The 51,376-nt window shown below is 35.9% G+C and overlaps 4 protein-coding genes and 1 pseudogene across 5 annotated transcripts; all 5 read right to left on the reverse strand.

Annotated features, from left to right (window-relative positions):
* Positions 1–4,998: 4,998 nt before the first annotated feature.
* On the reverse strand, positions 4,999–7,267 carry LOC147536424 (uncharacterized). Its single transcript, XM_086640331.1, has one exon. The coding sequence runs from the start codon at positions 7,265–7,267 to the stop codon at positions 5,486–5,488; it is 1,782 nt and encodes a 593-aa protein (XP_086496457.1). The 3' UTR covers positions 4,999–5,485.
* Positions 7,268–8,280: 1,013 nt separating this feature from the next.
* LOC147536425 (beta-glucosidase 42-like) lies at positions 8,281–12,802 on the reverse strand. Its single transcript, XM_086640332.1, has 11 exons — positions 12,728–12,802; positions 12,202–12,288; positions 11,573–11,648; positions 11,389–11,463; positions 11,165–11,252; positions 10,820–11,045; positions 10,565–10,680; positions 9,396–9,613; positions 9,272–9,306; positions 8,525–8,627; positions 8,281–8,435 (listed from the first exon to the last, which is right to left on the reverse strand). Exons 1-11 carry the CDS (start codon positions 12,800–12,802, stop codon positions 8,281–8,283), a joined length of 1,254 nt encoding a protein of 417 aa, XP_086496458.1.
* An 11,384-nt stretch (positions 12,803–24,186) lies between these two features.
* LOC147536426 (glucose-1-phosphate adenylyltransferase small subunit, chloroplastic/amyloplastic) lies at positions 24,187–27,833 on the reverse strand. The gene is made up of 9 exons (XM_086644821.1): positions 27,427–27,833; positions 26,296–26,592; positions 25,837–26,106; positions 25,557–25,736; positions 25,372–25,475; positions 25,155–25,266; positions 24,913–25,011; positions 24,646–24,765; positions 24,187–24,471 (listed from the first exon to the last, which is right to left on the reverse strand). Exons 1-9 carry the CDS (start codon positions 27,697–27,699, stop codon positions 24,355–24,357), a joined length of 1,572 nt encoding a protein of 523 aa, XP_086500947.1. The 5' UTR covers positions 27,700–27,833; the 3' UTR covers positions 24,187–24,354.
* Positions 27,834–29,001: 1,168 nt separating this feature from the next.
* LOC147536427 (transmembrane 9 superfamily member 12 pseudogene) lies at positions 29,002–35,389 on the reverse strand (annotated as a pseudogene). Its single transcript, XR_015225175.1, has 2 exons — positions 35,024–35,389; positions 29,002–31,454 (listed from the first exon to the last, which is right to left on the reverse strand). The product of XR_015225175.1 is annotated as a transmembrane 9 superfamily member 12 pseudogene (transcript).
* Positions 35,390–37,259: 1,870 nt separating this feature from the next.
* On the reverse strand, positions 37,260–39,635 carry LOC147536428 (transmembrane 9 superfamily member 12). Its single transcript, XM_086644822.1, has one exon. The coding sequence runs from the start codon at positions 39,633–39,635 to the stop codon at positions 37,647–37,649; it is 1,989 nt and encodes a 662-aa protein (XP_086500948.1). The 3' UTR covers positions 37,260–37,646.
* Between the last annotated feature and the right edge of the window lie 11,741 nt (positions 39,636–51,376).

Here is a 51,376-nt window from a genome sequence, read left to right on the forward strand (position 1 = left end):
TCCTTACAAAAAATAATGTAAAAGAACAGCAACGGAGAAGATAAATTTGGTTGTCCCAATCGGATGGTAATTTATTTCAATTGTCATCTCCATTTTTCAACATATGAGGTTTTGGGGTGAGGAAACCATATACCTCCTTTGATATATATTTACATCTAATAAATAAAATGTAAATTTTTTTGGTGACGACAAATCAAAAGATAAATCCGGTCGTTCGTTTTCTTTGATCTTATATCTTAACTTTTTTATTTCCTACCCACCTGAAAAAAATAATTATTTGTTCACCAATTCAATGGAATATTGTTACGAAACTTAATATTTAGTTTTTTTCGAAATAAACCACAACTTCATTCATTAAAGGAATACATTCCAACAAATTACATGGTTTTGATGATTTTGACTCCTCTGAGTACAACATGGATTTACTCAAGTAAATAACAAAATGAAACTTACAAAAGTAAAGACAACATGAAGGGAAAGGAAGTACAAGATTGCAAAAATAAAATAAAAAGACCCTAAATGTCACAAATAAAAGATCCAAAGATCATGAAGGAGACCCTAAAGGTCGTGAATTATAATACTTAATTATATATCTATTCAGGATGGACCAAGTAGAGACGAATTACGCTTTCATCAAGAGCGCCACCATGTTTCTCTGAGTCGAATTATTATACTTGATTTCGAAGATGAAGGTTGAGTGATTTCATAACTTTATCTTCTTGTTGTTTATGTATAATTTTTCCTCCTCCATTAATATTTTATTCTTATCATCAAGATACAAAAACGCAGATCGATGAGGAAGACAATGAAATTTGGATACGGAAAATACCTTCTAGTTCCTCTCCTTCTTTCCTGTTTTCTTGGAAATCTCTTAAAGCTAGAACAGAAAATCGAATCTCTACTTCCAAAAAGATTACTATAGATTAAAAGAAAAATATATACATAACAAGAAGAAATTCAGGAGAAGGAAACCTTCCTCCGGACTAATTTAAGATCTAGAAAACTGGTTTGGAGAGAATTGAGGAGGCGGTTAGGAGAGAATGAAGGAGGCGGTTAGGAGAGAATGAAGTTTCAATATTCTTACCCACCTAAAAAATAATTATTTGTTCACCCATTCAATGGAACAATGTTACAAAACTCAATATTTAGGGATGACTAAGATATGTTACGATAAATCGTAACCGTCCGTCTCCAATAAAATCCTACTGTATCTACTAAATCATATCAATTACCGCTAGTTATCCGTTCCCTCATTAATTAAATCCATTTATCACTGTCTGTTGCCCACTTTTAACATCCCTCAACGTTACATTCATCGAATCCATTACGCCTCTATCTTAATCATGTGTTTCATTCTTATCTCTCTGTTAAATCCATTACGTCCCGTGCTCCTGCCGTGGTCGTCTCGTGAAGATTTTCAACAGCCCGAGCTTGCTGCTTGAAGCCGTCCCGAGCAATGGTTGTGCCGCCTATGCTTGGTCGGCTGCCTCTTCCTTCCTTCTCTCTCTTTCTCTCACTATACCCAACCACCAAACTCCTAGAACTCCAAGAACCCTAACTTGAGTAAACCCTAGCCTCCCAACTTGTTGTAGAAGATGATCCCTTTCTAACTTCCTCTCTTTTCTTTTAATCAAACCCTCCACTAAAGCCCTAGACTTGGACAACTTAAGTCATTTGACTTGGACCTAGAAGGGGTGCACTTAAATTCTCTCTTTTTCTTCCTCTTTAGACTTTTGGGCATCGGGTTTGGGCTTTCAATTAGAAACCACGGGAGTGCCTTCATCATTGTCTCTACATATCTAATTTCAAGCAATGTTCTCGGCTTCTTTCTTTCATAACGTCCCCGTCCGAATTCCAAATCGACTTCCGTTTCACCGCCAGACTCGTCATTGACTCCACTTGTTGTTTGATTCTGTTGTTATCTTTTTTCTCCCATTTCGGCCACATGAGATGAAAGTGACAATTTGCTCTTTTTATAACGACTTATGTGTCTACCTCCATGTAAGCCACCTAACAAGAAAACACACATAAAATATTATAAATAACATCCAAAACGGACTAATTAATCTAACTTAGGCGCTCAAAATGTGACATTTTCATGTCACATCAGCTGCTACTAAACCTGATTTAGTATTTTTATCTGAAACTAGACTAATTAATATGTCCATTTTACCGTCTTTTAATAAATTTGGACCTACTAACTATTTCCAACTCCTTTCTCATGGACGTAGTAGAGGGTTATTACTTCTATGGACTAATAATTCCAATGTTTCAATTGATGATGCATAAATTGTCCAGACGTTGACTAACCTCAAAGAGTCAAAAACGGATCTGAAGTCCAACGAGTCAACACGGCTTAAGGTAAACAGAACGGCTAAACCCCCAGTAATCTGCTACCTACACCCTTAGCTAACTGGGAGGTTGGCTAGAGGTATCAGCCCTGTTTCACCCCCGACACAGACAGATCAGCCCTGAGATCTCCAAAGGAATGAGGGGGGTCCGCTTAAGTTAGGTCGATGCCTCACACCCTGAACAGGGGATGCAGTAGCGTGCCAAAAACTTACCAACTCAATCTCGGGATCTCCTTAAAGATCTCAGTCAGCTCTAGATCTTGAGTGTTTAAACAAGTTTGCGCTTAAAGAGTCCTACAGGAGGAAACATCTCCCAGAAGATCTATCACCTTGGCAGGATAACTACGAAAGCTCATTGAACTTAGGAACCTATATTTATCCTAGATACGAGATAACTACAAGAGAAACACGAACCACGAACAGTGAGAAACTTCCCTAAACGGCGGATCACAACCGCCTCATCTAGACCCTCCAAACACAGTCGGTTTACCTCAGCCTATAAAAGGGCCTCCCATCGTCTTCTACAGAGGACAAGCTTTTCATACTCCAGACAAGCTTTAACACATCTCTCAATCAGAGAGATCACCCCCACACAGAGTTCCCATAACTCGCCCTTAAAAGTTTCAATCAATATTCAGTTTTTTACTGCAAAGAACACCCTGACTGTCTTGAGCGTTGGAGCGGTTTTCGAACCCTTTGCAGGTTTTCCCCCAGGAATCAGGAGCCGGAGCTAGGAGCAGAAGCTGGAGCAAGGAGCAAGAAGCAGAAATCTCATCCCACATAGCAGAAGCTGCAGTCCTTATCTCATGTTGATATAACGGAATGTCATTTTTTGACATCAGCAACAATTAATCATAGTTCACCCAATCTTATTCATACTATAATCTCCTCGAATAGTGATGTTATTATATGGTATCGATTTTGTGTTTATGGACCTCCTAGAGTCCGGGACCGATCACTTTTTCTAGACTGATTTACTAACCAGACTTCGTACTTTCACCAACCGAGCCGGTATGTTGCATGGGTAACCTTAATACTTCTTATTTTAGATCGAAGAAATGGGAGGTTCTAACTACATTCCTTTCCTATCTAAAATTTCTGAGATTTATTCAAGAAGCGTGTCTCATGGACCTTGGCTAAATAATCTGATATATACTTGGACTAATTGCAAATTAATTCACCACCTAACACGGGAAACACTGGACATGGCTTTATGCACAACACCCTGGCTCTTTAAATTTTCTTAGGCAATGTCCGAAGTTGTTAAAAGCAATGTCGCTAAAGACAATATCACAAACGGTTAGAGGCAATGTTGGTTTGAGGGCAATGCCATCTTCCTTCTTTTCCGGCAAAAAAATATTAATCGACAACCTTCAACCCATTCTTTTCACTATCTTTTTCCTTATTCATCCTTCTTCATGTTCATAGTATGAAGGGATAGATTAAAGCAATCAAATAATCACTAATCCAAAGTTTAAAAAAGAGAAAAAAAAAAACAGGCATCCTTCTCTCTCTAGATACCATTACTTTCTATCACTAAAGTTTAATGGGTCTGAAACAATTTTAGATTGATATGAAGCTAGCATAAGCGAAGCAATTTACCGCCAAATTGGCCCAATTTAAATCATCAGGTCTGCAATTTGAGATGTGAAACCTACAGTGAACAGGAAATGAAAAAGACTGAAATGGAAGAAGACCACGAAGTCTCTCCACTTTCAAGCCTTAATGACTCCACTGATGAGTCTAACGAATAATACATCATTAGTGTTGATGAAGGTGACAATCAAGACCAAGACCCATCTCCTCTCCATGATGCTCTTCCTTACGTTCAAGAAGATGAGGAAAATGTAGGGTTCCAAATCCAAACGATCTGGAACCCCAGATCCTGAAAAAACTACACCACCAACGAAAGAGGTCTTCTACTTAGTCGACGAGAGTAGAGAGGAGAAGAGATATAAGATACGAGAAAAAGAAGGACAAAGATGGAGGTGGGCGGCCGATAACTTACCGCGAGATAAGGAGGAAGATGGCCATTGCGTCCAACCATACGTGGTCAACTTGTTTTGTCCAAGTCGTTGTTATAAAATACATTGCCTTTACAAACTTCGGGCATTGCCTATAAAACATCCCATTTCTATTTGCCTCGTTATAATAGCGATCACACTCCAATAATACTAAAATAATACTAAAACTGAAAGTTCATGGTCCAATTTTGAATACCACCACCCAAATTCGAGGCCTTTTAGGCATCAAGATTATCAACACACTATCTAGACAAAATGGGGTGGAAGCGTGTCTAATCCTTTACCGACTTAATCCCGAATCCTATCTAAAGATCTCTGACGGAGAGGATCATAAATATTCAAATAACTTGGGATACAAGAGTCCCGCAAGGAGGAAACTTTCCCATATAACGCAGAGGACAGCTTACATTTTTTTTCAGGATAGGCTTAAGTTTATAACCCGAGTTCCATAAGGGTTTTAGTATTTATAAACACATATTAAGTTTGACATAATAGATCTGAAAATTTGCTCATATAACGCGACAGGAGGCCAAAAGCCTATTTCAATATACGATCAATTAAAATAGTTGGTGTATTAATATAAGTCAAGAAAGCACTAGTTCTTTTTCCAACATCGTCACAAATATATATTTCAATGTTTGAGTACATAGGAAACAACAAAATGCACACATAGAAATATTACAAGAGGTTACAAGTCGAAGTATACTCCGATTTATTCCACCCTGCACACCATGATCATATGATCTATGGGTGACCAATACAAAAAAAAATTACCAAATTAAAACACGTATGTTATTTGATTTATTCCAAATATCCGTCGAGGACTCTCACTCCTTGTCTGAATCAACCAATGAATTGTGAATAAAACATTAAAATAGTTGAGAAGAGCGAGAGAGAGAAACAACAGATGAACGAAGTGAAAGATCGACATTCGAATTTAATAAAATAATACAAATCATAAATAGGAAAAGATGTTTCCTCATCCATGAGATCCTTAATTGTGGCATGCAAGACATTAAGAATATCCATGTATGCTTATGATGACTAAGCACACCTAATGTGATCGGACACACTATGTACATCCTCCACACTCTCTTCCACATTTTACTCTTACATCTCAATATTCTCCTCTTTCTTATCAGTTTCCACATTCTCCTCCACCTCCACATTCTCCTCCACCTCCACATTCTCCTCCCTCTCCACCACGCTCTCCTCGCCCTCCACATTCTCCTCCTCCTGGACATTCTCCTCCCCCGCCTCCACATTCTCCTCTACAATCTCCTCTTCCACATTCTTCTCTACAATCTCCTCCTCCACAATCTCCTCCTCCACATTCTCCTCTACAATCTCTTCTTCCACATTCTCCTCTACAATCTCATCCTCCACATTCTCCTCTACGATCTCCTCCTCCACATTTTCTTCTACAATCTCCTCTTCCACATTCTCCTCTACAATCTCCTCCTCCACATTCTCCTCTACAATCTCTTCTTCCACATTCTCCTCCTCCACATTCTCCTCCTCCACATTCTCCTCTACAATCTCCTCCTCCACATTTTCTTCTACAATCTCCTCTTCCACATCCTCCACTACAATATCCTCCTCCACATTCTCCTCTACAATTTCCTCCTCCACATTCTCCTCCTCCTCCACATTTACCTCTACAATCTCCTCCTCCTCCACATTTACCTCTACAATCTCCTCCTCCTCCACATTTACCTCTACAATCTCCTCCTCCACATTCTCCTCTACAATCTTCTCCTCCAAATTCTCCTCCTCCATACTCTCCTCTACAACCTCCTCCTCCACATTCTCCTTTACAACCTGCTCCTCCACATTTTCCTCTATAGTCTCTTCCTCCACATTCCCCTCTACAATCTCTTCTTCCACATTCTCCTCTACAATCTCTTCCTCCACATACTCCTCTACATTCTCCTCTACAATCCCTTCCTCCAGATTCTCCTCTACAATCTCCTCCTTCATATTCTCTACAAAATCCTCCTCCACATTCTCCTCTACAATCTCCTCCTCCACATTCTCCACCACAATCTCCTTCTCCACATTCCCCTCTACTAAACCTTCCTCCACATTCTCCTCTATAATCTCCTCTTCCACATTTTCGTCTACCATTTCCTCTTCCACATTATCCTCCTCCTCCACATTCTCCTCTACAATTTCCTCCTCCACATTCTCCTCGATAATCTCTTGCTTTACATTCTCCTCTACAATTTCCTCCTCCACATTCTCCTCTACAATCTCCTCCTTTACAATCTGCTCTTCCACATTCTCTTCCAAAATTTCTTCCTCTAAATTTTCCTCTACAATATCCCTATCCACATATTCCTCTACAATCTCCTCATCCACATTCTCCTTTACAATCTCCTCCTCCCCATTCTCCTCTACAATCTCTTCCTCCACATTCTCCTCCACAATGTCCTCCTCCACAATGTCCTCCTCTTCCAAATTCTCCTCTAGAATCTCCTCCTCCACATTCTCCTCTAAAATCTCCTCTTCCACATTCTCCTCTACAATCTCTTTCGCCACATTCTCCTCTATAATCTCTTCCGCCACATTATCCTCTACAATCTCCTCCTCCACATTCTCCTCTACTATCTCTTCTGTAACATTCTCTTCTACAATCTCCTCCTCCACATTCTTCTTCTTCTTCTCGGCCTCCACATAATCCTTCTTCTCCTTTAAATTATTTTCCTCGTTCTCCATGTTCTCCTTCGTCTTCTTTGCCTCCACATTCTCTTTTTTCTTCTCTGCCGCCACATTATCCTCCCCCACATTCTCATTTTTCTTCAACGCCTCCACACGCTCCTTCATTTTCTCTGACTTTACATTCTCCTTCTTCTCTGCCTCCACATTCTCCTTCTCTTCCTCCTCATCCATATTCTCCTTTTTCTTCTTCGCCTCCACATTCTCCTTCTTCTTCTCTGCCTCCACATTCTCCTTCTGCTTATCCGCCTTCACATTCTCCTTCTTATTCGCCTTCACATTCTCTTTCTTCTTCTTTGCCTCCACATTCTCCTTTTTCTTCTTTGCCTCCAAATTCTCCTTCTTCTTCTCCGCCTCCACATTCTCCTTTTTCTTCTTCACCTCCACATTCTCCTTCTTCTTGTCCGCCTCTACATTCTCCTTCTTCTTCTTCTTCGACTCCACGTTCTTCTCCTCCTCTGTACATGCACTAGTTTTACCTGCACATGCCGCTGTACCATCATTAGATTGCTCTATTGAAGTCGAACTGAATGCCGCTACTGTAGTATTAATGGACAAAAAAAACATTTGCTCAATCCCTCCATCAATGAAGTTAGGGATATGAGAGGGAGGATTGAACTCACACGGCAACCAACCCTCCCTCTCTATTGAGAGATTACCATTTAGAGGAATAATACTTGGCCTGACTGATGAGGTGCATGCCCCTCTCAGTCATGTGCACTTTTGCCCTAGCTTGACTAGACTCGAGCCAAACCCTCAGACCAAGTAGCATTGTTGTTATCGTGTGTATATATCAGTTGTCCTCTATACATTTCCCCCATCTTTTACAGAGATATAGTTTTAGGTGCATAAAGAGAAAGCTGAAAATAGAAATAAAATAAGAGAGAAAGGCGGCAATTTACTTCGCATTGGCATTGGTGCAGCCGCTACTTTGGCATAAACTGATCGATCAGTGGTGCGGGGTCGGAGTTTGAGGAATTGGCAGAACCACGCCATAGAACTTTTAGGGTGGCGGGTGACGTCTTTTTTGTGGTCCAAACCAAAACCTTTTGTGTAGCCTTCACCCCGTTCTAAGTTATTCATCAACGACCATGCAAAGTATCCCCTCACGTCTATTCCATCCCTGAATGCATGTCCAATCATTTACATGCCTTCTAATTAGTAATCGAACAAAAAAAGAGATAATATTATAAAGTTGAAGAAGAAGAAAGAAAGAAAAAGAATAAGATAACAGACGTGATCGACTGAGCTAGTGCAGCTAGATAGTCTTCATAATAGTTTACTCCCTTATCGGTCACCAATTTAGGAGTTATTGCTTTTGGATCATCCTCCTCATCCGTTCCTATATATATATATATACAACCATCAACATATGGATCAGCATTTTGTTATATTAATTCCACTAGAACACGCTAAAGATGTGTTACTTACCATTCTCAATAATATATATTGGAGGGTTGTCGTATGTTTCGGATATGTATTTGAGTAGCTTATCAAGACCTGAAGGTACTACGCGTAGCGATTTTGATGCAGCCTAAACAGTTGATCAGATAAAACTCTTATAAATAAGACTTAAAGACCATTCTACAAATTACCAACTTCTTTCGGGCTGGAAATTTAATATGGTACATATTACTAGCCAACCTTACCTCATCAAAAAAAAAAGTAAGACACATGTGAGGCTCGTTCGGACTAGTCTAGTCCCATGGACCATAGTTAGCCTAAGAACCAACTAAATAGGCCGATCCAAATGCCACTTTGCTTAAAATGCTTGTTTTCGTTGTTTGAAAATTCACAAACTTGTGTGAGAATAGTCCCACCGAGGAGAATGGGTATCTAACAACCAAGAATATAAGGTCTAGGTCCTCTCTACTCATTGCCAATTGGTGTTGCACTGGATGTAACCATTTGCGCTTGCCCTTCACCACGAGCTCAGAAGCCACAAACTTAACATGGTATCAGAGCTAGGCCAACACGTGATAGGCTTAGAACCCCACACGTGAGGGGGCGTGTGAAAATAGTCCCACATGAGAGATGGGTATCTAGCAACCAAGAATATAAGGTCTAGGTCCTCTCCAGTCAATGTCAATTAGTTTTGAGTTGGATGGCCACAAACTTAACATATATGCCATAAAAACAAATGCATGTATTTCGAGTAAGAGAAGATCCTTCGTTTACCTTATTACGAATTCCAACATCTTCAAATTTTTTATCTGGCAATAAAACATATATAATAAGAAAACATAAAATGTAAGCTGACTACTGTTTACTGAAGTCAAGAATAGTGTGGCAGTTCACTTACTAAGCATCTCTATCTGTTGTTCACGAATGAAAAAGTCAGGATTAGTGCTATGTTCGTCGTCAGCAACATATCTAGATTTGTAATGGTTAATACCAACAAAATCTACTGGATACTTTGCCAGTAATTCCTTATCAGCCTTTGAGATTGTGGGAAGACGGTCTTTAAGCCCTTTGCGCATTACTTCAGGATAATTTCCATTGAATATTGGATCCAAGAACCTTCAAAATAAATGCAAAAAAATGTCAACACATTCATTTTTATCGTGTTTCATTTGTTTCAAATTTCATAAAAAAAATACTGATCGATAAATGTTGGTGACGTGGTTGAGAATTTGAGGACTGAAATTTTATTTGAAGCCCTTCTCCAATAATACAAAGTGTAAAATTATAAGTAATGTAGTTAGCGATATTTCGAAAGGATCCAAATTAAACAATATTTTGTAACATTAGATGAGTCTAAATGACCATTTTTGTTATGTATTCTTTGCTTCCAATAAAATCCATACTTATCGAACTACATTCTTTCCGCAAAAAAAAACTAAATTAAATCACTATTAGAAAAAAGAATAGATATTGAAATAATAACTACTCCATTGAACTTCGAATTTTGTAATCACAGTCTTGAACGACACAAACTAAACTAAATCTAATTTCTTATCTATATTGTTGATAGTATTATTAAACCTATAACCTATAACCTCATGGTTGTGATGTAAATATGCTTACCAACTAAATCACATTTGACATGTTGATACATTTTATATTGAAAAATTACTAAATCAATTTTGGTAGTTAAGGGTCCTAAAATCCTTAATATTTTTCGCCATTTAGGGGTCCCAATGCGACCGCACCAGTGGCACCTGCACCCCTGATAACTATAAAGGTGGATCTCTATGGGCTCTCTGTCAAATTGCTTTTGTCCCGCCCTCACTCTTAGCAGCTTCACGGACTGGGCAACACTCAGATTGGGTTAGATCGATATTAGGCTTCAAGAACATCAAATCAACCCAATCCTAAAGTTTTCGGACCGTGCCTCTGGGCCTCAGACTGCTTAGCCCTAGGCCCACTGGGAGTGCCAAGAATGGACACCTAAGACGCACCCCAAATGTAAAGCTACAAAATAAGATAAAGAGTACTACTTAAAATCAAGTCAGAGGAGAAAGTACGTACCAACCAAGTTGAAAACTGAGATGCCTTTTAGCAGCATTTAAATCCTTCACATTTTTAGAAGAAGGCTCTGCCCATTCGCAATTCGGTGCTATTCCTATTTGACCCGATTGACGGGCCTAAGATTAAAATAAATTTAATAAGTTAATGATACTTCAAAAAATTTCTTTGTAATTTGTTTCTTAACTCGGATTATTTTTCAAATTTATTCTACTCTAAAATCAGAAACATTTGATTATAGGTAACTGAACAGAATACCTGAAATTTTCTTTTGAATATGGAAACAGCTTTTGCATGAGCCAAAATCACATGGTGTGCTGCCAAGTATGGCTCAGTAAGTGGTTTTTCATTTTTTCCCGGTGCATGTGTTCCAGTACCACATCCTTTTAGAACAGTTTTTATCGGTTCATCAAATGTAATCCAATGCTTCACCATGTCCCCGAAGTTCTCAAAACAAGTCTCAGCATATTTGGCGAATAGGTCACTGAATTGATAATTTTTTCACAAAATGTCAGCGTAAAAATTTAATTGGCGGATTAATCATTTCATATACCAAGTGATCATAAAAATATTATTGAAGATTTATTGTCAACAACTACTTACACAATTTTAGGGCATGACCATCCTCCCATTGAAGTTTCAAGATGGTTAGGGAAGTCCCAGTGGTGTAATGTTACGCACGCTTTCATATCTACAAATACAATATATGAAGTTAGGATCATCCTGCGCCGGTCTGTACATAATTAGCCTAAGAGAGAGTGATTTCAAGTGAGATCTTTTGGTCTATCTGAGACTATTATATAAAGAGACAGAGAGAGGGGGCACACTTTTGTCCTTTAGAGCTTTTAGAAGTCTCTTGTAGTAAGCAATTCCCTCAGCATTGGGTTTGGTTCCAAGACCATCTGCAAACATAACATTAAATTGGGTCCATATGTAATTTTGCAAAATAGTAAGTATAAAAAAGCACATACTTCTCAAAGATTTAAACGTAAAAATGTTAAGAATATGTACCAGGAAAAATACGAGCCCATGATATGGAAAAACGATAAACCTCGAATCCAAATTGGTGCATGAAGTCAACATCCTCCTGCATTACAGAAGAGATTATATTTGAAGACAATAAGGTGGTTGCGGTTTCCATGTGTGAAGCTTATTTTGGTGTAATTACTACTAGGAAAAACCAGAGTTCAGACTTTACCTTATTTAAAACAAGTGGTTTAGTTGGTCTGGCAGTTTAATAATTTAACTAGGTGTACCGAGTCCGAAAAACTGTCTAATATACTATCAACAAGTCTACATGACTTGCCTCTTTGGACTCCCGCTTGAACCGCCCCTGACAAGAGTTTCTCTCTCCTCTCACATGTTCAGTCACGTGGAGAGAGAAATCCTTGTTTCTCTCACAGGCGGTTCAGTGGGGAGTCTCAAGAGGCGGGTTGAGTATACTTTTTCATATACTATTTTGTTTCATCCACTATTGGATTTTCTACACGACAAAAATGTAGATGTTTTTCTTTCTATTTGTTTGAACCAAAAGGGTATTTGTTTTTGGTAGGATTAACATAATCTCGTGTAGTTTTAGCTTTTTTTTTTTGCTCATGTCTTGAGTTGTTTCATTATAAGAGCAATAATTGAACTATTACCAAGTATAGATGATGATCATCTGCTGTAACATCTTTAGTGCTTCCATCTTTTATGTTTCCTGATATAAGATTGCCATCGAAATGTTTCTATGTTAGTTTAATTTTAAAACTAAAAATAATAATCTTTCAACAACAAATCTAATTTTAATGACATGCTTAAAACCATATGTACTTTGTGTAAGTATTAATTTAGGCTAAGAATCTAAGATTATCTTCTTTCATTTTTCAATATCATTGTTGTCCAAAAATTCACTTGTCACATCTTTTTCACCATAGGTTATACAACTAAATTTGTATTTCGATTTTAACTTACATCGAACCAAGATCAGAAACTTTCACACTTTTAATTATATATGGGGGGAGGAGGGGTGAGGGGCATACCGGATTTGCGTCCAGAAACGTCCCGAGTACTACCGCCACGTCCATCTTCTTTAGTCGTCTCTCCAGTCTAAAAAATGAGAGCTAAATTTAGATTCAATTCGTAACAGATATTAACCGAAGATGTAGAAAGAGAATAGGTTTATACCTGATAAGCAGAAGTACCAACACCAAAGACGAATGCCCGTGGGAAATCGTCTCGAGACACCGAATTGGACCCCATGTATATATGTTAATATGTATGGAGAAATCAAGTAGAGTCGGTTAATTTGTTTGTGATATTATGGCTTTGTACTCTTATCCTTTTATACTACTAATACACTAGTACCTTTTTTTTTTGTTGAACTAATACACTAGTACCTTGGAAGTGGGAAGTCAACACAGTCTTCTTATTTATATAATATACTCACCTGTCTTTGTCCATTATTCTATTTTTACGATCTCAAATGATGATTTTATTTTTCAATATTTTTCGTTTTGTTTAATTCTGGTAAAAAAGTTATTTGTTCTTGGAATATTGTTATTTGCTTACAAAATAGTTAGAAATGATTGTTTTTTTAGAGCATGATGATCTCAAAAATGATACAATATGTCAGTGGGAATTTTTGCTTCAAAAATCTTATCATCATGATGAGTCTTGCTTTGATCATCTTTGTGAATTGATTGCTATGTGAGGATGAGACAGGGTGTTAATGTAAAAATAAATGTAAGAAACTCAAAATGATGGTGCATTAGAGGGCCCAAGTAAATACTTTAAAGTAACTAAAACTTATTAATGATTTGGAATTCTCTCATTTTGAATACATTTAGTAGTAAGTCTTTGTCAACTACTTATTTTTGGCATTCTTATTATTTATTGAAGATATTCCATGTGCTCCTTAATGAGAAGGTACATATATCATGTGGCTTTCTCAAATATATATATATATATATATATATATACCATGTGGAGGTGGAGAATAAGATGGAACCCATTTTTGGTTTTGGACATTTCAAACTTTGGTTGCTAGATTATAGGGAATAACATTTTGCCTCCTAGTTGTTTGCTTAATAGATTGTGTGGCCCCCTTAGTTAGTGTTTCCATCCATTAATCGTTAAAGTATCTTTCTTTTTGTTTGATCTTGCCCCTATCTTTTAAGTGTGAGTTGTCTTTGTTTTTTATTAGTGAAGCCAAGTTCTTCTAAGATATAATTTTGATATTAAGGATGCAGTCTGCCAAATACTAAAACAAAGTGTACTTTTGTGCAAGGTTGTTTGAGAAAGAAAAAGAAGAAGAAAGTGTTAACTAAGTTTGCAGTTGGGTGATAATCATAAAGATGAACAAAAAATAGTGAACACCAATATATATTTAACGTAGTTCAGTAAAAAATTCTTCTTCGTAATCTCGACTTAAATTTATTGAGAACCTAATAATGAATTTTATAAATTTACTTTCATAACAGTGAGTTACCAGTTGATTCTTTACACAAAAAAATAACATACTGAATATATGGATCGACATAATGCATTGGGGTTTTCTTGTTTCCCGACCGTCTAATTTAAACCATAATGAAAGAAGCCTAAAGCCCGACATGAAAGGGGCCTAAAGTCTGACAAATTATTATATTCTTCACTTTATATATTACCTAAATTACATAAGATAAATCTTGATGACAAACTGCTTTCACCGAGACTCGATCCCACGACCTCATGAGCTTAAGAGGGGTGTCCAACCGTTGTACTAAAGGGTTGTGGACATTTTTTTTTATTGTTGGGTCTCTTATTACATCTAATATTATCTACTATCTCATCGAAGAGAAATAAATTTCCCTCCATAAGTCTCTTACTCTTTTAAGGGTTAATTGGTGAAGTGGATAGTCTAGGTGGCGAAATTATCTATCAGAGAAAATAGGAAGGCCAAAAGGTTTATAAGACAATCTAGAGGGCAAGAAAATCATTTCTTTACATGTAGAGAAGTCATATATAAAATGGTATTAAAAGAGTTTATTGTCTAACAGAGCTTGGATTTATAAATTCATTCACATGTGGATTTATAAATTCATTCACATCTAATTTTGTCTGAAGAAAATGCATATTTATATTTTTGGTGTGAGTAACCTTATATTATATTTCATAAAAAAAAACCTTATATTATGTTAATCAAATTTATATGTATATAGTAATTTTTCATAACCAAAAAGAAAGGAAAGAACCATCACTATCCCTACGTCACTTGACATTTCATTTAGGGTTGTCACATAGTTGGCTGCAATGTAAAGATATCTGTCTTTATAGAATAAAAAACAAGGCTGAGCTCAAAACTAGGGTTGACCTCAAGTTGATGGCAAGGCAGGAGAGGCAGGGCTTTGATAAAGACGATTATCACTATTAGGGGTGTCTATTTTTGAATGAAACAGAGAGAGTCGGTGAGATTAGGGTTTCGGTGGGTATATAAACTAAAACTCTAGAGATATCTTATTAATTCTACGAATCCATTGTGTGACAAGATGTAGAAATCATCACGTCAATATTTATCGTGGATTAGGCTTCACCAACTGAACCACATAAATATCTTTATGTTTTGTGTGACTGTTTATTTCTGATTGTACTTTTCTTAGTTACTTGTTCTCCGTCACAACAGCAACGGCGTTAAGAAACGGCTACCCTAAAGAAGCCCTTACATATAAGATGTTGTAACCGCTTCTCCCACAAACCTTTATAAAAGGTAAACATGGAAAAGCTGCTGGGAAAAATGGGGCGGCAGCGCAGCGGAGTATAAGTTTTCCCTCTTTGTGTTAGTTATGAGAAAAATATGTAGAATAGTGGTATCAATAAACGAACAACTGAAAGTAAATAAGACAACAATTTTTAACGTGGAAAACCTCCTCAATCTGAGAAGTAAAAACCACATGACTAGTAGTCCGCTCCAAATACACTATAATAAGGAATTGAGTTACAAACTACATCCTCCTTGTTCAAAAGAACAAAACCCGAGACTCGGACTCCAAAGGCAATCAACCTCAAAACACGAAGAAAGCCTCACAAGAAAGAGTAAAACAGACTAGAAATATGCAGTCCAAAACGACCCTAAATTCACTAGGATTCCTGCCACCAAATACCAATCCTGTCATACAAACACTAGATGAACAAGTCAGGAATACATATACAAAATTTTAGCTCAATCAAAGAAGATCTCACCGTCGGATTTCCCGAACACCGAAGACTGCACGTGCTGAAAATACTCAGCCCCGCTGACAACTTCCTCTCGGCAGACCTCTTTTTTTCTCCTCTCTTCTCTTGTGCATTTCTAATTGTATTGGTACTTTTCACACACTTCTAAATTAGATTAAGGTAGTATTTATAGACTTCCCCTTAACCCTAATCCACCGACCCATAGAAAACCAACTTGGGTCGGGATGTGATTTACTAGACCAAACCCAACTAGGTTTCCACACTAGGAGGAAAACTCAACAAACTCCCCCTCCGACTAGGTGGGAGAAACAACACAGTAATGTCTAATCACTTTCAAAGGTAAGCTTCAAATCAGAAGTCCCTCAAAGACATCTCAAATCTAGCAATTTTTTCATTGTTTACATCTTATTGCTTCCTGTCTTCTAAGCAAATAACAACTCCAACTTCATCCACAAAGAACAAGCATCGGTCTCATTCTCAATATGTTGCAACACATTATCATCCACCCATTGCTTCATCAAACCACACAATTCTCCATGTAGCAATGCCTACTGATCATCAGTTTCTTCTCATGAAAAACCAAAACGTGAAATTTCTTCACAGGGAGCAAGTCCTCCATATTGTCTTTCCATGGATGATAATTTGCACCATTCAAAACTTATCGTTCTTCCCATATTTTCCATCACTTGCACAAACAAACCAATAACCAAAGTTATCACAATAAAAAACTCTCTAACCTATAGCTCTGATACCACTTGTTGAAAAAAACGGGTGCGTCAGCGCAGCGAAATATAAGTTTCCCCCCTTTGTGTTAGTTATGAGAAAATTATGTAAAATAGTGGTAGCAATAAACGAAGAAATGAAAGTAAATAAGACAACGATAATAAGGAATTGAATTACAAAGTACGTCATCCTTGTTCAAAAGAACAAAACCCGATACTCAGAATCCAAAAGGAATCAATCTCAAAACACGAAGAAGGCCTCACAAGAAACAGTAAAACAGCCCAGAAATATGCAGCCCAACGACCCTAAACTCACTAGGATTTCGACCACATAATAACAACCCCGCCATACAAATACTAGATGAACAAGTCAGGAATACCTCTGCCCAATTTCAGCTCAATCAGAGAAGGTATCACCATCGAATTTCCCGAACACCGAAGACTGTAAGTGTTGAAAATCCTCAGCCCCACTGACAACTTCCTCTCGGCATACCTCTTTCTCTCTCATCTCTTATCTTGTGCGTTTTAAATTGTGTTTGGTGCTTCTCACACACTTCTAAATTGGATTAAGGTAGTATTTATAGACTCCCCCTTATCCCTAATTCCACCGACCCAAAGCAAACCAACTTGGGTCCAGATTTGGTTTACTAGACCAAAGCCAACTAAGTTTCCCAACTAGGAAAAAAATCCAACAAAAGTTAGGTCATGTCTCTATCGTCTTTGTTAAACTAGTAAGATGTCGGTTCATCTGACTAAAACTGTTATAAATGGATGATATATTGTACTCACATGTGCTAGTACAGGACACCAAAAGTATTAGTTTCCATTTCACAGAGGTAAAAATTTGAAGGTTCAGGTAATGGGCTAACTTTCACTTCCATTGGTATAATATTGAGATTTTGTACATCAGCTATTCACTTGCAAACATTTATTTTACATACATTTTTAGAGTGCCAATTTTTTGGGCATTTTAATGCCCAGCTGATGTGGAATCACTAAAAGACAAGGTCTTTTCAAAGTTTGACTACGGTGGGGACCGCTTTTATTTCTTAATAAGGAAATATGTCACCCTCTAAGTACCAATTTTTAAATCACTCTATAATTTCCCTTTTATGATAACATATATTTGTCAAAATTATAAATTAACAATGGTTTTATCCAAAAATAAAATCGAAAAAAGAAATTCAATCAAGAAAGCGAAAACGATAAAACTACTTTTCCGTGCACTCCCGAGTGTACTTCATTGCTTAGGTGGGTAATATGACAAGGAGTATTTTTGTCTTTTTCACACTGCGAAAAGACTAAAATAGCCCCTGTCTTATTAGAGAAAGTACACCAGGGGATGTACGAGAGAGTCCTTCAATCAAAGTTGTCAGGGCCGTGCCTGAGAATCCGGGGGCCCGGTGCCAAATTTTTTAGTTGGCCCCCCTTGTATAAGCAAACGTAAAATCTAAATTTTTTTACGCATTCGGTTGCTTTTGTGTATGTCAAGGTTGTGGCTAACTTTTTCATCTCACACATTAAATTATAGTTTAGTTATGAATGATAATGAGACTTTGGATAAAGATTCATATGATAGAAAGAATGAGAAATTTTAGAGAGAGAGAAAAAAAATAAGGATTAAAAAGAAAGTTATGTGTCAAAGAACAAATTGCGTTGCGATAAAAATTATAGAAATATCATGTCGCAAGAGAGACTGGGAGAAAGGAGATTTGTGATAGTTAGACAATAGTTTTGTTGTCCTTATTGGCTTTGGGATGAAAATACTATATATTATACCATTTTTTTTTTGTTGACATGTATATTATACCACTTGAATCATTGACCATTAACGTTTCAATGTGACCTCTTCCAAAAAAATTAAGAGAAAGTGCTAACAGTAGTAGCACTCGAACCGAAGACCTCTAGCCCAAGAGATGAACGATGCACTAGCTTGAAAATGGCCCTTTGTGGTGGGGGGCCCTGTGCGGGCGCACGGCCCGCACCCCCCACTGCACGGCCCTGAAAGTTGTTAACCAAGATTGGGAGATGCATACACAGTAATAAAAGCATGTGAAACCGAATTAGAAGCACGCCATGAAAGATAAGGAACATAATGGCATAAATTCATGAAGAAGCGAGATCGTTCGAGAACATCAATTTTAAACTCATTGCTCTTGAAAACAACTTTATGGCTCATCAACTAATCAAATTTGGTTATTCAAATAATGTAAATTAACTCAAACTTGGGAAGGGAATCACCCCCACCTTGTATTGCTATACTAGTCGAAGAGATAAGATATCTATTGTTAACCCAAGGGTGAATGAATAAAGTAATAGGCTAGTCCTATTTTTACCAACAAAAAAAAAAAGTGTCTGTATATCATACTTAAATTCTTTCTGACATTTTAGAGTGGATTTTGGGGTTTTGCTCTTTCTTGTTTATCTCCTCCTCTCTTCTTTTCTACTCCTACTCATCCCATTTATCTTTCTCTCTTTCTCCTGATGATGGTATCTATCTCTTTGTTGTTGATTCTCTCCCTCATTGTTGCTCATTCCTCCCCCCCCCCCCCTTCTGTACATCACTCTCTAATGCTCATTTTCTCTCTACTTCTCCCTGTAATGGGTTTTTTTTTACTAATGGATTTGAATGATGAGTTGATGATCTAAGAAGATTTTGGATATGGCCCCTCTGAGTATTAAAAGTATTAAGCAGAGAGAAAAATATAAACACATAACAAAGTATGCGGGGGAGATGATTTAAGAAAATGAGCAAACATTTCAAGGGATTTTTCTTCTCAACTTGAAATGATCAATCTTTTTTGGTGAAAATCACAGATTGGGTAGAGATTATAAGCGTCTGTTTTGAGCCTTCCCCTCTCTCTGTCTCACCTTTGTTTCTCTCTCGTCGAGATTGAAACGAGATGCTGGTAGATAGTCTCATAAAGAATGATAGAGAGAGGTGGTGGTATGTGACAAGTAGTATTTAGTATGTATTGGTTGTGGAGCAGATGCGCATAGAGAGAGGGAGGTCTCGGTTTGTAAAACCCCAACCAGAGTCACGTGACGAAGGACAGATGTGTTGAGCAAATCGTGTGGAGTAACGGTGAGAGAGGGGAACATTAGATAGCGAAATAGAAAATGGCATGCGAGGAATAGAGAGAAAAAAAGAGAGTCAAAGAGAGACAGATGGAGAGAGATAATGAACGAGCAAGAGAGAGAAGAAAAAAGGAGAGAGAATAGGTGTCAATGGTGGTTAGTGGTAAGAAGTTGGGGTGGTGAGGCTGATGAGAAGAAAAAGATTAGGAGGCAAAATTCAATCAAGTGAATTTTTTGAGTTCAACATTAAATATGTCCCATAAGTCAATTTTAATTAACTCAGTCTTTATGTCCTAGAAACTTTTCTTATACCCCAAGTGGCCTTTAGTAATTAGCTCATAATCTTCTTTCTTCTTTGAAAATCATCTGGTAAGTATGATATTTCTTAATTTTTCTTCTCTGAAATAATGACTATATACTTCTAGTTCATATTGATCGTATGAAATCTCTCATTTCAATAATTTGTCTATTTTTTATTCTAGTTGTGTGATTATGTTGAAGAGTATAGGGACAAGAAAACTTGGGAAAAATACCAGGTACCATAGTGGTTTTTTGAGTTATTTTCTATTTGGCCTCCTACTTTGTGACCAGCTTCCTTCTTGGCCCCCTATTTTTCATAAATTCAAATATGGCCTCCATTTTTTAGGTAAATGTCATAACTTCCCTTCCACTAAATATATTTTCAAAATAAAAAATAAAATAAAAACATCTCTCCACCTCACCTTTCTCTCTCTCTCCACCTTAATCTCTCTTTCCACCTCTCTTTTCTCCGACAAGGTCGTCGGCTAGAAAATTTTCCGGCCGACGACCTTTGAAAAAAAAATTCTCACCTCTGTCTCTCTCTCTCTGCCTCTCCTCTCTCTCTCTATGTCTTCTCCGACAAGGTCGCCAGTCGAAAAAAATTCCGGTCGGCGACCTTGAAAGATAAAAAAAAAAGAATTAAAAAAATATCTCCTCTCTCTCTCTAAAACTCCGGCGAAGGTGTCCCTTCGCTGGAGTTATAGAGAGAGAGAGAGAAGAGACGTGGACTAGTGGAGGGATGTTTTTTATTACTTTTATTTTAAACTTATATTTGTAGGAAGGGTAGTTAAGGAATTTAAATATAAAAACGGGGATCATATTTGAATTTACGAATAAAAAAAGGTCATAAAGGAAGTTGGTCACAAAGTAGGGGGCCAAACAAGGAATAGCTCTTTTTTTTTTTTTTCTTTAAATGACCCTTAGAGATTTTTCAGAAGCAGCTTTGAATATCTTACTACAAGAAACCCTTCAAATCTTTGCCTCATAGGATAAACCTAAAAAAACTTATTGTAATCATTCACAAAGAGTATATAATATTTTCTTCCAATTGGTGTTTCAACAGGGGTTGGACCCCAAACAAGGGCGTGGGTGAGGAGGTGCCAGAGGTGCGACCGCGCCGGACCTCTTTACCCCGAGGGCCCCTTTTTGAGATAGGTTTAAGAGTAATATGTTAACAAAACTTTTCAGTAGTCTTTTTGGCACGGAGGTAGAACAAGCGCGCAAGAGGTTGTGAGTTCGACTCCCTTTACCCACATTTATTTTACTCACTTTTTAAAAGGTATTCTTTAGGGCACTCCAAGCTGTTTGGGCTAAGGCCCAATGCATACTCCAAGAGTGTCTATATAGTCTCACTACTTGATTAGCTTAGGTCATTCTTAGGACATCTCTTCCAAATGAAAACTACCAAGCCCACAATATAAAGGCATCCCTCTTAAAAAATATATTTGCACATATCAATATCTTTCCATTATGAATTTTAGGTTGTAACCCACCTAATAAATCCAAAATTTAAGAAAGTCATATTATCATATTCAGTTTTAACTAGTGTTTGGAATCATTTTATTAGCGTTGGAGAGTTTAAAAACATAAGTTATGTACACACGAATTATTCTTGATACTTATTTGTTGATTATTATTCACTTCAAAAAAATACACATTATTTGTTTTGTTTCTCCATATGTATTAATGCAGAAACTGAATTCTTTTTTATTGCTAATCTCTTTTAATAGCATATTTATTTTGTTATATAAATACTTCTCGAAATTCATTTAAACCATCGTAATTGCCCATTGTAGCAGGTAATTGTGTTTTTGATACATTATCCCATTATAAGAGTTCAAAAAAATTTAACAAATTAGTTACGAAAATAGTACCCTCGTGCATAAATTCTTGCATAATACTTTTTGTATGATGTCGTTAAAAATATTATGGTCTAACTGTTTTGTACTTTTATATATTTTGTGTTTCATTTTTTTCATATTATTTTTTTTAAAGGCCTCGATTAAAATCTCGCACCGGGCTCCCAAAATCTTAGCCACGTCACTGATCCTAAATGCCACCGTGCATCAGGTATAAGGGACTAGTAGTACTACTTGTGGATGTTGAGAAAGGTTGGCACTTACTTTTTTCTAATTGACAAGAGTGGCAAAGCTTAATAAACTCTTTAGGGTCTCACTGAATAAGTCCATTTTTAAGAAAACCTTCTAATACTCTTGTAGCAGTATGACCAAGTCTGTTATGCCATACTGATGAAGAAGGTGTTGGCTTTGTAGGGTTGTGGTGTCTCCTAGTGGTCTAAAGCGGAATCTCTGACATCTCATGTCTAACACTAGTAGGTCCCAAGATCATCATGCATAAGCTAATAATTAACTAAGAGTTAGAGATTACCTTAATCGTTAGTTTTCCCTCGAACCTTTTCAATCGAATGTGAAGACCGAGAGCTCCTAAGTGTTGCTCCTCTACTCAAGACACCCGAATGATCAATTTGATCTCCCACCTTGTAGCTAGCTAGAACTTCAATGGTGGTTTGATACGAAGAACACCTTCTTCTTTATTGACTAGTTAGATAGCTTGGGAATTAGCTCACTTTCTCTTCTACTTGATGTTATAGAGTAAGAAAGCTTCTTGAGAAATTTCACACCTTACTCAAGTCCCTAAGAGACCTTATATAGAGTTATAAGTTAGAGTCCAACCCTAATTAGATTCCTGAAAAGTCTCTTTTGAATAAGATTAAGGAAATAGTCGAAAATAAAAACTAGTTTCTATTTTCCTTATTCCTCTATTGTGGTCGTCTTATGCAAGGGATCGTATTCAGATCTGGTCGGCCCCTTATGGGCACCCTATTATGCATGGTCGGCCCTCTTCTTGGGCCCGAAACACTCTTTTGGTTCCCCGACCCAAAATCCCTTCTTTTGGGCTTTTTGTGCTATCTTTGCCTAAAATTCTTCTAGGCCTATGAGACATGTTTATGGAGCTCTCTTACGATTATATGTTTCATCCCACTAGTCATATCATCCGATCAAATAGATATTCTTATGTGTGACCCGGAGTAGGATCCGGTCGAAGTTAGCCGCGAATTACTTCGTAATTCGACAATCGTAGTTGGTTTCTAGCTAAACTCTACGACCCCTAAATCATCCAGACTTGATGATCTTCTTCATCAATTTTGCTACCCGACAAATTGCTCGCATTGCATCTTTGGTCGAAAGACATCTCCTTCACGCTTAACATTATGTGCCTCCTGTTCTGAGTGTATGAGAAGTTGAAACTCAATAGGATATAGATCATTTATCATTGGACTTTTTGTGAGAATGTCACGAGACATTAGATCTATGACATTATAGCCCTAAGGAAAGAATTCCACAGAGCAGTTATTGTCTTTGGTAAACTTTGAGATAAGATTCTTCCTTCAGTTAAGAACTAAGGTGCTAATCAAATCAAAGTTATGAGTAGACGTGTTGATTTGTCGAAGTCCAGTGCTAGCAGTATGTAAAAACTTACCACTACCAACCATGACAGATTCATGACCTAATTAAGATTTCGTTTGAGTTAGTACATGTGGACGGTGGACCATTTGTGATATGACTTGAGGCACCTGTATCAGCAAGCCGATTGTTAGGCAAAGTTGTGCTTGTGGTGGCAAAGTTGTGCTTGTGCATTCTGCTGTAATTGCAACATTACACTATTCATGATCTTCAGTATCTTGATGTGAAGTAGAGCATTTTCTGCTATACGAAAACCTGCAACATTTTGAGAATTTGAATTCCTTTAAAGTGTGTACCTAAACCTGCATTTATTAGCTTGATGTCCCCACTCATGATAAATTCCACAAGAAATTGTAGAGAAATAAAAAATTACTGCCTTTTGATTCATGAGAAGGTGTTGAGTTTGTTGTTGTTGTGTTGAATCTGATGTATTACATGTTGTGTGTTCCATCTGATTGTTAAAAATGTGTTTGAACATGTTTAGAATTATTTATTTTGAAAGTGGTTTTGCGAGCGGGTCGCAAAAGTTAAGAGTTAACGTCCAACTAGATTAGTTATATTAAGCCCTCCTATCCAGATCGGCCCTATCTTAGGATCGATAGGAAGCTTAAACGAAGTGTAAGGTGGTGCTTGGTTCTCATCATCCGCTTCTAAGGGTTCCGAGTCTGAATTTTGACTTAAATGCGCCAAAAATCAACTCGAATCGGTCATTTGAATGAGTCGGATAAGAAGAAAATTAATAATGTGTGACTTTGAGAAAAAAAAAAAACAAGTACTACATAAGATAAGTAGCATAGGAACTTGATTTCACCTAAGTTACCCATGTTGACTACTAGTCGAGGTCACGAAGTTTAAACAACTCTGAAAAATATTTATATTACTCTTTCAGATGGCTTAATAAACACAAGCGGATAGATGAAGCGTTTATTACATAATAGTATGACCCGAGGAGAAGAAGAAAATAAACTACCTTACTAACAGAAAGCATGCACGACAAAAACGGGAGAGTTTACATGATTTAGATTACGGTTCCACTTGGTATAAGAGCATCCTTGATCACGGTCACTATTCCACTCTTGATGAAGTACCCATCTGTTTCCCTTGCTGCTTCTTGCACGTTGTCGCTGTTAATAATCTGAAAACGAATATAAGCGAATATGCATCCTTAATCAATGCCTTAATAGATAGATCAACATTCGTAAATGAACATAAGTGAGCATTTTATCTTTTTTTACCATGCCTAATAACATCTAATACTAAAACTAGAAATGAGGTAATAGAAACTCAGTTGAGAGTTTCAGTACACGACCTTGACATTGTCACCTATACGAGCATTTTTATCGATAATTGCTCTCTTGATGTGAGAATTCTTGCCAATACCAATTGGGACGCTACCTTTCGCTACTAGAAACCTCCTATCTGCATCGGTCTGATACATTGCAAAATAACAGTAACATCATAAATTTGTAATTGAACTTCAGAAATACAAAGAGACAGACAGAAATTCAGTTGTAGGCTTATCAGGACTACAAATATTCCCGTTCCACGGCTCAAGACGATGCCTCGAATGATTTACCTCATAATAATCTGCTCCCATCAATAATGTGTCTTCAATAATTGCACCTTCCGAGATGCAAGATCTGAGGCCAACCACAGAATGATGAATCTTGCAGTTCTGTTGGGAAAAACACGTTTTAAGATCTTAGGACCAGTTAAATTTTCCGTCTTTCAGAATGTCGTGAAAAGTTAATATGTGAAAGTAGAAACATAGTCCTAATTAGAGAAAAATGGAACGAACTATTTCCATAATAAGCTTACCTTAATTACACAACCCTCCCCGATAACACTATCGGTAACATCAGCATCAAGCATCTTGGAAGGAGGTAAATATCGAGGTTGAGTATAAATTGGAGAAGAACGATCATAGAAGCTGATTCAAATTAACATTTCAAGAAAAAATATCCAGACTCAATAATCTGCAAGTACTGAATATTGTTATAGAATAGTCTCGATTTAACTTTCCAGGAACCATTACCTGAAATCTGGCACCGGCTTCTTGGTAATACCCAAGTTTGCATTATAGAATGCCTCAATTGTACCGATATCTTCCCAATAGCCATCATACAAATAAGCTTGCACCTATAGTTTCAAATTTCAGACTTATAATTAATCAGTGAAACTTAAAACATTAGTTTATAGAATCGTTTTCATGATATATACCCTCAAGCCAATAGAGGTTGCGCCTGGAATAACTTCACTTCCAAAATCATTAGCTCCAGGGAACTTGTCACGGAGTAAATTCAACATAACATCTTTGCTGACTACATATATGCCCATACTTGCGATGAATGGCATCTCTTTTGCTCTCTCATCATCAAGCCCTAAAATGGTAGTATCAACCTGAAATACATAAGTAAAATTAGTATGGCATATACAAAAAGATCATGACCCAGTTCACAAGTGAATAGACGCATACGTAGGGAGTTTTTTTTTTGTTTACCTTCATTGCTTTCAATTGCTCTCCTTTTGGTTTTTCGGCAAATTCAATAATACGTCCTTCCTCATCAATCTTCATTAGACCAAATGCAGTTGCACGTTTTTCATCCATGGGCAATGCAGCCACGGTAATATCAGCATCTGTTTCTCTGTGTGCTTGAATGAATCTCTCATAATCCATTCGGTACAAATGATCTCCAGCAAGAACCAAGTATTCCATAACGTTATGTTCCTCAAACAACCACAAATACTGACGTACAGCATCAGCCGTTCCCTGTATAGTACCAAGCAAAAACACTGTCATCGAGACTCGTAAACATAGGATTTGTTCAGGAGCGAAAAAGAATATCCATGAGTTTCATCCGTTGAGAAAATGGTGAATCGAAATTTTTTCAAATGCTACATAAAAAGGTAAGCGACTAGAAAGAATACACGATTGATGTCTAGGTTATTTCTCATTTACCTGAAACCAGTTTGGATTCTCAGGGCTCTGTTGAGCAGCAAGAACTTCGACAAACCCTTCACTCTTGTACCCACCCATGTTACTAGCATAAGCTCGAGAAATATGACGATTAAGAGATGCAGAATTGAATTGTGTGAGAACATAGATCTTCGATATGTTACTATTCAAGCAATTGCTCACGGGAATATCAATCAGCCTATAGTTCGCTCCAAGTGGAACAGCAGGCTTTGCTCGCTTCTTTGTGAGCGGGTATAAACGGGTCCCAGCTCCACCCCCAAGTATAATGCCCAAAACACTCTGCCGACAATCACATCGACAATATTCAACACGTATTCCACTTTAAAATAAACACAATCAACGAATTAACAAAATTTATACTAATAAACACTGAAGATATAAAAGGAAAGTAACATCAAAACCATAATATCAAAAAAGTTGGTTCGTCAAATACAACCCTAAACTTGCAATGTGATCCCACAGTGATAACCCATGGCCATGGAAAGGCTGTACAAGCAACGGAATCGCTTACTTTTTGCACATCCCAAACATGGATAATTGCCCATTAATGGCCAATGCCACCAAATTACCAAAACATAAACTGGGTACATTTTATTTTATGATAAAGAGTACTATTAACAAGAAGCAAATCGAATAATTAATCATTGAAGTATCGGCAAAACACTAAATTAATAGTTCTTCCATTTTTCAAATCATAAAATGAAGCTCATGACAAGATCTAACAACTTATGATCAGAACTCTAATACCTTTTTCTAATACTTAATTCAACTCATTAGTCCATGAGAACAAGATTATGACAGGATTAGCAGATTAATTAATATTATATTAAACAAAAGCAAAAATCAGGATAATGATAATGAACTACTCTAATCATCATTAACTACTAGAAATCAATCTTATTCTAAGATTCTACAATCATTAGTATTTTCATAAATTCAATTGATTTGAGAATCAAAACCAGATCCAAACAACAAAATGAAGCCTTTAAAAGCAAGCAATAAAAAGGGTATTCATTTATCAATGGAACAAAATTAAAACCCTAATTAAATCTAAACCCATTACAAGGAAATGAATAATAAACTAAATTTGAGAAAAAATTAGAGACATCATACTCGGCTAGCATCTGGATCAAGACAAGTCTGAGAGTTTTTTGAATCAGAAACAGCTTTAATAACAGGAATTCTACCATTATAAGAATTGGTTTTCCTAACACTAGTAACAGTTTTGAATAGAATCTTGTCATTAGAAAGGTGAGATGAAGAAGATGAAGAGAGATTTTGGGTAGTTGATTTGAAGGATGAAGTTGAAGAATGGGTTTTCCGAGTGGGTATTGAATGGTTTTTTGAAGTAGGGATTCTTGAGACTCCTATAGCTGCCATTGCCATTGAAGTGGAGTGAAGTGAAGTTTTTCTTTTTTTTTTTTTGATTATCTAGAGAGAGAGAGGGAGAGAGAAAGAGATCAGTTTATGTGATCTGTGAAGCTCGTAATCAACAGAGATATTCTGCCTAGAATAATGCCCCTAGTTTTAACTGAATTTACGAAATGAACCTAAGATATAGCGATAGTGCCACTTGGCGCGACAACACATGGCGCATAAATATGACTGGGGAAAAAAAGTCTAACAACCCCAAGTCCCGTATGGATACCCGAAACTCGTATGCGGGTTCAACCCGATGATTCTGAAAAAATTAACGGGTGGTGTTCAAGTTTTGAGGTGCTACACGACATTTTCCTCGGCCCAACCCGCTATATTTACCTCAGACAATTTCCTTAATAATGTCATCTATTAACCCAATAACACCATGTATGTCGTGTGCATGTTTGTATATGAGGGAAATTTAGTCAAAATTTCCTATAACTTTTTTGATTTAGTGAAAAGGATCATTCAATTTTTTTAGTCTTCAGCTCTCTAATACTTTTTAGTTTGTAAATTCTTGTAGTAGTTTTGCGACGCTTTGCAACACCTTGCAACAGTTTTGGAAAAAAATATTGAGTATTTAACCAAACAAAATATAAAAAAATTTAGATTTTTAACAAAAAAAAAATACAACTCTCCTTTCTAACTAAAAAAAAAAATTTAAAATTTGATCTTCGACTCAATGTCATGTTTTTTTTATGTATAACATATAACTTCAACTGAATTTATGAAGTGAACCTAAGATATAGCCACAATGCCATTTGGCCGTCGGATATGATCTCTATGAAACTCCCAGTAAAAACTGACGGTCAGACTTATCCCCATGTAACCGACTGACCTGTTTTATTATAATAGATATTGTCAGATTGTGACCTGTTTTATTACTATAATAGATACTGTCAGATTGACCTACCGGTTTGTCACACTTTAACAGAATATGCTTTAAAAATATTTCGGGGTTTGTAGTGCCGATTAAAGATACTTTCTACTTACCTTTTGCTAAGATTCCGATCATAGTGCATAGATAATATTTACTCGCAGATGATTAGACTTCTACATTTTTAATTACCTATTTCTATTCGGAATATTGTATCTGCCTTATCTTTTTATGAATTTGCTCATTGCTGACATATCCGAAGTCAGATAATGGAGTGGTGCCCGACATTTTTCACAAGTACAAGATTGACAGAGCCAAATAAGATGGCCATTTCGCGCATAATATTGATTCTATTTCTCAGCGAAGACTCAAAATTCAAGCACTTAACAATGTAAATAAATGAATTGCTTTATCACTAACAAGCATACTCATGACATGAAGTTCAAAAAGAAAATTTATAACAGAACTTTAATGTGATAAATGAGCCAAATCACAACTAATTTTAGAGCTATAAAGAACTATAAGAAACCTCGAACCTCACCAAATCTGAATGATAGTAAGATTACCTTCTGTTTTACCATGAATAATTACCAGCCACCCGAGATCGATTACCTACAGGCTCGAAGAATCTTTTTCTGCAAAAGCTAAACATAACAACCGAAAGGTATTTGGTGTATATAAAGTATTTCTAGTCGATCTTGACAGATGAGAAAAGGTAATGAACGAAATAAAAGGAGACAAGGAAGCCGATGGTTCCAGTAGATAACATGATCGCAATGGCCATGATTAGTGAATAACCCAGATAGAGCATGGCAGAAACAGGTCCACTCAAACTCCGAAGGTCGAATATCAAGTAATTGATGGAGTACATGAACACATAGAGAGCGACTGAACCAGATGCGAAGAAAGATTTCCACCACCATCGCCAATCCTCGACACAGAGATGCATATAAGTAAGAACAACAGAGACTTCAGCACAAACTACGACGAGCAAGATAAATACGACCAGCAAGAACCCAAAGACATAATAGAATCGCCCAAGCCAGATACTCGAAAGGATGAAAAATAGTTCGATGAAAAGGGTTCCAAAGGGAAGAGTTCCAGCACCAAGAACAAGAAGCCATGACGGGTATTTTCTTTCAGGAATTTCTCGAGGGATTTGGTTGGTTCGGACAGGGTATTGGATGGGTTCTGCCTTTGTTCCATATAAGCCTCCCAAAAGGGTTAAAGGAACAGAAATGCAGAACCAAAGTGATAACAGAATGAAATATAGAGAGATAGGGATAGCACCAGTGCTCTTGCTGCCCCAAAGAATGAAGTTCAATGCCGTCAGAATCACAAAAACTATTCCAGGGAAGAAACACGAAACCGACCAGGCAATTGATTTCCACCCTTCTGAAGTCCCCTTGATAGTTATCCATAGCCGAACGCCTACATAACCTGCAACAATACCTAGGAAAAGATATAAAATGATCATTCCTGTCAATAACATTCCTCGAGAAGCTGGTGACATGAAACCTAGAGCTGCGAATAGTATGGTAACGATAGCCATTCCTAAAATCTGGGCCCCATCTCCAACCATCACACAGAGTAATCTTGGGCAATTTGGCTCTCGAAATACATCACCGACAACAAGCTTCCACCCTGAAAGCTCCTCATTCATCTGTGCTTGGGCTTCCTTGTCTAGTTCCTCATACCTTGTCAAATCCCTCCTCACTGTTCTTAAGAATATAACGAAGACTATTCCAGCTAAAAAGAAGATAACCATCAACGAATTCAAGATCGAGAACCAATGAACACGTGCACCTTCCATCTTCAAGTAAGCGTCCCATCGAGAAGGCCATTTAATATCACTTTTCACAAACTCAACCTCATAAGTAAATGAGATTCGCTCTTTCTCTCTAATGATCTGAGATTTATCGAGATCAACAGGACAATCGACAGGGTCAACTTTTTCATACATCTTGAGCTTCAACATTGCTTCAGGATCACGTTTAACACTGCAAGGAACAACCTCAAACCCAACTATCTCGTACCCTTTTTGCTTCTTTTCTGGAACCACAGCCATCATCTCATCTCCAGTACCAAGTATTTGCACCCCAGTTCCTTCATACTCATGAATCAAAACTTTGAACTTCAAATGATTAATGATGTAATCGTCTTTACCTTGGGATGGAGCATAGCCAACAGGAAACCCTGTCCATTGAATATTAATCCCATTTTGCTTGGCATATCTCAAAGCAGGTAAATTATCCAAAATCATATTCACCTGATATAAATCGCGGGTTCTTTTTTTCAGGAGCTTTACTTCATTCTCGTGTAATGGGCTCGTCGTGCAAAGATAAACCGACTCATTGACATTCATACGGAAACGATAAGGAGAGTTATCAATCTGATCTCCCATAAGGAGTTCCCCCAAATTCTCTGCACTTTTCTTAATCCCACCCTCGGGTTTACAGTACGGAAGACTATAGTAACTAAAAGGAAGTTCAGTTTCAATGGAAGTAAGTGAATTGACTTTAGCGAAGATTGGGTCCTCTACCGAATATGTATGCATATAACTACCAGGAAGATAAAACCCACTACATACACACGCGAAGAGAAGAACAAGTAGACAAGACAAATTGATCGAAGAAGCCATTGAAACAAGATCAAAGAACAGTTTCTTCCTGTATAGTTATCGATCTAAAAGATGCGAAAATGCATAATCTTAGGGTTTCGATCTATAAATGATAAAATTGCCAAACTAAGAGTGAATTCGTTAGGCAACTATTGATTTCCAACTTGATTCTAAAGATAAATCAAATTTCCAACTTGTAATTACTCCTACTGAAGAACTCCAGATCTACAAAATATAATTCAAAATCACAAAATCAAAATTCGAAATTTCTTCCAAGTTCATACACAAATCAATCACCAGTCATGAAAAAACTTCATTAAATCTAACAAAAAAACAACACTAATCTGATGTAGATTGTTGCGGAAGCGGAATAACAATAGAATCCATTACTAGAATTAAGAAGAGAGAGAGAAGAAATAACTAGAATTAAGAAGAGAGAGAAGAAATAACTAAAATAACTGTCAAGAAATAAGATGCAATCAAGGGATTTGTTTATAACTCAATTCAATGATTAACAAGACAGACCAGACTTCTCTTATATAGAGATTGTACTTTCCTAGATAGACTCAAATAAAGAAAGAAGAAAACTAGTAAGGATACTTTCCTTGATTGCTAGGACTCTAAACATGGAAACCCTAAATACTAGACTGGTAACTTAAATTAATATAGTATCTTGACCATTGGGCCTGTTATTGGTTTGGCCGTGAGGCCCATTGGTGGGATGGCCGCCATCATACTCCCCCGCTGTGGAACAACTTGTCCCCAAGTTGGTATCTTCGTAAATTGACTCTGCCAGACAAAACGGGTAGAAATCGGCGACAGTGAAGGCAATCCTTAGTTCCCACTTTGCTCGTGATTGGCCGAAAAGTTGAAGAAGACAAATATTGATCATAAGACCAACTGTAATCTGACTCGTATACTGACAAGATACTTGCAAAAGCAGTAGGAGTGCATAAAAGTCCAATAAATTGCGACATCTTCTATCATCTATTAATTTGACGAAGAAGACCACAAAAACCGCATAATTCTCTACGGAAAAATCAACATTGAATTTCTGCATCCAGTTCGTCACTTCTACAAAAATAGCTATAAATATCTTCCCTCGTTCATAGTGGAGTTTATAGGAGGGTTTGAAATTAATCTCGTTAATCACTAAGCTATTATAATCAAAAATTACCATAAAAACCCTGCCACCACAAAAAACCCTGCCACCACATTCCACTAAGTCTGTCCCTAAAAAATTGCATTCAAAATGCATGGGATATACGAACGATTTATGTTTTTTGGTATCTAGACATATTAAACTATTCATAGTTTTCTGATAAAAATATACTCCTATTGTTTGACCTTCATAACTTGTCACACCAACTAGTACTTCTTCTTCTCCATCAGGTTCCAACCAAGACTTTGTAAAGTAAGGGGTCATATCTTTATTACTACCATTTATGCTTTCCACAATAAACTCATCACAATTACCTTTTTCTTCTTCTTCTTCTTTTTCTTCTTCTTCTTGTGAAGATGATGAGAAAACTTTAACACCCATAATATAATTATTAGATTCAAAGCAGTAACTATCATAAACTACGAAAACTTTGTAATTCCATATCGATGAAGATCCTCTTCCATGTTTTCTACTCTCACTACTTGATGCTTTAAAGGCAATCCCCACAATCCTATCATAACAACTTGTATGAAATTTGGGTAATAAACGAAAGTTTGTTCTGCTCAGAGGATTTTTAACCACAAGAGAAAAATCATTACCTTCTTTTGATGATATTTTATAGCAGACAAGTCCAGATGAAGCAGGAAATACAGTAATTGTTTCGGATTGTGGGTCAGAAGCCGGTAAAGATATTCTTCGTTCTCCGGAAATTTCCATATCGTAAACGATATTGTCGGTTAAAAGTGATTGAGAATCAAGATTGAATAACAGAGGATGACTATGGTGATTTTTGAAAAGAGAGTCTGAATAAGTAGTTAAAGAATGGGAGATGATTGATTCCCATCTTTTACAGACGGATTGACATGAGACAATATCTCCTGTGGGAAGTTGAGCTAGTATTGTTTCGATTATAGGAGGGTTTGAAATTAATTTACCTCTGGTTTTCTGCTTCCCAAATTTGTTGTTGATGATGGTGTTGTGACAAAATTTAACAGGAAAGGAAACACCTTTCGTCTTTCTCTTACTCCTATTCTTCTTCTTGTGCTTCAATATGTTGTAGTTGACGAGGTTGAGACTAGATTTAACAGGAAAAGGAACATCTTTCGTTTTCATCTTAATCTTATTGTTGTTCTGATTCAATTTATTGTTGTTGATGGGGCGAAAACTAAATTTGACAGGAAGGGTAGCAGCTTTTTTGGTGTTCTTCATGTTTAGGAGGCAGGTCAAGATGTTCTGGAGAAATAACAACGTTAGGGTTTGTTTTGTTGAAGATAAACCTAAGTGAGATGTTGAAGATAAACCTAAGTGAGATGGTGAAAGAAGAGGTTTTTGTTGATTATTAGGACTTGGAGTTAACAAATTTTGAATAGTTTCAGTCCATTCATTACCAGTAATAACAGAAGCAGCACCTCCTTCATCTTGATCTCCATCATCATCATCTTCTGCTAAAAGCTGTTTCTCTAGTCCTTGTTGCTGTTGTGGTGTTACGGTGGTGGGTTTCAGTTGTTGTTGGTGGTGGCGATCGGTGATAGTGTGGTCTCGGTGTGGTGTAGTTGATGGGAGCTGTGGTGTTTCGGTGGTGGTCGGTTGCGGTTGTTTTTGTTGGTGATGATCGGTGATAGGTTTGTTGGCTTGCCGTGATGGATCCGTGTTGGAAGTTTGAACCGAGAGATCGGTTTTCTCCGTTAACGGTAATAGTCTAAGAGTACGGTTCGACCAAGAAAACTCGAATATATTTGCCCGACAATAATACGTGGCGTCGACGTCAAAAATCCATGGTCTTCCGAAAATAAGATGACAATTATCCATATCGACGACGTCACAACAAATTGAATCACGATAATAAGAGCCAATGGAGAACGGGAATGTGCATTGGGTTCTTACCGATAATTCTTTTTGATTAGAAATCCAACCAACTTTGTAAGGATTTGGGTGTTCAGTTGTAGGTAGTTGAAGGGCATTAACAAGTCGTTGAGAAATCATGTTTTCTTCACTACCATTATCGATGATGAAATCACATACCTTCATATTGATTGTAAGTCTTGATTTGAACACCTTATTCCTCTCGGGATGAGTTGTTGGAAAAAAAATTTCAGGATTTTGAAGGCTCATGATACCAGCTGATGTAGATTGTTGCGGAAGCGGAATAACAATAGAATCCATTACTAGAATTAAGAAGAGAGAGAGAAGAAATAACTAGAATTAAGAAGAGAGAGAAGAAATAACTAAAATAACTGTCAAGAAATAAGATGCAATCAAGGGATTTGTTTATAACTCAATTCAATGATTAACAAGACAGACCAGACTTCTCTTATATAGAGATTGTACTTTCCTAGATAGACTCAAATAAAGAAAGAAGAAAACTAGTAAGGATACTTTCCTTGATTGCTAGGACTCTAAACATGGAAACCCTAAATACTAGACTGGTAACTTAAATTAATATAGTATCTTGACCATTGGGCCTGTTATTGGTTTGGCCGTGAGGCCCATTGGTGGGATGGCCGCCATCATAATCTTTGAATAACAAATCAAATAATCACTAAAAATTTCACAGAAACGTTAGAATTCACCGAATAGAATCACAATCAAGGAAGCATTTGGAAATTCAGATCTAAGGAAGTGAAGTGCGTACCAATGCTTCAATTCCAGAAAGAGAGAGAGAGAGAAAGATCAGCTCCACTAGTTAGAGATACAGTACTGAACCGAGATGAAGATCAACTAATGAAGAAGAAGAAGAATAACCAGACAAATGGATAAGAAAATAGAATTTAAGATTTGAGGTCTTTTCTAGGGTTTGTGGTGAACAATGTCAGGGTAACTCACCTTAATATCTTTAATTGGAAACGTTGAAACATGAAAGATAATTTTGCTGTTTTTGTAACGTAATTAAATGGACAGAATCACAGAAATTATGATTCAATCCAATTATTCCTCAATATATTATTTAGATCCCTTTTCAGGGCAATCTTTCTATGCTAATTTTGTAAAGGTTTTAATTGTCTTTATCTTTCTAGATTTTAATAGAGACACCCGATTCATTTTGTTATGTTATTTGGGCCTTTATTATTTGTGTAACCGAAAAAGAAAAAAAACATGTAGTATATGTTGAGGTAGATACACGAATAACAGAGAAGAAAAGAAGAATATTATTACTGTAGAGTGAAAAAGATAATGATCGTATGTTTTTTTTTACCATGCCTTAATGTGAGTATTTTCCGATTAGATACACTTGTTTAGAACGTAATTTGAGTGTTAAGATCAAACAGTAGACCAGTTTTCATCTACATTTTTTTGGGAATGATTCTCATGTTTGTATGAGCTATATTCGAAAGAAGTTGGCAACCACCGTAACATCTTTAAGGACTTTGGGACCATCCCAAGTTAGTCGAGCAACTTAGAGCAAGTCCAACCTCAGCCTGTCTTAGGTCGAAAAAACTATTTTTTCACCCAAAATTTTCAGTCCCAAAAATTTAACTCCAACCTCAGCATCTCTTGAGACCTTAAATTTGAATTTGAATTTTCCTCTTTTCTACTCACTCAACAATCCTATTAAATTTCTCTACAAACTCTTTTTCTCTATAAATACAACTCTATTTCTCTACAAACTCACATCAAATCCATCTTCTTATTTCTCTACAAATTTGGTATAATTCATCTTCCATCTTCTTTTTCTATACCCTCTATCTTTCTCTACAATGAATCCCAATTTTACTTTAATGCACATGATGCTCAAAGAAGATGAATGGGCTGCACAAAGGGATGATGATCTCAAAATGTTAGAAGAAATGAAAAAGAATGTTACACGAAAACGTTCTCGTTATGCTGGTTCTGTATCGGGTCACCAAACGATAGATCGTATGAGACAACTCGATCATGAAACCATTATGAGATACTATTTCAAAGAAACTCAGACGTTTGATCATGCAATGTTTCGCCAGCGCTACAGGATGAATCGTGATTTATTTATGCGTATTCTTAATGCGATTGTGGAATTCAACCCCAAATCCACCGAAAGAATTGATGCAATAGGCCGAGAGGGATTGTCACCTCATCAAAAAATTACATCTGTAATGAGGATGCTTGCATCTGGATGTGCCGTCGATTCACAAGACGAATATTGTTTGGATTGGTAAGTCTACTGTCATTGAATTTTTAAGATAATTTGTAATAGGATGTGCAGACGATTCACAAGACGAATATTGTTGGATTATCAATGCATTTTAACCATTTAGTGAGTAGTAATCATCTTTAAAAAAGTAATTAATTTTTTTTAATAACATATTTAAACAAAATAGATCGTTGGATGTGGTCCAACAACTAAATCTGGACTTAATCTCCATCATGACCGTTGGGAAGTTCAACCGACCCTTACTTAGGGATCCGTTGGGGCCGCCCAACCCCAACCGACTGAGGTTGGAGGTGCCCGCAAGGTTGACATGCTCTTATATTCTTGTGATTTTGTTTTTGTTTTTAGTACATCATACGGAGTCTATGTGAATTTTTTTTTTGTTGTTGAACAGTCTATGTGAACTCAACAAAAAAGAATAGTTCAACAAAAAAAAGTCTATGTGAACTAGGGTTGAGCATAGGCCAGTTATTTACCATTTTTTGTTCAATCAAAGACGAACCTATTAAGGCTTCAACCTTTTCAACAAAAAAAAGGCTTCAACCGATAAATTTCTATTTAGTTTAATTTCGTTTGTTACCAATTCAAAATAATAATTATTCTAATAACATAATTGTAAGCAAACGACTTAATTTTGAAATTTCAAAACACTCATAGAGAGATAGAGAGAGAGAGAGAGAGAGAGAGAGAGAGAGAGAGAGAGAGAGAGAGAGAGAGAGAGAGAGAGAGAGAGAGAATAAAGTGATATGGTAACTTAGGGCTTTCATTACAAAATTATATCAAGATTCAAAAGAGGAAAACAGATATAGAAAACAGAAGTCTAAAGAGATTACAAGTTCTCAAAGAACAGTAAGAATAAATTCTTTAAACAACTACGGATTCTATCAAAATGAAGTTCTATGAGAAAAAAAAAACAAACCAAATTATGACTACAAACCTACTCAAAAACAAGAAACCATTTACCTTGAAGCATGAAAGATACTTAAATCACCTTAAAGCCATGACCCAAATTGCTTTTCTGCAACTATGAAGACCCACCCAATCTTTTCTGCAACTTTTAGTTCCAGATGACGAGAGTAATAGCTCAGAAAGAGGTAGTCTATCTCACCATCTATTCTGCTGCTTTTATCTAATCAATTTTGACAGAAGAGAAAAGGTAATGAACGAAATAAAAGGACATAAGGAAGCCAATTGTCCCAGTGGACAACATAATCGCGATTGCCATGATCAACGAATACCCGAGGTAGAGAATAGCTGATACAGGTCCACTCAAACTCCGAAGATCGAATACCAGATAATTTATGGAGTACAAGAACACGTAGAGTGATACAGAACCAGAGGCATAGAAAGCTTTCCACCACCATTGCCAGTCCTCAACACAGAGATGCATATAGGTAAGAACTACGGAAACTTCGGCACAAACGACAACAAGCAAGACAAAGACAACTAGTAAAAACCCGAATACGTAATAGAACCTCCCAAGCCAGATACTCGATAAGATGAAAAAGAGTTCGATGAAGAGGGTTCCAAATGGGAGGGTTCCAGCACCAAGTACAAGAAGCCACGACGGGTATTTTCGTGCAGGGATTTCTCGTGGGATTTGGTTGGTTCGGACAGGGTATTGAATGGCCTCTGCCCTTGTTCCCAAAAAGCCTCCTAAGAGAGTTAAAGGAACAGAAATGCAGAACCAAAGTGATAACAGTATGAAGTACAAGGAGATAGGGATAGCACCAGTACTCTTGCTGCCCCAAAGTACGAAGTTTAAGGCAGTAAGGATTATAAAGACAATTCCTGGGAAAAAACATGAAACTGACCACGAAACAGATCTCCACCCTTCTGAAGTACCCTTGATAGTCCTCCATAACCGAACACCAACGTAACCTGCTATAGTACCCAAGAAAAGATACAATATGATCATTCCAGTCAAGAGCATTCCTCGAGAAGCTGGAGACATGAAACCGAGAGCTGCGAATACGATTGTTACAATAGCCATCCCTAAAATCTGTGTTCCGTCACCAACCATTACACAGAGTAGCTTGGAGCAATTTGGTTCTCTAAACACGTCACCTACAACAAGCTTCCATCCTGAAAGCTCCTCATTCATTTGTGCTTGAGCTTCTTTGTCCAGCTCCTCGTACCTTGTTAAATCTCTCCTCACGGTCCGTAAGAATATAACAAAGACAATTCCAGCTAAAAAGAAGATCACCATAAGCGAGTTCAAGATTGAGAACCAGTGTACACGTGCACCTTCCATCTTCAAGTAGGCATCCCATCGAGAAGGCCATCTAATATCACTTTTCACAAATTCGACTTCGTAAGTAAATGATACTTGCTCTTGCTCCCTGATTATCTGAGACTTGTCAAGATCAACAGGGCAATTGATTGGGTCAATGTTATCGTACATCTTGAGCTTTAACATTTCCTTAGGATCGTGTTTGATACTGCAAGGAACAACCTCGAACCCTACAATTTCATACCCAGATGCCTTTTTATTGTCAGATTCTGATACTACTACACCTAACCCTTCTTCTCCAGTACCAAGTATCTGAACACCGGTTCCTTCATACTCATGAATCAAAACCTTAAATTTCAAATGATTGATGATGTAATCGTCATTACTTTGTGCTGGGGCATAACCGATAGGATATCCTGTCCACTGAATGTTCATTCCATTTTGCTTGGCAAACCTCATTGCCGGTAAATTATCAAGGATCATATTCACCTGATATAAATCACGGCTTCTCTGTTTCAAAAGCTTTACCTCATTCTCATTTAATGGGCTAGTAGTGCATAGATAAACTGATTCATTTGTGTTCATGCGGAAACGATAAGGTGAATTATCAATCTGATCTCCCATAAGGAGCTCACCCAAATTCTCTGCACTTTTCTTTATCCCTTCTTTGGGTTTGCAATAGGGTAGACTGTAATAACTGAAAGGAAGTTCCGTTTCGATAGAAGTCAAGGAATTAACTTTAGCAAATATCGCATCCCCGGTCGAATATGTGTGCATGTAACTCCCAGGCAGATAAAACCCATTACAAACAGACGCAAACAGAATAATGTAGAAACAACACAGACAGGTCGAAGAAAGTTTCCCTGAAATGAACGTTGAAGCCATTGGAAAGAACTGAAGAAAATTCCTTGATACTTGCTCTAGATCTATGAGTTTCTCACAGGCATATTCCAATGTCAGATCTGAATCTCTTAAATTGGGAACTGCAGTATTAAGAAAGAACAGAATCTGATTCAGACAATTCTACAAATTTCTTCAAAAAAGTTTCACATTATCAGCTTAGGTTAATGAGGAACTTAACATGAAACCCTAACCTAATCCAGAAATAATGTTCTATCACTACTTTTAGGTACAGATCTAGGGATCAAATGACAATTACTTACTCAAATCTTACTATTAAGTTCCAATGCCAACTGTAAACTAATCAAAATTCAAATCAACGTTTTAAATTCTTAATCTACGAAATCCAAATCACAAATCAGTAAAAAATCAATAAGCAAATCAATAAAAACATCTCTAGAGGAAAAGAAAACAATATATTTCACCGAATATCTAGACTTAGACTGTAAGATTTCCAAATTAGGTAATTCCTTAGAGAATTTAGATCTAGGGTTTCGAATACTTACAAGTTCATAGAAATAGGGTTTGTGGCTCGTCCGGAAGGCTTGGGAAATGCTTTTTGTCGAGCAAGGGTTTGTAACTCGACTCTTATCTCCTGATCGTCTCTCTCTCTCTCTAGGGTTCGTGAGTGTGAAATTTTCGTACCAAAAAGCTCGTGTTGCGGTTCTATCGTCACAGTTCTTTTTCTAGCTTTTCCGAAAGAAGTCCCTAATAATTTGTTGAAAATGCTATTGGACCCCTATATTGGGGCTTTCTTTAAATTTAGGGTTATTTTCCGATTGACTCCCTAAAGTGTGACCAGCTTCCGGCTTGGGCATCTAAGTTTGAAAATTGTTGAGATGGCCCCCTATTGTTTTTTATTCCGACAATCTTTGGTTGAGTGGTAGAGGTTTATCTTCTACCCTAAAGGTCAAGGATTCGAAGCACGCTGACAATTTACATTTTTCGTTTTTTCCATCTTTATATGATTTAGTATCTTCATCTTCTTCCCTAATAGGGCATAGCAACCCAGTCCGCCCCCATACGAAAGGCGGGCTAGGTCAACTTATGTTGGGCACAGACTATACTCTAATATATATAGAATATAATAACATTTTTTAATTCCTAAATCTTAATCTATACAAATTCATAATATACCGAGTTTTGATCTATCTTACTAGTGAGGCATGTGAGTAACATGAAGGATCTATGACAACTGGTCTAACGATCAACAATAATCCAAAATATTCAAAAATCTAAAATATTGTGTTCCATAGATTTAGATTATGCAGGAATTATGTGATATTTTATTAGAACCATATCACCTAATTTCTTAGATTAGCTAGGAATATATTAGGAAGCTATAATTAGAGTTAGGTCCTAACACTCTATTCAAGGGCAGAACTATGTGAAGACTAATCACATAGTTTTGGAACGACATACTACCATTAGAGTTCCTAGTCCATTTTGTTGTACCTTTACCTTGTATAATTAAGGTCAAGGGTTGGACTCTTCCTCACGCCACCCTTTTTTAGTATTTAAGTTTGTGGTGAGTGAAGTTTTAAGCACCCCATAAAATTGATTAAGGTGCCCTACGAGGAAAAATTTGGGGGTGCACTAGGACTTTGAAATTTCCCCCGAAATGTTTATTCTTCTTAGGCTCTCAATTCTTAACTATTTACATTTTAGCAACTCATTTCCAAGCTTCTTCTTATATCCAAATTTTGTTTTGTTTTTCCAATTATATTCTTCTTAGGCTCTCAATTCATAATTTTTTTTTCTTCCATTTCTTACTTGTTTATCTCTCCTCTACTTCTTGTCTCGTTATTATTTATTTATATGTCGTTAGTCGTTGGTATAGATCGTTGACCGACCCTCCAATCTCAACGTTTTTCGTCTTCTTCGCTTCTCAAATTTAGGTATGTCCGATGGTAGAAAATTAATTTTTATTATATAAAATTATAAAAGTATGAAACAAGTGAAATCGATCAAAGAATATCATCATCTTATGCAAACAATTTTCTGGATAAAAATTCTATATAAATTATTTACTTACATCATCCCTGCCTCGAACAAAATCCTGACTCCGCCTCTGACTCTGTTTATTCAGTTATTTTTTAATGTAATAATCGTAGATTAATATCATAAATCTACAATGAGGGGTCTTCCACTGAACCACGTTAAATGTTTGTATCTATTATTTTTCGCACATTTCTACAATTATCACATATATAATTAAGCTCATCACTTACCTTCAAAACCAGTCTCTACACTCTTTTTTGTTTGAATTTTGACTAATCATCTCGTCCACCAATTTCGCTTTGAGATTACGACATAATCGTTCTGACACTTAATTTCAAACCAGTCTTACATCTTCTTTTTAGAGTACTAATGTCGTTCACAAATTTCGCCTTCAATCAAAATTTTTCTTCAATCAAAAATTTTTATAGAGAAATTTTTCTTAATTTCGACCTCGTGATCACGGGTTTTTTCTTTCATCAGGTCGGTTGGGCTCTGGAATTTTGGGTCTGGTAAATTCAGGTGGGTTCTTTTTAAAATCTTAGTGTTCAAAACCCGTTGAACTCGTTAAATATTTTGGCATTGTGGGGCATCGGGCGGCCGAGCAACTCCAACCCAAGAAGGATTTAGGCATAAAAAATCTAGTTTTTTACTCAAAATTAAATCAAGGGGCTTTGCCTAAAAAAATCAACTCAAACCCTTGAGGAGCTTAGGCTTAAAAATTATGCATGTCTGAAAATTATGGGTTGGTTCACTGTAAATAAGGAACTAACCCTATTTTGATCGTTGTTTATGTGAAAAACGCGTGTGTTAACTCTTTTTTGTTTTTCTGAAACTCAATTTTTTTTTAACTTAAATTTTTTTTTTGAAAATAATGGGTTGGTTCACTGTAAATAAGGAACTAACCCTATCTTGATCGTTGAAGCAAATCAAACAGCCAAGGGGACTCCGCACATGATTGTTGGGTTGATTATTGGAACCCCAACAGTCATGAGAAAGTAGCCGTCAGTCACTCTTCTTTAAAAGTCAATTGAAAGCTAGTTTGGAGTTGAGCTTCAAAATTTGAATTTTGGGCCTCAACTCCAAACGGTTGGAGTTGCTCTAAGAAGGTAGTTTTACACTCTACGCAAGAGAACGCACCTCTAGACGTTATTTTAAATATATATTTATATATGCACATTATATAACTTCATGCCAGACGATATCGACCTTTAACTTCATCGAGTCGGTACGATCTCTAACTTTATTGAGTCTGTTTGACCTCTAACTTCATCAAGTCGGTCGGCTCAGGCATTTTAGGTTAGTGACAACCAGTTTAGTGACCAATTGCATTCAAGGAGCATTTGGTCCATTGTCTGTTCGAACCCGCCTATTTCATTGTACCCGTCCGGACTCTCCAGACAAATATTACAAAAACAAAAAAAAAATTCCATCTTCACTATCACATAAAATATAAGTTAGAAATGAAGATGACATAATACCTTCCAAAGCTTCACAAAAGAAAAGGGAAAAAATGATAAATCATACACGGGCACAGCAGATGAAACTTCAGAGGGTAAAGAGATTCAACGAGAACGGGTGCTGTCTATATAACAACCCAAATGGACCAAAGAAAATTCTATACCCACATCCAATTTAACTACAGGCGACCACAATCTATAAGCACAATGGCACCCTATCTCGAAGTCCTCAGGCCCAAGGAGAACAAGGAAAGAAAACAAAAAAGTAATATAGATGAGAAATAATATATGGGTCCATGGGTATAAGGCCCAAAATAATCTTCTAAAAAGATTTATGATCCAATCTTCTCAAAATATGGATATTTAGTCCTTTTGCATAACAGACGAAATAAATTCATACTTTACTAAATACATACCGTCCATGTCCCTCGTTCAAAGCACGCGGGTTTTATTGATGACGAGGGTTAAATCGTAACTTACTTCTGATTTCAGCGTGATTTTTGGGTTTTAAAAAAAACAACGTTCTTCTATCAAATCTATCAACGAATCAATCATTTCTCTCTCTTCTCAACCGTTTCGGAATCAAAATCCAGATTCAAATCTTTTCAAAACTGAAACCCTAAACAATCGTAGGCACATCAAAAAGGTAGCATCGTTTCTTCTTCACCACTCTTCATTTCTCTCTTTTATTGAAACTGTTATCAGGTGAAAAGGTAAGCTGCTTCATATAAACGATTTCGTTTTCTGATCTGTTCAAATTCAAACCGGCATTAACTTCAGGTTAAATCTTTATAATTATGTGTTTGCATGTTCATTCTACTTTGTAAAGAATAGTGTTTCATCGTTTTGGTAATGATTTCGCACAAAAAATATTAGAGTTTTTGTTGTGTCATCCAGCATAAGTTTACCAACAAAAGAACTGTTGATTTTTGGTTTCTTGCTCTTTTTAATGAAATCAGCACAATCATGTTTGAATAAATATCATGTTCATTTCAGTAAATTATGTATAATGTATTGCAATGTACAAGAGGTTTAGTAAAGTATGATAATTTATCGTAAAGTACCTGTATTGTAAATTCTGTTATAAGAAGGACAAGTATTGTTGAATAAATTTTTCGTCCTTTATGCACCTATGTAATGATTTTTTGATATCATTGATAATAACGAAAAATTTGTATCATCAACACACGTATTTATCATTCAGTAATACTAACATCTTACATTAAATGTTTACGAATTGTAGCAGAAAGTATAGTAATTTATCGTAAAGTATCTGTATTGTATATTCTGTTATAAGAATCAGAATGGATAACCACAAAGTCAGAAAATTGTACGGATAGATGAACCTGATCTGCAAAAAATATCAAAAACCAAAGAAGATTAAACATAAATCTGAAGAAATATGATATGATCATTGGATGAAAAAATAACATACTAAATTTGAACAAATCATTAAATAAGAAATAAACATCAAAGATCTTAAACAGTCTATGACTTTTTTAGAGAGATAAAATATAAATCTTACATTCAAAGTTAATGAAAAGGTAAACAGATCTTATGTATTTGGTTCATAAATGTAATATGTTCAATAATAGATTTACGTTATCTGATAATTTAACATGACAAGCATTATTAGATCTTAACAATGGTGTTAATAAAGAATTTAAGTGTAAAACCTCATAAAGGATGAATGTTTGCACAACAATCTAATGAAGATGAAGGAAGATTTCAGAGATTAATGGAGGTTTAACAACTGAATCGGGTTTAAGAGAGAGAAAATAAAGAATTGCCGTTACTGAATATAATGAAGCTAACCTTACTTTGAATAGAAACGTGATTGGAGAGAGAATGAGGGAGATAAAAAAGGAAAAGAGACATGCTACGATTTTGATGCAAAATCAGCTACATTATATGAGGAAGGTTAGATACAGGATTATAAAATAATATGCATTATAGAGATTTGTGTTTTCTCTCTAGATGAATACAAATGGACAAGATGTCCATTTAAGATATTATTTTGGCTTTCAAACCCTTTATTGGATTAGAGAGGACTAAAATCCTATTAGGGTCCGTTTTTTGGGCTATAAGCTCAAAAATTCATAATATATATATATATATATATATATATATATATATAATAACATTTTTTTAATTCCTAAATCCTAATCTATACAAATTCACAATGTACGGAGTTTTGATCGATCTTACTAATGAGGCGCGTTAGTAACTGAGTAACATGAACTTCTATAGACAACGATCCGACGATCATCTATAATCCAAAATATTTAAAAATCTAAAATATTGCGTTTACATAGATTTAGATTATCCTGCAACTATATATGTAATATTTTATTAGAACGATATTACCTAATTTCCTAGATTAGTTAGGAATATTAGGAAGCTATAAAACTCTAATTAAATATAGGGATATTTTGCAAATGGGGCAAAGTAATGTTGCAGGTGGTGAGTTTGGAGCACAAATTTGACATTTTTTGAGTTTGGAGCATTGACAAACTTTGACTTAATTTTCCATCCAAAGATAACAAAAACTAACTTTTTAACTTAACTTTCCATCCAAAGTTAACGGTGGCTAACGGATGTAACTGTAATTTTTCATTACTGTTAGATTCTAGCATCGACGACTCACATTATTTTGCATCAAATGATCGGAATTAACTCATAGTTTACGACCAAAACTTTTTCTTCTGTAGAAGAAGTCCACTTTAAGGAATTAAAAATATGGATGAATCATGTAATATTTTTTAGTGTTTTGTAATTAAGTCAAAGTTAGTCAATGCTCCAAACTCAAAAAAATTCAAATTTGTGCTCCAAACTCATCTCTTGGAACATTACTTTGCCCCTTTTACAAAATATCCCTTAAATATATATATACTAGGCATAATCCCCGCCCTACGGGCGGGGAAATGCCTTTTAAGCCAAATATAGAAGCGATATATGAATATTTAACTTTCCTCTTTTTCTCCGCGTTTAATATTTTCTCATTGTAATTTTTAACTTTTCAGATCGTCTAAATATATGTGTAGTATTCTAGAAGTATAAGACGTAATTATCTTAAGGTATTTAAGGTTTAATTTGAGCCTACAAAACCATTTGACGTTCTTAAATTTGTTAAGAAAATATATTTCTCGCTACCGTGATGCTCATTACAACATAAATGATGAAATTTTTCCATACCATTGCTTAACGAACATACTTGATTTACCAGGTGTATCTGAATCAACATCAGCCGTGTCCTATCAATCCACCATATACAAGAAAATCACGAAACTGTATCAAACTTATTCAAAAATATGAACAACAATTTACATCGAAGTAAATAGAAATGTTCCTTTTGATCAGATTATCTTGTTTGACATGTATTGATATAAGTATGTTAGGATTCTGATTAAAAATTTAAAGATCAAAATACCTAAAATCGAATAACATTTATCCATTTGTTACATGTGGAGTATTTTTTACTAAAAGGGAAAGATAAAATAAGTTTTTCAGCATAAAAGATCGAGTTAACGCAAGATGCTAATTAAATGAAGTTCTTAGACCGATGTTGTTAGTCCTATTTATCCACCCTATAGATGAAAAACACAAATTTTGATCTAATTTACGCAAACTAAGATGCACAACCATGACGATCAAAGTAAACAAAACTATTTGTTGTGTTAAATTATCTTGTTTGACATATATACGCAAACTAATATGAACAACCATGACGATCAAATAAAAACTTAAATCTAATTGTTACTTAATTAGGTTGAACTCCTGAAAGTGTCATATGTTCAACATAAAACAAAACACCAACAACATTTATAGTAACTTCATTTAACGTTGTTCATGATTCAAAATCTTTTTGTGGTATTTCAACACACAGTTCGTGACATTTACCCATTTACCACAAAATGAGTAAAGATTGAAGATAGAATGTTGAATATAAATACTATCATTAAAAATAATCAATTTACGAACATGGGTTTGAATATATTGCACTTGTTTATACATCTAAAACAGCAAAAGGGAATATATAATTATTAGGAAAAACTGAATTTTTAAGTATATGGATGTAAATGGTTTTAAGATAATTAGAGTGAGAGAAAGATCGAATGAGAGAGTTACAAATAAAAACAAGGATAGAACATGAGAAAGATATAAACTTCAAATGGAATTATGCAAGAACGACTTATGAGAAAACATATTTACCTGGTAAGTTGGTTTATCATGAATAAGCTCTATGTAAACCAAAATTACAGTCAACGGTCTAAAGAATGAACAAACTAATTTGTATGTAACATTTAATCAAGGAAATTCCAACCATAAGTTCAAACAAATGGCTAAAAATTGAAGAAGAACACGTACTGAACTTAATTTGTGGCAACTCCATAACTAAACTGATTAATTTTTAGGAGGGGATGATAATAAGTGAGAGTTTCAGATAAACGAAAAGTAATGAAGAAGCTTGCAGGGAAAGAAAGAAAAAGGTTGCGAAAGGCGATGAATTGAGAAATTACACTGCGGGAGAACCTTGTAGGGGTGTCTTTTAATTTCTTCGCAAGAGATGCACGCTCTTGATTAAAGAACAAATGATATCTCTAGTGATCCTCCTATAACAGATGGCTTACCCAGTTTTAGTTTCTACCTTTTACTTGGCAAGCTCCTAATTTTTAAAGTTTCAAGGAATCTAATGCTTGCCACATTTTCAACTTTAACAAGTTCATAGGTCTTGTCAAGATAATTTTGAATGTTTGCGTACTTGTTGCTCATTTTGCCAAGATAATTTTGAATGTTTCCGAACTTGGTGTTCTTTTTGCCTAGACTATATTACAAAACAAAATGGTCTAAAACAACAAGAAGAAAAAGCTTAGTATAAGAAATTTTAGTTGCGTTTGTTGTACATAACAATTTCGCTAAACAAAGAGTCTCACTCACACGGTAAGATGGGTTTAAGATACGACTACCAACCTGGATAATCCTGCAACGGTAGGAAAACAATGTTTAGTATAAGGAATTTAAAGTGCAAAAAAAAAAAAAAAAAAGATCATATCTTCTTTATGAGGCGGCTAAGTTTACCTATACAAAATTTCAAGTAACTGGCCACACACTCTATCGTCTTCCCGTTGTACATCTTAGTAATTGAATCCTTCTCTACGAGTTAAAGTGGTAAGCCTAGTGGCGGAGGATATTAACAAACATATTTAATCTTTAAGTTAAAAAATGATAACTCAATTCGAATTGAAAATCTTGATATGTACTTCACTGATAGGATCTCTATTTTTCTTATTTGCATACTTCAACTGTAACAAAACAAGAAGCTGGAGGATTTGGTGCCAAGAAATTCGAAGAAAGAATTGTCATGCATGCAATGAATCAAAGACCAATTTATTTCACGGGAGAAAGGAGAAATAGAAATTGTTCACTTGTTCGTAATTTTTTGTCATTCTAAATTGGCGATGAAGAAAGTTTTGTTAGTGTGACTTTGAATACTTGAAAATTGTGTTTAATTTTGAGGAGAAATGGAGTTGTGTTCCGCACTCTCGGATTTACAGATTTGGGATTCATGAGAGGGAAAAAAGAGGAAAAACCAAAAAATAATGACAACGTGGGAATTTGATTTGTAAGAAATAAAAATTGTTCACCTGTTGGTCATTTTTTGTCATTATAAACTGGTGATGACGACAGTTTTGTTAGTGTAACTTTGACTACTTGAAAATTATGTTTGATTTTGAGGAGAAATAGAGTTGGGTTTCAAACTGGGATTTACAGATTTGAGATTCATGACGGAGGAGAAGAGGAAAAGATAAAAAACCAAAGAGTTGTGACAACGTGGGAATTTGATTTGTGAGAAGTGGGACAGAGAGAAATGAAGGACCTATACGGTTGGATTTTACTCGAGGTGGCGTATTATATGGTGTGATTTATGAAAGTCGGAAAATAAAGACATTAGTCTCGCAGCATAAGAGTTAACTCGATCAAACATATGTAATTTTTTAGGATTTTTAGTTCATATCATGTTATACATGGAAATCAATTATTATTTCAAGGTTCTTACGAGTTAATTAGTATTAATTGTACGCCAACCTCTTAGTATTCTCCTGTAGAATTTTTCACATGAGTTGGAAGCCTTGACCTATTATCATTATTTGTTCATGCACCAACAATGAAATTTGTAATTCATCGATCAAAAATTCATTTAGATCTTTTGACTCTTCAATATAGCATTCGACATAACAGGAATTTGGAGTTATTGATATAACAACTATCCATCAGAACATATTTAATTTTTTCACTTCGAAATTTTGCCAAACAGACTGTGCAAAGATAGAAAGATGTAGACTGTGCAAAGATAGAAAGATATAGTGAGAAATTTCAAATGAAGTTTTATATATGAGAAATTTCAAATGAAGTTTTATATATGAGAAATTTCATATGAAGTTTTATATATTCTAAAATCCAAAGAAACTAAAATGGCCGGTGTTTCAAGATGAAAAAAACTAAGGGAGAAATAGACAAATTGGAATAAAATTTGATATATGTGGGAGGAGTAAGTAGATATTAAAATGAGAAATAATTACAGTGAAATTAAACTAAGAGAGAAATAGACAAATTAGGAAAAAAATTTGATATAATGTGGGAGGAGTAAGTAGATATTAAAATGAAAAATAATGGAAGAGGGAGAGATAAAGATGGAGGGTTAGTAATTATTAAGAAATTAAAAATAATTTAATTCATGTCCTAATCACATATCATAGTTCCAATCATATTAATTTTGTCTTAATGACATATCCTAGTCACATTCTTTTTTGTCCTAATCACATATCCTAGTCACATTCTTTTGTATTAATTGTGTCCCAGTCACAAGGATCTGTTTTGTATAATAGATATATAATATAGGAGTTGGGTTCTATTACTTTGTTTATTCAGTTATGGTTGAATGTAACGATCATATAAATCTGTTATTAGTTCTACGTAAATGTCGTTATTACGGGTGGGTCTTCGACAGACCCACGTTAAATGTTTGTATCTATTATTTTTCGTACATTTCTACAATTATCACATATGTAATGTGTAAGTTCATCACTTACCTTCAAAACTAGTCTTTACGCTCTTTTTGGTTTGAATTTTGACTAATCTCGTCCACCAATTTCGCATTGAGATTACGACATAATTGTTTTGACACTTAATTTCAAACCGGTCTTACATCTTCTTATTAGAGTACTAATGTCGTTCACAAATTTCGCCTTCAATCAAAATTTTGGCTTCAATCAAAATTTCTATAGAAATATGCTTGGTCTTTTCCTGGTCAATTTGATGTGAATGTACAACCTCAAAGAAATTTCGAAACTGAAAACAATCCCCTTGACTCCATTTCCACACCTCACTACAAAATACCTAGAGCTGTATTGGTCCCAACTAATTATTCTAGCAAGAAGATTCGTTCCTGTTTCTTATTGATGAGAGCTAATTTGTGTGACCTTAGCTGATCAGAAAACACTCAACAATCGTGTAATGTCGTTATCTAAGTCTTTGTTTCACGATCCTAATTGGTCAAGCCAGCTGATTTCATACATAGGAGGCATATTTTTTCTTGTAAATTTTGATATAATTCGTGTGAATGGTCTCTAATAACTTTACTCAAATTTATCTTTGAATGTTTTTTTTTTTGGCCGCTCGTGTGAATGATTGAATCAGATTGAAAATGGATCCATTCTAGTTAGACGTAAAGTAAGTATGAATTAAGATTACATTCAGATGATTATTTTTCTCTTGACAAACGAATCAAAATCAAAGATTATGGACTTATACTTATCGAACATGTCATACGAGTAAGTTGCAAACAATGAGACAAAACAAACACCATCTAAAACAAGTTAGATCCACTTCAAAGAGAAAAAAATAACACCACCGTGGTCATGGGTCATCTATTGCTTAAGCTATATTTTAGGTATTCAGATGTTACAATAAGGTTTAAAATAAATAATAATTACTTGAACAACCGAATCAAAAGTTTCGAAATTTGTCGGTGAAATTAACTGTCATAGGTTGAGTCGCAAACATTGTTGTTCTCTTCAAGACGTGCGCGACTCTACCCCATTGTACAAGCAGGATTCAACTGAGGGAGGGATCATAGCAAAAATAAATTGTAATTAAAACTAATAATATTTATTTTAATACAATATATTGTCTTAAACACCAAATTAGGCTAACGGCTAGTTTTTTATGTTAGCAAAGTGTGAAAAAAGAAACTTACAAAAAAAGATT

This window comes from Eschscholzia californica, unplaced genomic scaffold (assembly GCF_041429995.1).
Source record: "Eschscholzia californica isolate CP2 unplaced genomic scaffold, dmEscCali1.0.p SCAF_5, whole genome shotgun sequence".
Taxonomy (NCBI): Eukaryota; Viridiplantae; Streptophyta; class Magnoliopsida; order Ranunculales; family Papaveraceae; genus Eschscholzia; species Eschscholzia californica.

Bases quoted from the DNA above. Each gene is read 5' to 3' on its own strand.
- LOC147536424 (XM_086640331.1), bottom strand. From the start codon at position 7,267: ATGGATGAGGAGGAAGAGAAGGAGAATGTGGAGGCAGAGAAGAAGGAG.
- LOC147536425 (XM_086640332.1), bottom strand. From the start codon at position 12,802: ATGGGGTCCAATTCGGTGTCTCGAGACGATTTCCCACGGGCATTCGTC. The intron at 11,046-11,164 runs GTAAGTAGTTGT...TTATCAATTCAG, and splicing joins TGGTCATGCCCTAAAATTGT to TGACCTATTCGCCAAATATG. The intron at 9,614-10,564 runs GTACGTACTTTC...TTTATTTTGAAG, and splicing joins CTCAGTTTTCAACTTGGTTG to GTTCTTGGATCCAATATTCA.
- LOC147536426 (XM_086644821.1), bottom strand. From the start codon at position 27,699: ATGGCAATGGCAGCTATAGGAGTCTCAAGAATCCCTACTTCAAAAAAC. The intron at 26,107-26,295 runs GTAAATGAGAAA...GGTACTATACAG, and splicing joins AGAATCCAAACTGGTTTCAG to GGAACGGCTGATGCTGTACG. The intron at 24,766-24,912 runs GTAAATCATTCG...GCAATGTATCAG, and splicing joins TGGGAGCAGATTATTATGAG to ACCGATGCAGATAGGAGGTT.
- LOC147536428 (XM_086644822.1), bottom strand. From the start codon at position 39,635: ATGGCTTCAACGTTCATTTCAGGGAAACTTTCTTCGACCTGTCTGTGT.